At 42.1% G+C, this 60,948-nt stretch overlaps 3 protein-coding genes and 1 non-coding gene across 7 annotated transcripts; 1 reads left to right on the forward strand and 3 right to left on the reverse strand.

Annotated features, from left to right (window-relative positions):
- Nucleotides 1-23,591: 23,591 nt before the first annotated feature.
- On the reverse strand, nucleotides 23,592-31,510 carry cbr1 (carbonyl reductase 1). Its single transcript, XM_012872843.3, has 7 exons — nucleotides 31,371-31,510; nucleotides 30,502-30,616; nucleotides 29,977-30,146; nucleotides 29,599-29,706; nucleotides 27,176-27,384; nucleotides 24,249-24,302; nucleotides 23,592-24,130 (listed from the first exon to the last, which is right to left on the reverse strand). The coding sequence occupies exons 2-7, from the start codon at nucleotides 30,612-30,614 to the stop codon at nucleotides 23,957-23,959; spliced, it is 828 nt and encodes a 275-aa protein (XP_012728297.1). The 5' UTR covers nucleotides 30,615-30,616; nucleotides 31,371-31,510; the 3' UTR covers nucleotides 23,592-23,956.
- A 396-nt stretch (nucleotides 31,511-31,906) lies between these two features.
- Nucleotides 31,907-43,093, forward strand: setd4 (SET domain containing 4). The gene is made up of 13 exons (XM_021321610.2): nucleotides 31,907-32,561; nucleotides 33,142-33,219; nucleotides 34,287-34,382; nucleotides 34,764-34,801; nucleotides 37,117-37,205; nucleotides 37,300-37,536; nucleotides 38,869-38,928; nucleotides 39,070-39,199; nucleotides 39,340-39,514; nucleotides 39,709-39,787; nucleotides 42,206-42,286; nucleotides 42,369-42,492; nucleotides 42,568-43,093. The coding sequence occupies exons 2-13, from the start codon at nucleotides 33,144-33,146 to the stop codon at nucleotides 42,742-42,744; spliced, it is 1,362 nt and encodes a 453-aa protein (XP_021177285.2). The 5' UTR covers nucleotides 31,907-32,561; nucleotides 33,142-33,143; the 3' UTR covers nucleotides 42,745-43,093.
- A 1,250-nt stretch (nucleotides 43,094-44,343) lies between these two features.
- cryzl1 (crystallin, zeta (quinone reductase)-like 1) lies at nucleotides 44,344-56,816 on the reverse strand. 4 transcript variants are annotated; one of them, XM_021321613.2, is made up of 13 exons: nucleotides 56,593-56,816; nucleotides 55,429-55,506; nucleotides 53,091-53,163; nucleotides 52,932-52,976; nucleotides 52,293-52,361; nucleotides 50,656-50,789; nucleotides 50,441-50,552; nucleotides 50,268-50,288; nucleotides 46,771-46,869; nucleotides 46,583-46,716; nucleotides 46,380-46,485; nucleotides 45,013-45,058; nucleotides 44,344-44,892 (listed from the first exon to the last, which is right to left on the reverse strand). In XM_021321613.2, the coding sequence occupies exons 1-13, from the start codon at nucleotides 56,656-56,658 to the stop codon at nucleotides 44,796-44,798; spliced, it is 1,080 nt and encodes a 359-aa protein (XP_021177288.2). In that variant the 5' UTR covers nucleotides 56,659-56,816; the 3' UTR covers nucleotides 44,344-44,795. The 4 variants fall into 4 exon arrangements, with proteins under 4 accessions (XP_021177288.2, XP_012728294.2, XP_021177290.2 ...); XM_012872840.3 differs by having other exon boundaries at nucleotides 46,583-46,698; nucleotides 56,593-56,815; XM_021321615.2 differs by lacking the exon at nucleotides 50,268-50,288 and having other exon boundaries at nucleotides 56,593-56,815.
- On the reverse strand, nucleotides 51,860-52,048 carry LOC118557253. Its single transcript, XR_004927750.1, has one exon. It is a non-coding gene; the product is annotated as a U2 spliceosomal RNA (small nuclear RNA).
- Nucleotides 56,817-60,948: the final 4,132 nt, after the last annotated feature.

Below are 60,948 nucleotides of genomic sequence, written 5' to 3' on the forward strand. Positions count from 1 at the left end.
GGAAGAAAAATAACATCCCTGATGGACAATGTCTCCCACCCCATGCATGGAGCTGATGCAGAGCTGAAGAGCTCTTTCAGTGACAGACTTCAACTTAGATGCTCCAAAAAGCGCTTCAGCGGGTCCTTAACCCCAGTTGCTATTAGACTTTCTAATCTCTGCTGCTCCCAACAAACTCAGTGTTTATAAGCATACTAATGGTTGCACGGGTTCTTGATCTGATCAAGAACCCTCTTCGCTGTCTCTAATACTAACTTCCATTTGTTTGCTTTTACACTCATGGATATTTCATAGTTTTTTCACATCGGTCAATCCATCAGCTGCTGTCATTCCACTAATTACATATTGCATTTAATTTTTGTATGTAATGTATGCATTTTTGCCTCAATGTGCCATATGATCAATTAATAATGCTGTAATCCCCCCTTTGTGATAAGTTCACTTTCTTCCTCTTTAAACCTTAACTTTAAATGAGCTTTTTAGCCATATTACTTAATCTAAAGTGTAACTCTGCTGTATCCTATGTGTTTTTGTCTCTGTCATACCACAATGTTCCCCCTGTGGGACAATCTATCCATTTCTCATGGGGTATTTTCTCTTTTAATGACTGTTCTCTGTAAACCTGAGAGAAAGTTGTGTGTGAAAGTTCCAGTAGCTCAGCAGTTTCTGAACTACCCAGAGCAGTAGGCCTAGCCCTGAAAACCATGTTCAAAGACCTCTAAATCCTCTTTTTCCCCCATTCCAATCCGTGGTTTGCGCTTCAGCAACTCCTCTGCTCCATGTCTAGATGCCTAAATGTGTCTAGCTGCTGCCATCTGATTGGGTGATTTGCTTTTTATGTGAACAAGCCAAACTAATAAAACGGTCATTGAATGCATATTGAAACAAATTTTAGCTGCTCTTACCCAGATGATATCTAACGTAATGTTTTTTGTGGGTGTTGAAGGTATATTTAATATATAATAGTGTTTATTCATCCATATATTTAGATGCTTTCTTATTTTTCCACAAAGTGTTGCCATTCCTCATGCTTTCAGTCATGTTTGAACAACTTCTATCCAAAAAGCCTCCACCCCGCTGTGTGTTTTACACTGAAGTGTGTCCCCTGCTGATGTTGTAATTTTTTTTTTTTTTCTCCCTTCATTTTTTGGGGCTCAAAAGCAGCTCAGCTCTATCTGATGTCAGCACGATGTCCCTTCTGCTACAAAGCAGCTGAATAAGAAGCGAGCCCTGTTAGTACACGTCGCTAAAGTGGACAAGCAAGCTTCCTGAGGGGCTGACAGATCATTTCACTTCAGCATTTATTCACTGACTTCTGACTTTGATGTCATGTCCGTGTCCCTGTAAGGGCGCGGGAAAAGGGAAAACTCACCACATGAGCACATTTATTTTAAAGCACCCGGGATCATGAAATGGTTCAAAAGCAAGATTTCTTTTTTAAGTGTTGTCTTACATTTGAGGGCTTGGACTTCTGTTTGGACATTTACGTATGACATTTAATCTGACATTTAATTTCTAACCCTTCCCCTTAGCTTGGCAGGAGCTAAATTCAAACACCAAGGGGAAACGCTTGGTTTTAAAATGGCAGCTGAATTAAAATGATTCTGATTCCGGCGTTTTCCACCCGGGTGAGGACATTCGGTTTCCTGTAAAGGTCATTTGAAAACGCCAAGGCCAGGTTGCCTCTTGCAGTCGGCGCCACCAGCTGAACGAGGACAGTTTTGTTTGTCAAATTTGACTTCAGTTAACAGCAAGAGGGAATTGAATGAGCAGGAAGATCCTGTGGAGACACCAGATGTAGCAGAGAGAGGTATAAAGACGCTGGGCAGGTACAGGTGAGAGCAGGAGATGCAAGGCACTGCTTTACTGCCATCTAGTGGAAAGCAGGAGGAACTTCTAGACTGCAACATGATTACCCTACAATTGGGATGCTTAAAATATTTTCTACTGATGTAAGTAAAAGAGGGGTGAAGCAAATCAGTAGAATTACAAGTTAAATTGAGTTCCCTATAATCATAGTTTGATAATGCTGAAGGGGAAATTACACGACTCTCCTGTTGACTGGTTACTGGTCTAGTTCAGAGGATGCTCAGGGTTGTCCATTATGTTGTTCATTTTATGAAGCATCCTCCACATAAGTCCCCAGAACAGAGCCAGCCTTCCTTATTAGCCTTTTCAAGTCACTGGCTCCCATCTGCTCCCCCAGCAGATGACTGCGTAAGAGACAGCGCTCTCCACAGCAGACTGCAACATCCTGCTGCAAAGTCTGCTCCACAAACGCCTCCTGGAGAAATGCTTTGCCCCGTCTACTCTTCAGATGGTTTTGTTCCATCTTCTAGTCAGCGGTCTAGATGAACACCAAAGCATTCATACTCATGCACTACCTATACATCCTCTCCCTTGATGAGAATACTCTGAGAAATTACTGCTTCCCCTAAGATCAACAACCAACTTCTTTGTCTCCTTTGTTCACATCTGTGAGCTGTGAGCTCTTTCACATAGGAATAATATGCAGCATCTAGACAATTAAAAAATCAATTAAATTTTCCACAACACCCTGACTTTCCACAACACCCTGACTTTCACCCTGACTGAAACGTTCATACTGAATAAGAAAGCCTGGTTCTGAGGTCTCCAGTAACCTGGACTGTATGGGTCCTAACACTGGCTGCTGCTAAGCACACAACGCACATTAGCGGACTCTCAGAAATGCCACAGACTCAAGTGAACTGGTTTAATTACTTCATTTACTTGAGTCAGCAGGATTGCTACAAACACTGCTAACTCAGACGATTCGGGTCGAACTGGGTGACTTACTAGAGATTTTGGACTCACTGGAAAAACGATAGCGTCCCGTGGGGCCAACGTGGAGCGGGCACAAGTCGGCTCAGGAGTGGTAGGAGAAGAAGAAAAGATAATGCTTATTTCTGTTTCTTCTTTTAAAACATTGTATGGGAAGATACAGTCCTGTCTAGATAATTCATCTATTTGAGCACACGGAAAACCTAAAAGCTTGCATTAACCACGATGCGTTCATGAACCAGTGCCCCTTGAATTCATGGGCAACAGTGTTTTCCTTATTCAGGGCTGGGAGGGGCAACAATACCACCTCAGGTGAACCTGATTGGTTTCCTGAATGACTGAGTAACCCAGATCCATAAAACGAACTGATTTACCACCTCTACTTCACATTTATGAGCCAATTGTTCTAGCATTCTGCCACAAAGCGGTCAATATGCTTTCTTCACTCAGCTCCTTGTGATACACCCATCAGATACAGAGTAATGCAAGTATTTCTGCAGATGACTTGACCCTAGCTGGAAGATCTGAGAGATACAGGGAGTTTAAAGCTGAAATGAAGTTGGGAGAGAGGTTCTCCAGTTCTGCTTACCACCTTGTAAGTTTTTGGTTTTGCTCTCCTCTCCTTCCTTCTCTCCTTTCTGATGGAAATCTGTCGTTTCACAGTTTAGTCTCGGAGTCCACGGAGAGCACGGCCAGAGCATTCAGCGCCTCCTGGGTCACGGTGTTGCTGAGAAACATTTTTAGACTTTTTGAAGTTGAGCAGCAGCTCTGAGCTTCTGCTGTGGTCATGGGTGTGGTGGTGATGGTCTTTAAAAAAAGTGACAGTCCATGAACAACTGGAACAGGTTCTCCTGGGAAGGCCTTCAAGGCGCATCTGCAGGAAATGACCTGTGATGTACCTCACAACCTGTCCCCCCGGCAACAAAGCTGCAACACGGTCCCTGTGGTGAAGTCATAAGCGCTCCCTGGGGTGTCCCACAGTGCTGTTGCACACCTACAGCAAAAAAAGAACATTTATAGCAAAATAGACTGTTTCATTCGTTTAACTTTGTTGACACTCTACCCATCGTTTGGAAATAAATGTCTTGCAATTTTGTTTGTGGCGATTGTGATACAATTTGAAATATTTTGGACTAATTTTGTCAGTAAAAATAATAATTGAACTTTATTGATCCCACAATGGAGAAATTCACTTCTGCATCTTAACCCATCCCCTTATGGAGCAGTGGGCTGCCACTGTGTGGTGCTTCAGGAGCAATTAGGAGTTAAGGGTCTTGCTCAAGGACCCAGAGTGCAGGCTGTGGGGATCGAAGCGGGTATTGCATCCTTCTCAGAGTGCAAGCGCACTGCTCTAACCACTAGGCCACCACAACCCTAATCAAGAATTACAAATAAATATGACTAACTTTCAATGAAACATGGACAATTTTCTACAAGATAATCTGAACCGAGTACCTGGTGCTTCTACTTGGCAACGTCTCTCTACTTTGCTCACTCATGGAATGGAAAGAATTTGTGTAAAGGATAAATAGACGTCATAAAAACAATCAGAAAGAGGTAATGATGAAAAAAATTGATGATCATATCACTCACAGGAATACTTATTTCCCGATGCTTGATATGTCCTGTTTGATTTACCCCACCTTTGATGTGGACTAGGTCTAATGTTCATCTTCTAGGGCTTGGCATAGAGGAGGTCCACATCAGGCAGGTGGAAATGTTGCAGATGGGGGTTTTTTATTGAAAAAAAGAGATGTTTAAGGTCTCTGACCCCCACTGCTGTCCACAAAACGTCAGTGGAAGCACTGAAAAAGCAAGAAGGGAAAGCAATAACGACGTTTCTAATGTCACATCTAGCTAGTTTACTGTGTCTGGCATGGCACAGATACTCGGTCCACACTCACTTCCCTGCTGCTGGATTTTTAAGAGGGGTCCGTTTGATCCAAATTCCATATCCATACTTTTATTTTAGAAATAAATAATCACATTAACTGCTGCCATTGTCTCCTGTCTTTTCCTTGTTGCAGTCTGACTCTTCGGTTGGCATCGTGTGTTAATGGCATTCACACCTGCCTCCAGGCTGCCATGGGGGAGACTTTGGTTTGGTTCACATCAGAACGGATGAAGAAGGATACGAAAACTGCTGACTAGACACAGAGTTACACCTCCATGCGAATCTTTAAGTAGCCACTTAGAGACCAGTCTGTAGTCACATTGAAGCCAAAAGTCTACAAATATAAATACTTATTTGGCCACAACCCCCTCCAGTGAAACATTTGTAATTAAGCCTTCACCAACAACAAAAAACATCAAAAAACAAGACAAAAAAAAACACAACAAAAACAATTCAAACCCGAAGAAACCCAAAGTGGAATGGAAATGCTGAAAAATCCAAAGTCAGTCACATTTTATGAAAGCTGTGACCCCGTTAACATGTCATTTATGGTTACTGTGTATTTAATTTTTTACTCCAATTTTAATGTGGGCAGCCCCCTAGCGCCCCCTGTTGACAAACTGTCACTGATGTCCAGTAGCCATTACTGTAATCAAAGTGGGTGGACTGTGGATTGTGGGTACAGGTGTCTTCTGGAGGATCTGAAGCCGGCTTCAAATATACCACGGCACATGTCCGCTCCGTCATCTACCGCAAAAAGTTTCCATCCAGCAGTCCTCACTCCGTGCATGTAGGATCCATCCGTACATCACCTCTTATTTTGAAATTTGCCGGATCCGCTTTACTCTCTACAGCCAACTAAATTTGACTGAATGAAAATCAAATATATCAGCAGCCATTCCAGAACCACATTGGTGTTCCCTACATTTGTCAAATATCTAATATGTTACCTGAAAGAGGCATTTGAAGGGGTCTAAATTGACATTTGAAGCTGCATTCTGCTGAACCATGAGCTTGTGTTCTGGTGAAATGGGCCATAAAGGCTTCTTGGGGGTGGAGGTCAGAGGGTTAAGCCTAAAAGCTTTCTGGAGAAAGAAAGTGGGAACAAAGAAAGGACCTGAAGCACCGAGTTTAGCCCTCTAAAAGAGAGGCCTGGAAGACAGTGATCTTTGAACCTTTGAAGATAAGACTGCTAGGATGGAGGGTTGTCATTTAAAGTAAGTGCAAGTCTGAGAAAAGAAGACTGATTCTACCCTCATTTCCAAATGTTACACTTAAAAAAGGGTTGTTTTCACTTTTGAAACAATTGATCAATGTAACGTCTATTGTTCTGATGAGATTTGTTAGACTTAAATGCCATTCAATTATGAGAAAAGTGATTTTTAGTTATTGTGGAACATAAAATGCTTAAAGGTTTCTCATATCAGCCAGCAGGCAAAATACAGGCACAAATGTAACATGATTTATTTTGATAATTAAAGCTATTTTTATGTTTTTAACAAATGTTAAAAAAAAAACTAATGTTCTAGACATTGGCATAAGTGAAAGAAAGCTGCACCCATCACAAACCTTTTTTTTAGTCTTTTTGGCTTTATATTGTACCCCTTACACCTTTTTGCTCACTCTATCACATTAAAACCACAAATTATTTTTATGATGCTGGGATGCTTTGTGATGGAACCCAAAGCAGCACATAACTGTTAAGTGGAAGGATAAAGATACATGCTTTAAAACATTTTTAAACACAAATCTGAGAAGTGTGTCATGCACACGTATTCAGCCCTTCTGGAAGCAATGCTCTGTTGAACCACCTTTCACTACAATAACAGCTGCACGTTTTTTGGTATATGTCTTCTCCTGCTTTGCGTGTCCAAAGACTAAGATCTTATTCTCTATGAAGTATCTCAGCCTTATCAATGCAGAACCCAAAAGGCCTTCATCATCATGATCCTCAGGTTAGATGCATTCAGTGCTTTAAGTGGAGCGGTATGGACTTCTAAATTTTACCCCTCCGTGTACCGGGAATTATTTCTACAGCTGTGGCCTATTTGTTGATTAAAAATTTGCCACATAAGAAACCCATTGCCTGGGCACACAACGCTGGCCGCACATTTGAGTGGATGGGCGCTTTGCTTGAGAAAGGAAAAGCGGAGGAAAACGATCACGGCTGTGATGTTTACCTGGCCTCAGGAGGGCTCAAAGAGGAGCTGAAGTGGAGCAAAGCTGAGTGATGACTGAACAGTCCTCTACTCAAGAAAATGAAGGTCAGACTTGAAGGGTTCAACCAGGTTGACATTAGTGCATCCAACAGGAAACCTGCTGCTTCTGCTGCACAAACGCTTTGATGAGATCAGGGGCGGGGCTAGCCATTTGGGGGCCCTGAGCACAAATGCTGTGTGGTGCCCCCATGTGGAAATCAACAATAATACAGGATTTGTCTGTGTGTTTCTCCTTATTTCCAAAATAACTTCTCAGTATTGAAACCAATTGCAACAAGTAAGAGGAGACATTAAAATTTTGACAAAAATGTTAAACTAATTTTGTATCATCAATGGTGCTTATACTTCCACACAAGACAACTGTGTTTTACCTATCATGGAGGAAATGAGCAAAGACAATAGCTTTTAAGTGGGATTAAAATGAGGAAACAAATAATGTACAATGAATAAAACACCATTGGCCAGTAACTCAGCCATTAAAGTGTTTTTTTGTCCTGTTGTATTTGTTTGATGAAAAAAAAACACTAAAAACATCATAAATGACTTTCCAGAGGAAAATGAATAATGTGATCACGACAAGTTTTGTTTTCCTGAGGAAGATTCATTAGGAGGAGCTCATTAAAACCTAAAATCCTCAAATTCTGCAGAACTTCTGCAAAATATTTTAGATGAACAGACTTTAACTCTGCTTTTGAGAGTAAATCATTTTTGAATTAGGGCAGATGTAACAGGCTGAACGCGTCTTTGTTACTTTAGCGTTTATCATTTTTCAAGTTTTCATTTCTTCTTTCAAGAAGTTTACTGTTGCCTTAGTGAAAAACTGCATGTAAAATGGTGTTTGGTGTTTTGCTACTTTTTTGTCTTCAAAAGTTAAAAAAGTTATTTTAGCAAGGTTTTTTCAACATCGTCATCCCCAGTCTTTTTTTTTTTTTTTTTTTTTTACCATTCATCAAATAATGACTTTAATGACAGTGTTCATTAAATTCTCGCTACTTTGTTGCTATATGTTGGTTCATTTTTTTGTATCCAAACATGACTTGTGAATCTTTGTCAGTCAGTTTAATGCTGTGGCTTTCAGGCCAAGTTTGATCAGTGCTCATGAAAGATTTTGCCTTTAGATCTGTAAAAACCTTATATAATATAAATACAGGAGCCCCTAGTCCAATTTCCTGCCCTGGAAACATTCTGAAGAGCGTCTCCAGCTGAGTTTTTCATTTTCACCATCGGAGACCTTATGATTAGTTCAGACAAAAGGAGACTCCAAAAATAACTTTCTTGAGCTGAGGTTACCTAACAGAGAGAGAACAAAAAACGTATTTAGGTTCTTCAAACCTCAGTTTAGTTTAAATATATAATATATAACATGTCTTAGTCATCATATGTAGTACTTAAATCTTTTCCTGCAAGCAATATGCACTGTATGAAAAACTATAGGCTTACAGCATATTGCTACTTACAGTAAGTATATTTAAATATTTCTGAGACCTTAATTTGTCAGTCAGCAACAAAAGAGTCAAACTAAAAACCACCCAATCTCGATGGCTTGACTAACAGTAACTTGACGTTAAGTTTCCATGTGAAAGGCCACATATCTCTGCACCTGACTTTTAAAAAGCTTTTCTTAAAGTGAGTCCTCAGTAATCGGAGATTTTAAGGTAATTTATTCAAAAACATGAAGATTGCAGGATGCAACAATAAAGAAGGGACTAACACCATGTATGCTTTTACACACAAATACTGGCAACCAGGAATGGTACAAAATGTATTCTATGAATATCAATTTATATCTTATTAACATGTGAGATAGGTGCTCTGGGACACATTGGTGGTGCAGGGGTAGTTCATGCGATCCATTTTTGGAGGCCTCAGTTCTCGATGTGGCCGTTCCAGGTTTGATTTCTGGCCAGTGGATCTTTGCCACTTGTCTTCCCCCTCTACCTGTTAACTGCATTTCCTGTCACTCTGCAAAAATAGCCACTAATACCACAAAAGTAGAGAAACTGAAAAAAAAAAAAAAGATAGGTGCTCTTGATCCATGTAGATTGGCTGCATACAGGGCTGTGCAAATGTAATCAAGCTTTAAACTTTTTTCACTTTTTTCCATGTTACTGCCACAAACTTCATTGTAGTTTATGGGGATTTCTGTGTAGAAGATTGACTTAATATAATGCATGTCTTTAAATAACAAGAAAAGCATACAAAGAGTTCATTTGCAAAGACAGATAACTCCGTTTTTATAAATTTTCAAAAAAAAACATACTTTTTATTATTTAGTTAAGCTGTTACCCGTCAAACTAAAGGTTGGTGAATTTGATCACGTAAGAGTGGCATAACAAAATAATGACATTTCAAAAATATACCTTTAATAAAAGGACCCCCCCGCCCTCACTTACATTTTAATTTATGGGGATTTCTATGTAGAAGATTGACATAATATAATGCATGTCTTTAAATAAGAAAAGCATACATTTTTCAAATTTTTGTACAAATTAATATCTAAACACTGTGGCATGTGTTTGTTTCCCACACCCCTGACTCAATACTTTATAGAACAACCTTTCACTGAAATTACAGCCAGGGTTTTTTTTTTTGGAGGATGTCTGTACCAATTACCTACCGATCTGCGTATCTGTGTATGAATGTGTCTGTGTTAGTGAGTGTTATTGGGTGAATGCGGCTATAGTGTAAAGCACTTTGATTGGTCAGTATGACTGGAAAAGCACTATATAAGGTCAGTCCATTTGCCATTTTATTTCCTTTTACCAGCTTTGCTCATTCTTGCAAAGTACCTGAAGTTGATATTGGATAGACAACTTCATAGAATCGCAATATCATGCATGTTTGCACAAAATCTACCATGTATTTCTCTTTTGAATAAACACTGCAAATACACATATTTACAAAACAAAGTTTAATTTTATTTCCCTTTGTACATCTTTGTACATCTTCAATATATATTGTCATGGTTTTCAGATGACGAGCCCACATGCAGATACGAACGGGAGGCAATGCACAGTTTTAAGATTTTTATTAAAGGAAAACAGGCAGGTCTATGGACGGAACTACAGGTGACTCGGCTGGGTCAGAACGTCACGGCTGGAGAGTCTGTAAGAAAGAGCAAGTGAGTTCTTCTGAAATAAGAGCCAAGAAACTTGCTAGGAGTTGCGCTGCTTACCATTAGGCTGGGCGGACCTAACCGGGAAGAAGTAGCGTCATGAGAACTCTATGTGACTACTCAGATGGAGATAGGTGGCTAGTGGCTGAGGGCGGCAGATGTAGCTGGCGAGGAATCCGAGGCGACCTCATCGGCAGCGGTTGACAGATGGATTGACCAGAGTGAGCACAGAACCAACAGAACCCGGGAAAGGGGATCTCAGGCCTCGCTGGGTAACTTCCAGGAAGTATGAGGGGAGCGCCAGAGCAAAATCTGAGCAGACAGGTCTGCTGGTCTGTTTCTTCGGACGGGACGTCAAGACAGGTAAGTGCATCCAAGCACCAAAATCTGGAGCAACAGAGAGGTACAAAAAATTACTCAAAAAAGAAGAGTAACAAAAAAACTCACAAGCTGGTTTCCGAGAGTTGGGACAGAGGCCACGTCGTACCACGACTGGTTAAGGCTCCGGCGTCTTCCATCTGCCAGTGCTCTGCTTAAGAAGCCAGAGGAAGCCGCCTGCAACGAGCTGCAGGTGTGGACCACGCCTCCTCAGCCAACTAGACACACCTGAGGAGTAGAGTTAGAGCAGCCAACACAGAGAACCCTGACACTACCCCTCCCTCAACGGCCGCCTCCTGGCGGCCCAGACGAAGAAGTACTGGGCTGAGTAGACCAGAAATCCCGAATCAAATCCTGATTGGCGATGGTAGCTGCAGACACCCATGAGCGATCCCCAGAGCTGCGACCCTCCCAATCGACGAGGTATTGGTGACCCCTACCTCGTCGACGGGCATCCACAACCCTGATGACGCGAGGATTCTGACTGTCTTGGGAGGGTGGAGGGGGTCCGGAAGGAGGGTATGAATCATTGTCCAAAACGGGCTTAATCTGGGATACATGAAAAGTGGGATGAACACGAGAGTGAGGGGGAAGACGTAAGCGGACGGTGGTCGGGTTGATAACTGTCTCTATTTCATAGGGACCAGTAAACCGGGGAGCAAGCTTCTTGGCGGATGGGTTAGTCAATACATCTCTGGATGATAACCAAACCCTCTGACCGGGGCGATAATGGGGAGCTGGTCTGCGGTGCTGGTCAGCAAACCTCTTACTCCGCTCTGCGGTGCGAGTGAGTGCTGTAACCGTCTCTTTCCATATATTCTGGCAGCGAGCAATATAGTCGTTGACGGAGGTGAAGGGAATCCTGAGTTCGTCTGTGGGTAGGAGTGGAGGTTGATATCCTAAGGCAACTTCAAAAGGTGAACGTCCCGTGGCTGAGGTGATGTGAGAGTTCAGGGCATACTCTACCCAAGGCAAAAACTTGTTCCAGTCGGTAGGTGAAGATGACGTGAGGCAACGGAGAGTGGTCTCTAATTGTTGATTCATTCGTTCTGTTTGGCCGTTGGTTTGAGGATGGTATCCGGAGGTGAGCGTGTAACGGGCACCCAGAGCGGAGCAAAAGTGCCGCCAGACCTGAGAAATAAACTGGGGACCCCGGTCAGAGTGAATGTCAACAGGGATACCATGGAGCTTGAAAACATGTTTAATGAGGAGTTGGGCAGTCTGGAGGGCGTTAGGTAGCTTACGGATGGGAATGAGATGACAAGACTTCGAAAAACGGTCAACAACAGTCAAAATCGTTGACATGCCTTGGGAAACAGGGAGTCCAGTAACGAAATCAATGGCAATGTGGGACCATGGACGTTTGGGGATAGGAAGAGGATTCAACAACCCAGAAGGTGGCTGGTTAGAAGACTTATTCTGGGCGCAGATAGGACAAGCTAAAACATAGTCTCTGACGTCCTTGGTCCACGATGGCCACCAGAATCGCCGGGACACCTGAGACTGGGTTCTATAAATGCCCGGATGGGCGGAAAACTTAGCATCGTGACACCAGCGTAAAACCTCCGGACGAACAGATTGGGGAACATACTTTAGTCCCGGTGGACCCGTACCAGGATCCGGATCTAATAGTTGGGCCTGGTTAATCCTGTCCTCCAGATCCCAATGCAGACAGTGCATGTGGGGGGAAGAATAAGTTCCGGCTCCTTCTCTTGTTCAAATGGGGCAAATTGACGAGACAGAGCATCTGGTTTAATGTTTCTGGAGCCTGGTCTGTAGGTTATGGTGAGGTTGAAACGAGAAAAAAATAATGACCAACGGGCTTGCCTTGAGTTGAGTCTACGGGCTGTCTGCAGATAGGAGAGGTTCTTGTGATCTGTCCATATTATGATGGGATGCTCGGATCCCTCTAGCCAGTGCCGCCACTCCTCCAATGCTAACTTAATAGCTAACAGTTCACGATCGCCTACATCATAGTTTTGCTCGGCAGGGGACAAGCGACGGGAGAAGAATGCACAAGGGTGTAACCTTTAATCTATCTCAGACTGTTGGGATAGGACCGCTCCCACACCTGTGTTTGAAGCGTCTATTTCAAGGGTGAATTGTTTCGCAGGATCAGGGTGAACGAGTATGGGAGCCTGGGAAAAACGGGACTTAAGTCGATTAAATGCCTCATCGGCTTCAGGACTCCAGATAAAAGGGACCTTGGTGGAGGTAAGAGCATGTAACGGGGAAGCTATCTGGCTGTAGTTCCTGATAAAACGCCTATAGAAATTGGCGAACCCAAGGAAACGTTGAAGCTGTTTACGTGACTCAGGAACTGGCCACTCCGTTACTGCTTTTATTTTTTCTGGGTCTGACCTCACTTGACCGCCTTCCAAAACAAGACCGAGGAACGAAACTGAAGTCTGGTGGAACTCACACTTCTCGGCTTTTACAAACAGGCGATTTTCTAGTAATCGCTGGAGAACAAGTCGCACATGTTGCTTGTGTTGTTCTAGGTCACGAGAGTAAATCAGGATGTCATCTAAATAGACAAAAACAAAAACATTCAAAAAATCCCGCAGGACGTCGTTAACCAATGCCTGAAAAACTGCCGGGGCATTACACAAGCCGAAGGGCATGACTAGGTACTCAAAGTGACCTAACGGAGTCTTAAAAGCCGTCTTCCACTCATCCCCCTGTCTCACCCGAACCAAATGATAAGCGTTGCGCAGATCAAGCTTAGTAAAAATCTTGGCATTCTGGACTGGCTCGAGGGCTGATGATAATAGAGGAAGCGGGTACTTATTCTTGACGGTTATCTGGTTAAGCCCTCGATAATCTATACAGGGTCGAAGGGTCCCGTCCTTCTTGCCCACAAAAAAGAAACCAGCCCCTAATGGGGAGGAAGAAGGACGAATTAACCCCGTAGCCAAAGACTCACTGATGTATTTCTCAAGCGATTGACGTTCTGACCTGGAGATGTTATAGAGCCGACTCACCGGTAGAGGGGCCCCAGGTAACAAGTCAATCGCACAGTCGTATGGGCGATGTGGGGGCAAAGAACAAGCCTGAGTCTTACTAAATACCTGCCGTAAGTCGTGGTAATCCTCTGGAACGCGAGAGAGGTCAATCATGTCTCCGGAATCTGTCAAGGAAGTAGAGGAGACGGCTACGGGCCGAGCGGACTGCAAGCAACGGGAATGACAAGTAGGTGACCATGACTCCAGTCGGGACTCAGCCCAATTAAACTGCGGATTGTGGACCCTTAACCAGGCTATTCCCAAAACCACAGGTGAACGCTTTACCGGGAAGACAAAGAAGGAAAGCTGTTCCCGATGGTTACCGGAAACTATCACTACCAATGGTCGGGTGCGATGGGTAATAAGAGTCAATCTCTGCCCATCTAATGACGAGACCTGGAGTGGCTCGGGTAAAAGATCGACAGGTACTCGAAGCTGGTCCACAACCGCCTGATCTATGAGATTAAAATCAGAGCCTGAATCTACTAGAGCTGAAACATCAAAACTTTCCTGGTCGAATATTAAAGTAACTGGTAAACAACAAAGAGAACCAAATGACGCCTTAACAGCCTCCCGGGGAATAGATCCCAACCTGTCCACCGATCCCCCCGTTAAGAGCGGCGGACTCGGTCTTTTGGCCGAACAGGACAATCTCTGAGGTAATGACCCTCACCTCCACAATAAAGACATAAGTTTTCCGAGACACGCTGCTGACGTTCCTTATTGGAAAGACCAACCTGCCCCAACTGCATGGGTTCAGGAGGAGGTGTAAAGGAACGGGGTTCCTTCTTGGTAAATGTAGAAGAGGTGGAGGTGGATGATTGCAAGGCAAGGTTGGATCTAAAACGGGTTCGGCTGCGTAATCGAGAATCCAAACGGATAGCAAGTGCTACAAACTCCTCAAAATCCTCAGGTTCCTCAACCCGAGCTAACTCATCCTTTAACGACTCGTCTAGAGCCTGAAAGAAAGCTGCCTTTAACGGTCTCGGCTGCCAACCCGCAGCAGCAGCAAACGTACGAAACTCCACGGAAAAATCAGATACGCGTCGACCGCGCTGTTTCAAAGTGAGGAGATGACGAGACTGTTGTGCCGAATCCAACTCAGGTGAAAAAATTGTCTTAAATTCAGCAATGAAGTCCTGAAAAGTAATCCCAAACGACTGACAATCAGGGAATCGAGCCTCGGCCCACCTAAGAGCCCTACCCGTTAGTAGACGTAAGACATAAGATATCCTTACCTCATCAGAGGCGAAAGTCTGGGGAGAACGGTTAAACACCAGTTTGCACTGGAAAAGAAAACCACCGCAACTTCCACCGTCACCGGAGAATTTCTCCGGACAAGGTGACGCGCCCTCAAGTGGTGGAGTCCAAACCTGATTCTCCATGCTCGGAGCGTCGGAAGGCGGGGTAACGTGATCCTGAGTGACAGGTGACGTCTTCGCGGAAGTGACTGTGTCCACAAGTAGGCTAACCTGAGCGGCTAATCTCTGAAGCTGTTCCTGAGTGGAATTGACAGCAAAACCTAGCGACTGCATTTGTTCCTGCTGTGCGGCTATCTGCCGCCCGAACGTATCCGCTGGACTCTGGTGGCCGGAGCCTTCTTCTGTCATGGTTTTCAGATGACGAGCCCACATGCAGATACGAACGGGAGGCAATGCACAGTTTTAAGATTTTTATTAAAGGAAAACAGGCAGGTCTATGGACGGAACTACAGGTGACTCGGCTGGGTCAGAACGTCACGGCTGGAGAGTCTGTAAGAAAGAGCAAGTGAGTTCTTCTGAAATAAGAGCCAAGAAACTTGCTAGGAGTTGCGCTGCTTATCATTAGGCTGGGCGGACCTAACCGGGAAGAAGTAGCGTCATGAGAACTCTATGTGACTACTCAGATGGAGATAGGTGGCTAGTGGCTGAGGGCGGCAGATGTAGCTGGCGAGGAATCCGAGGCGACCTCATCGGCAGCGGTTGACAGATGGATTGACCAGAGTGAGCACAGAACCAACAGAACCCGGGAAAGGGGATCTCAGGCCTCGCTGGGTAACTTCCAGGAAGTATGAGGGGAGCGCCAGAGCAAAATCTGAGCAGACAGGTCTGCTGGTCTGTTTCTTCGGACGGGACGTCAAGACAGGTAAGTGCATCCAAGCACCAAAATCTGGAGCAACAGAGAGGTACAAAAAATTACTCAAAAAAGAAGAGTAACAAAAAAACTCACAAGCTGGTTTCCGAGAGTTGGGACAGAGGCCACGTCGTACCACGACTGGTTAAGGCTCCGGCGTCTTCCATCTGCCAGTGCTCTGCTTAAGAAGCCAGAGGAAGCCGCCTGCAACGAGCTGCAGGTGTGGACCACGCCTCCTCAGCCAACTAGACACACCTGAGGAGTAGAGTTAGAGCAGCCAACACAGAGAACCCTGACATATATAATATATTCAAAATGTCTTCAATGAAAGAAAAGTGGAAGTGAAGTCAAATTCTTTGTTTGTGTGCACAAACCTGGTGAATAAAGCTGATTCTGATTTCATTAGGGATTTTACTTTTGTTTGTAAAGCTCTGCTTTAGACTTACACACCAAAGCAACCCTAACTTTATTGACCTCCAATTGGTGGAACCATATGTCATTACTGGCAACAAGAATACAAATTTTGGTGTATTTACGCTGATCCTAAGCCAGCAGATTCCTGAAAGGTGCAGTTTTGTCTGCAGATGAGCTTCCCTGAGACGGTTTCTGACAGTTTGTGCAGAAATTCTTTGGTTGCGTAAACCGATTGTTTCAGCAGCTGTCCGGGTGGCTGGTCTCAGACAATCTGGGAGGTGAACATGCTGGATGTGGAGGTCCTGGGCTGGTGTGGTTACAAGTGGTCTGCGGTTGAGGCTGGTTGGATGTACTGCCAAATTCTCTGAAACGCCTATGGAGACGGTTCATGGTAGAGAAATGAACATTCAATACATGAGAAACAGCTCTAGTTGACATTCCTGCTGTCAGCATGCCAAATGCACGCTCCCTCAAATCTTGCAACATCTGTGGCATTGTGCTGTGTAATAAAACTGCACCTTTCAGACTGGCCTTTTTATTGTGGGCAGTCTAAGGTACACCTGTGCACAAATCATGGTGTCTAATCAGCATCTTGATACAGCACACCTGTGAGGTGGGATAGATTATCTCAGCAAAGGAGAAGTGCTGACTATCACAGATTTAGACTGGTTTGTGAACAATATTTGAGGGAATGGTGATATTGTATTTGTGGAAAAAGTTTTAGATCTTTGAGTTCATCTCATAAAAAATGGGAGCAAAACCAAAAGTGCTGCTTTTATATTTTTGTTGAGTGTATGTACTATCACCCAGCCGGCCTGGTATACCTGGCTGCTCGGGTACTGCTGGAGGATCGCTACATGAAGTTATTCTTTGTGGTTTCACGTTAGCTAAGAGGTGGCTATCTGCTGGTTTTTCACCAGCGCAGGATCGGGCCTCCAATTCTGAGGGATAGGCGAGGAAGCCATAGTTGGGCTAAAGCTAGGCAAGGCTAGGCTATGCTAGCAACCTCTTACCACACCAAGGAAAAAATGTAAACCTTGTGAAACAAGAGAAGTTCCCAAATGCAAAGTGTACCAATAGAAAACGTGTTTTAAATTTGCTCATGTGTTAGAAACAGAGAGATGTCACAGCATAGAGAATTAGGGAAAAAAATCCAGAGTATTTGGAAAACTAAACCACAATCCACACAACAGAACACAGGAAGTGATGCATTACACCTTACCCAATCCCAGCACCACCTTAAAAAACTATTTATACACAAAAACATATATGCAATTCAATCCAGTCATGCAATTAGTTATTAAACAGATGAATCAAGTTCACATTATTATTTAAAGTTGCTTTCTAAGGAAACCCAGGCAATTGCATATAACGCCAGACTTTGCAGCAGTCCCTCCTTCTGAACGAGCCTCTAGCGACAATGGACTGTCAGTTGGATTGTTTCATTAACTCTGTAGCAGTCCCTTTCACTGAGCAGCCATGAAGTGATAGTCAAGAGGAGAACTGTCCTTTTTTACAGGAAAAAAAAAACCTCCAGCAGAATCAAGCTCATTGTAAACGGCCATCTGTCAAGACCGACTAGGGGTTTGAGAGGACAGAGCATAACAACAAAAAGAACACAGAAGCACCGATCCAAGAGTACTTTCTGTCAATGAAAGCCTAGAGTTCATGGCTTCATGGAGGAGAGGTGAAGAGCTGAACAGATCATCTCTAAGCGTAGGTAAGGGATGACAGAGGGCACATACAGTTAGTTGCTGAAATGGCTTCTTTGATTGCGTTGTCTGGGAGACAGATAGGGTTAAACACTGAGGGACAGAGGCAAGTGTATTATCAAGTGTATCATTGCCAGTTACTACAAACACTAGATGACAAATATCACCTAGACTTTTAATATCACTTATGGGGCAATTACTTTATCACAGACGGCCAGATTATTAGGGATAATTTTATTTTAGAATTTCAGTGTCTGACTTTAAAACTTACCTTCACCCCATTGGACACAAACAATTTCTGTCGTGTTATAAAGGGCTATAAAGTGTGAGCAATGATGTTTAACATGTATAAACTATGATCAGAGAAATTAATTATAGAGAAAAAAGCCCTCCTGTCAGCCCTAATAGCGTGCTCCACGTAAAAGAAGTTGTTATCGACGACTGTATTAGTTGGATCACTTGTGTGTTCACCACTGAGGGAATTCCCAACTGTAGGATCAATAAAGTAATTATAATGCCCATTCAGAGCTTACAAACAATGACAGTGGTGGTCATTATAATCATCAAAGCGAGCCTGCAATGGGAATTCCTCTGGCAGACAGCAGAGATTAGAGGATTATCCTTCCCCTCTGTCTCTGGCCATCTCCATGCCGCTCCCACGCAATGGATTAGTTTTTATCTACAAGGTAATCGGGGTTTTACTCCTGTCTGACAGGACTACAACTCCCACAGTCACACATAATGTACATCAGCACCACACTGACTCACAATCTGCTGGGGTATTGACTCAAAGAGGGAAAAGATAAAGCAGAGAATTATGATGATTTCAGGATTTTAACAGGACTCAATAAGAAACCATGTGTAAGCTTTTTCCTTTTGACATTTTTGTGTTTGCCATTAAAACACAGATTGTTTTTAGATTGAATTCCAAAACTGAAGTAAGATTCTATAATTCATGTGTGCCAAACAGACGTTTTTGGCTTTCATCTTTTGCTTATTTTTTTGTGTTTTTTTGTTATCATCTGTCTCTTTGTTTCCTTCTACTAGTGTTGTCCTCCTGTATACTCCTTCAGTGTATACATTTTGGTGGGGTTATGTAAGAGACATTTGTCTAGGGAACACCACAAATGTGTAAAAGATGCTTGAATCAGAGCTTCATTTAAAAAAAAAATTATGAGTCCATTTTGAATTGTATTATTTGAAGTCGAAACACAACCTCAGGTTGCATTCTGAGGCCAGCCGTGTAGCAGCATCAACCTCACTGAACATGACAGCTCTAATAAAACTGCTTCCAGGAGATGATCCTTTATTGTTATCTGCATGTGCACATAATATCAAATGACTGTGTATGCCAGAATCCACAATGTTGCAAGTCAAAGAGAGTCAACTTTTCATTACACCTGTAGCATATATCTGATGTCCAAACTGAGCACACCGGATATATCCTGGTACAGCTGATTTTGTTGGATGGGTAACTGCAGTATGTATATGTGACGTGCTATGGGAAAACCAGGAACAAGTTGGCAGAACACAAATGGAGATAACAGACGCTGTGCCATTATGCACTGTTTTCAGTTATTTAATGTTTAATAAATAACATCAGTTTGTTAGGTATTGTCCGGTGAATATCAGCCTAAACAGCAGATATTAGGATAATAGTTGAAAGGATTATTCGAGCACTGGCATTCTTTTAACAGCAAACTTTGCGGACATATGGAATAAATGAGTGACAACTTCTCTTCAAGATCAAGAATTTATTAACAGAAATAATTCAACATCTAGAGAACACCACTATAGAATGCTATTTATCTGAATTAAACATATATATTCAGTCAACAAAGCCTGTCTGCTAGGCTAGTGAAGCTTAACTAAAAGTACTAAACAAAATTAAGATAAAAAGAAGGTAAGGAACTATATACACACAAAAGGACAACTAAAATAGTTAAAAATCATCATCAGAATAATTCAGTGAATCCTGGTTCACTGCCGATCCAAGTTAGAGGACTAAAGTTAATCTTAAAGAACATGGAATGAGATCAAATTAGCTTAACTAATTTAGAACCACATTTGATATGTGTTTCAACCCATTCACAATGCAAATCCTGAGTTAAACAAAACATTCGAGAAAATAAAATTTTAAAGAATTATTTGCTCAGTGAAAATCAATAACCTTTAGGACACTTGTTTTTATTAATGCAATTCATCCTCCGGACTGCTAGGGGCGCTGTAGCGATCGGTCGCTTGATGGGTTAACCCCAAAGTTATACAAAATTTTTGATATTAATGCGGTAATAATGCTCATATCATTATCGAACAATGGCGGAGTGAAACGAAAACAAGCATTATGTTTAAAATTAACCGTTGTTGCGCTGACTGTGTTAGCACTAATGTTATCCGGGAAGCTAATCATGACTGTGAGTCATGGGTTACGTTTTTTTTTTTTTTTTTTGGGTCTTTTTTTTGAAAGTGAAGTCACTTATTTGGGCTTTAAAATAAGTGAAGATAAACATGTAGAGACTCTCTTGCACTGCCGCGCTACCGACACAGAACTGGCTGAAATATCCCCCCGACTCTCCGCATTGACGCACTCCTACCTATAGAAAAAAATATACTAGACACCTCATTACGTGCTGGAGCGCATCCTGTGTTACCGCCATATTGGCTGGGTCTTTTCTTCTCTAGGCTGACACAGGAGCCGACAGGAGTAAAGGCAGAGGGAGCAATTTTGCCTGTACTTCATGCAGTTTACAGCTGCAATAACCGGCAATAACTGCTGAAAGTAGATTATGCGGTGCAGATCACCCTTTTGGGCTGAGATTCTGAAGATGAGTTTCTACGTGCTGATAACATTGCAGAAACCTAACCCATGAACCATACTTTAATGCTTATTAATTTGTTATCTCTGTATTTGACTAAAGCTGAATGAAGTACCCTGGAGTTACAGTGTCAGCACATGCAAGAAGCTGTGCAAAACGATTCTCTTTCAAGGATATTAAGCTCCTACCTCAGTTGCAAGCAAAGTGTATGACACAAATCACCTGAAAATTAGACAAACAATGGGATTAAGGTGGATATATGCTCTTAAGGAAGATTCCAAAGGAAACCAAACGTGCAAAGCTAGGTATGTAGCAAGGGGGTAAAGTCAAGTAGAGGGGCTAGATTATTCAGAGACGTTCTGACCGACTGCTAACCTAACATCACTACATGTGCAGATGCAGTTAGCAGCACGCAGGACCTCCTACTGAAACAGATGAATGCTAAAGCAGCGTACTGCTACGCACCTATCGACTACGAAATATACATTGACCAACCCAAAGGTTTTCAGGAGAAAACAAAGAATGGTGAACAACTTGTGTGTAAGGTAAATAAATCGACCTATGGACTCAAGCAGTCAGGCAGGAATTGGAACCTGATGCTTCCCGATTTTCTGATCGAGAACGAGTATGTACAGAGGAAAGCAGAGCATTGTATCTACAATAAGTTGACTGAAAGAGAGAAAACGGTCCTGCTAGTGTGGCTCAATAATACAGTTGTGGCTGCAAGCCATAAGACAAGTCTACAACAAGTTAAGGATAAGCTGAAAAGTAAGTTTAAAATGAAAGGATTGGAGCAACTAACTCATTTTCTTGGAATTGATTTTACACAACACTGTGAAAATGAATCAGTCCGGATATATAAAGACGATCTTGGAAAGATTCGGCATGGCTGAGTGTAATTCTAGAGCGACACTGATCTGACTCCTGGAGACCAAACTGATCAGAGAAAATACAGACAAATGTTGGACAGCCTCATCTACACCATGACCTGTACTAGACCAGATTTATGCTGGATTGTAGGTAGATTGTCACAACATACTGTATGTCTGATCCTATAGTGAAACATATGACAGCTTTGAAGCACGTGCACAGGTACTTAGAAGGTACTAAAAGCTTTGAGTTGTGCAACAGAAAGTGACACTAAGCTAGAGTTATATATTCTGATGCAGACTGGGGAAATGACGTTCATGACAGGGAGAGCACTACGGGCTATTGTTTTAGTTAAAGTCAGGATGATGCTATTGTTTCCTGGAAGACAAAGAAGCAGCAAACAGTGGCGCTGTCAACATGTGAGGCTGACTATGTAGCGCTGGCAGCTACCATTCAAGAAGCACTCCATTTATCCCAGTTATTAAAGGACATGGATCATTGTTTTGTGGAAACAGAGTGTGAGGACAGCCAAGGGACGATGCAACTCATCAAAGTAATCCTACAAAAAAGTAATGTATGCTGGTTGAGAAATGTCACAAACTGAAATGTTTGTGATGTTTATGTAATGGTGATGGTACTGAAAGAGCAATTTCCCTCTGGGATTATTAAAGTACATCTGATTCTGATAATCTATTAAGCAATCAATTGCTCAACACCACATTGTCACAGTTGGACCCAGGACATGGAGGGAGGATGTTCAGGTCACCTGTACAGGTGAGCCACCTGTTATGTCAATTTGGCCATTTATAGAGTTTGTGTTAAAGGCTTGGTTTTTGGGGCTTAATATCTTCAGCTATCCATCCTTTATTTTGGTTGTTCTGCATCTGCAATGTAAAAAAATACACAATATACACAAACGTATAATCTAATTTGAGTTTCCTCATGTGAACCCTAGACCCGTGGTTGGTTGTGCTGTGTTTCTGAGGCTGCAACGTCCAAGTGAAAGATATTCGAGACAGATGTACCACACAAAAACATACCATTAAATCGGGATGGAAAACAGATCCTCTTCTGCTTATTATCTTATTATTCTGAGTCAAAAGCTCCAGTAGGCACTGCCACTGAGCTGAATGTGAAGCAGCAGGGATGAGAATTAGCCCCCACAAGCAGCGAACCATGCCACACAAGCAGAAGCGAAGAGATGACCCCCTCTGGATAGTTAATGAGCCTCAGGTGGTTTCAGTTTTTTTTATCATAGAGACTGACAGGCTGATTGATGCAGCATCGAGTTATCAGTATGTTTGATCTGTTGGGTTGATGGAACCGAGCAATAAACCAAAGCTGTGTAATAATAATAATAATGACGATAAAACCTGATTATTTTTGTTTTAGCACTAAAATGCTGTAGGCAGAGACCGAAATCAAAAGAGCATCACAAATACGGGACAAATTAGCCGTCTTTAAAACCTGGGTGACCTCACTGAACGTCCATCTGTCAGGTTTCGTTCGTCCACGCAGGCTGATCTAACACACGAGTTAAAAATAAACAGCGGGCTTTAATGGATCTTAATATTCAAATGGTGTTTTAATGAGATGAGAGCAAAAATGTCTTGTCAGTTGTCATGTCAGGTTACATCACTGCTTTTCGCCTGTGAGGCAGATATGGCCCAAAAGGACAGTTTGATGATTAAAATGGGTAGAGCTTACAGTGGGAACAGGCTGTTTAGGGAATAATTTTAGTTTTTAACTGGTGTGGCGTTGTTCGTAAAGCTTTATTAAAAAGGAACAATAAGTAATAATGACACCCAGTGGTCAAAAACGTTGAACTGCCATTTACTCAACGGTCCGTTGTTGCTGTGAAACGCCACTGAATTTTTACTTTGATAGGCTAGATATATGATGTTGTATTCTGTTCTGTTTCTGGTCCTCCTCTCTTGCTGGCTTCCATGTTTGCTAGCTGCTGCTCTTTGGCCAAGATAAAGCACCAAATGTTGCATTCTGTTCTGGGAACCCTGATGAGTGGCTCAGGAACCAGGAAGTAAACATGGTCTACACATTGAGTCAAAGGAGTTCCAGACCGTAGCTCTTGGTATGAGAGGCTAAAAACTTGCTGATCAGATATTGCTGATGGAGAGGACCGATTGTTTATAGGGATGCTACTTACATCCTAGGTGACAAATGAGAATGACTTAAGTGGATTTTACAGTGAATTTTATTTATTGCTTCTAAAAAAATGTATGTAATCAGTCAAGAAAAAAAAAACATTCTGTATTGTAGAAAAACATTTTCTCTTTTCATTTAAGAAAAGCTACTCCAACCTCATTAGAGTAAGGCAATCTGACAATTTTCCCATGTAACAGTTCAATACGTCGCTGAAGGCAAAAATAAACTTGGTCAGCACTTGAAGCAAGAGGAACAAACAAAACATTTTATTGTTAACTGAAGTGTTGGTTTGATCATCAATGCTCTGAACTCCCTTTAAAAATTGACCTGTAGAAGAACACTATTTAACACAGAGGACCTTTGTTGATTTGCTGTACAGATAAAAAACATAATTGATTTTTAATTAGCAACCTGTCTTAATGCTTTCTAAACTTGACACATCTCCCTGTGCGTTCTTCACCATGGCTGAACTTCCTTCTCTGAGACAAACCTCCCATGAGGTTCTGTGGCTCCAGCTGGAAGTAGAGCCAGGTACACTGGAGTGACAGCGCCCTCGTCTGGTGACTTGGGGGCTTTGGAGCCAGCCATGTCTGTGCGCACCCATCCAGGACAGCAGGCGTTAAGCAAAATCTGAGTAGAGTTTAAAAAAAACACAAGATCCTTGTCAGCAGTTGGATTTTCCCGGATACAGAGGGTTAAAAAAAAAAAAAAAAAAAAAAAAAAAAGTTTAAATGTCAAAATGAGATACCCCGTCATTTGGTCTCTCCTTAGACAGACGACGAGCCAGAATCATGGACAGCGTCTAAAGACAAAGCACAAATACTTCAGATGGATGTTTTCACTCCTTACAATCCTAATTCAGATTAGTAGTTATAAAATTATGTTCACACACCTATTCCTTAGATTTAATGTAACACAAAGAAACACACCTTACATTATGCAGTAAAAAGGGGAAAAAAGCATTTTCCCCCTACAGACTGCTGGTTTTGCTTTTTTGTTAAATTTAAAAGTTTTTTTAATTAAACAATTGTGTAATCAGACAAAAATAAACTGTAAAAATACAGAAAGTGTTTTTTATTTTATGTATTACTTTATTTGAAATCATAATTGCCCTAATTTAATCATGAAATAAATGTAATCGACCGTATTTGTTGCAAGCTACATTCACTCTCACTAGCAACACACAGACCTGAGAAAATCAGAAATCATATTAACAGAACATTTCTCACAACATGAAATAGGCTTACAAATCGCAAACAGCAACAGATCATGCCATGATATGAAGTAACTCAAAAAAGAGATGAGAAACAGAACCATTCATGTGCAATCAGTCAGAATAGTTATTTCTAAGGTGAAGTATAATATTGCGTATTATCCACAGATGGAGAAAACACGGTGAACCTGCCCCAGAGTGACTGACCTACCAAAACTGTTCCAAAAGAGCTCCAACGACTCACCTGGGAGGCCCCAAGAGAACCAAGAATAACATCTCAAGTCGGGAACACACTAAACAACCTTCACACACGTTGCAAAGACTTAAGAGTTCACACTGACTGACTGGTTTCAGCAGATTTTGGTTTCTTCACTGAAAGAATGAGGATCACCATGAAAGACCAACCCTGCCATAATTAAGAATGAATGCGCAAATAAAAAACTGGATAAATGTATTACTCCCACAATAAACAGTAGAACAAATGAATTAGTGTGTCATTTAATTCAACATAATAAAACAGGTTTGATGAGTAATGGCTGAATAAAGGGGCAGCCCTGGCAGAGTCCAACAGGCCTGACTTTGTCCTGAATGCAGACACAGCTCTGGCTTTGGGCATACAATGACTGCACTGCTCTCAAAAGCTGCCTGCTTATCCTATACTTCTACAGCAACCCCCACAAAATACCTCGGTAACAGTCGTAAGACTTGTCCAGATCCACAAAACACATGTAGACTGGAGAAGCATACTCCCATGAGCCCCTCAGCAAATCCACAAGGATAAAGGGTCTGGTCCACCATTCCACAGCCAGGGCGGAAGCTGCAAGCTCCTCCTGGATCTGAGGGTCAACACTCCTCTCCAACACCCCAGAGTGAGTGTTCCTGTGAGGCTGAGAAGTGTGATGACTCTCTATTTGGAAAGCACCCTCCAGTCCCCTTATTAAAAGTTGGGACCACCACCTTCTGTCTGCCAGCAGTGTTGTCCTGGTCCTCCATGCGACACTGAACAATGTCCACAGCCTTCAGGAACTCAGGCCGGATCTCAGCCACACCTGGCCCCCTGCCACCGGAGAGCTTTTTTAACTACCTCAGCAACCTCTGCCATGGTGATGGAATCGCATTCTCCCAACTCCTCAGGCTCAGCCTCCTTCACCAGGGACATTTTGACCAGGCTGTGGAGATCCTCAAAGTGCTCCTTCCACCGCCAACACTGTCTTCAGTCGGAGTCTGCAGTTCTCCTCTCAAAGAATACACAGCTTGGGATGGCCCCAGTTTTCCTTTGCTCAGTCGTCAAATGGTTTTCCAGAACTTCCTTGAGGACAACCGTAGTCTCTCTATGGTTTCTCCAAACTCCTCCCATGTCTGAGTTTTAGCTTCCACAACCACAGAAACTGTCGTCCTACTGGCTGCCCGGCACCAGTCATTTGCTTTGAGAGTCACCAAGGACAACCAAGCTCTAAAAACCTCCTCCTTCAGTTTGATAGCTTCCATCATGACTGGTGTCCAGCAGGCGGTTCCTCTGGTTGCAGCCGTTTGACTAGTATCCACAATTTCTTCTTTGACAGAACAGCAAGAAGTGCCCTGACCAACTTACCTTTGTTGGGGTTTTTCATACTGGCAGCCGAGATTGGCTAAAACCAACTTTTGGTAGGCGGGCACTGGGTGTCATTTCACCCAATCAGCTGGGAAGGTTCTGCTAAATGTCCTTCCTTTCCCCGAATAGATTAAACAGGAGCAGTACCAGATTTATAACGTGCAAAAAGGAAGTGCTACACATTATCAATCTGGCTGGTCAGGTTAAAATTGAAGATTGTACGGACAGATGCTTCGGTCAGAGGTTCCCAGTTTGCCCTCACCTGCCCCTTCTCACCAATCCTGCTTGTGGTTTTCATGTACAGAATCTTAATGTGTGGCCGCGGAGAGAAGGGTGCGTCTGAGCAGAGTGTGGAAGTCTATTTTTTTGTCTCATGGGTACGATGATGAAGATGCAATGGAGAGAGAGGCTTGGCTTTATTTGCTGAGTAAACCAAGAGAACGTTGTTGTTTTTGGGAGCATTGGCACCGTGTCTGAATTCACCAGATAATTTAGAGGTTCAGAGTTTTATGAATTTCACCACTCTCTCCAGTAGCTGCGGGCAGATAAATCACTTTCAGCAATGAGACCTTCTGTGCCATGATAAAATACATTCCTCTGTTACCAAGCTAAGCTTGACACGCGCCACAGCAGCTATCGGCGCCCAGAGACGTGCGTCCTCCATAGAATTTGCAAGAAAAAACTGACAGAACTTCAGGACAGAGAATGTCATACTGAGAGTCAAACTTAGAAGTGACAGGTTTACGATCCAGGGCTGCTTCGCCAATTTGTTGGCTATTTAAACATATTTCATGATCTTAAATATGGCAAAAGTAAAAAAAATAAAGCTCTGTAAAAGGGGACTACTACCTCACAGCGTTGTAAAACATACCGTCAGCCCGGTTTTCGACACGCCGTATGCTGTATCGGCCCAACCGTCTTGCTTGTGCTCGCCGTTTTTGGCCTTTTCCACGAATCGCTGCATCAGACCGGCCAGCTCGTCCTCTGTGATGTCCTCGCTGCGGAAACGCTGCTGGAGTTCTGGGCTACACTGGTTCAAAGTCCGCGAGCCGACAAAGCTGGAAACATTCACGACACGGCCTGAAAAAACCCAAAGAGGAAGTCGGACACACGTACCTGCTTTAAGATGGAAACAATTACAATATAGGGGATAACAGAGTGTGAAGAAATGCGGCTGATTTTTTTCCGTCTTATTTCATATTAGTTATTCTGTTAAAAACCCTGAGGCCACGCAAATTTATTTTTTTTAATGATTTTTATGAATCCTGAATTTACTAACTTTTATAGTGGTTTTGAAAAATGTATCTCAAGGTCCAGGGAAGTTCTTCAAAGGACCGTTTTTTTTCTGAGCACCATCTACTATTAGGACGGTTTGTTGCTAATAGCTCTGCAGCTCTTAGCTTAGCCTCTTAACTCTGGCCAAAGGGTCAGAAATGCAAAATAAAACAGACCAAAATAAAGGAATGTGTCATAAACAAACAAACAGGCAACTTGGCAATTCATAATGTTTAATTTGACACCTTGAGGCACTTTGTGATTCATGGCAACCAGCTAATTAAATGGCTTGGACTTTTACAGCGCTTTAACTAGTCAGTCGACCCCAAAGTGCTTAACACTTCAGTCATTCACCCACTGACGGTGGTGAGCTGTGTTAGTCTAGACTGACAGAAGCGAGGCTGCCGGGCCCTCTGACCACCTCCAGCAGGCGATGCAGGTGAAGTGTCTTGCCCAAGGCCATAATGACTGACTGTTGGAGTGGGGGATTGAACCTGCAACCCGCTAATTGCAGGACAAACTAACTCCTGCACTACTGTCGCCCCTAATGAAAACAAACTTGAGATAAGGTTGGGTGATATGGCCTAGTAATACAACATTTTCACAACACATCCGATTTACGGTTTTAATTGACTTATTTTCTTTAAAAAAATGAAAACAAGGAAATCATTCAAATAAACCTTGTTTTTATTTGACACAAAAAAAATTTACCAACCAAGATGAATTTCCCTTTTGGGCTTGAAGTGGAAATCTTAAAATAAGGCAAAATAAATAAAAGGTTGCTCTTGAACAAAGATGGGTGTCCCTATTGTGATTAATCGTGCGATAACTTGCCCTTTCACAAAACTCACACAGCAGCTGCCTGTGAGGCAGCGCTGAGGGAATAGAGAGACCCCACGCAGCTCTAGCAGCTGTGGTGAGACAGTAATGGCAGACAGATTGCTGCTTTCAAGCGAAGCTGCTAAATCGCCAAAAAAACAGAAAAAAAGTCACTAGTTGCTTTTTTTGAATAAAAGTTGCTGGAGGGGTCTGAAAAGTCCCCAAATGTGAGTGGCTAAGTGGGAAACACTGGACTGTTGTCTCTAGTTTTCCTTCTCCACTGACAGGAGCGCAGTAGCTTCAGACATCGGTGGCTTTGCAGTGAGACAGACAGGAGCCAGAGCAATTGTTTTTTCTAAATAAAGTAACATTTAAACTCTGATTCTATTTAACTTCATTTTAAACTCTGATTATGATGAGAATAAGTACGCAAATATACAGTAGCTATGCTATGTCACATGCTTTACATTGTTTTAACATATTTCTGAGTAGATTCAGAAGGTGTGGCGGTGCGCCACAATCACATACATGTAGCTTGTTTTTGGAAAATCTGGATTTTATTTTGCAGATGCACTCATTGGGCTTCCATGAAGAGAATAGCAAACAATGCTGAATATATGTCGAGGAAGAGATAGTAAAAATATTGTAAAATTTTTGACCATAATATGATAAACTTTAATTTACTCCTTTCCTTATTTTATTTTTTTAAGTTAGTTTGAAGTTACAAAAGTGAAATGAAGCATGTTCTTAGCCTACTGTGTAATGCCACTAGCAGCACACATTGTGTTATATCTTCATTGTTTACAACGGCAGGGCCGCCATCTTGTTTTACAAGCATGTTTCACAGCCTGTATTTAGTTGCACTTTGAATTCAGGTCAACTTCCAGAAGAAATGCTTGACATAAAAGGTAAAGTGCAATGACAGAGGGAGTCTCATCTGTAATCAAGTTGACAAATATGCAAGAATAACTTAGGAATAAAAGCAAACTCATTTGGAGTAAATAAAAAAAAAGTCCTGATACTTATTTTTTCTTTTTTCCCCATTTTTTGTGATATAATATTTCGTTATGATCTAGGGGTTAATCCAACTCAAATCTTCAACATTGCCCAAAAATATTTCACTTATTTCCCCCCTGCTACATTATTGACAGGATGATGTGAATTTCTTTTAGCAAAATGGAGCGAGATTTAACTTTGTACCTCCAGCTTTGATGAGTGGCATGAAGTGAGTCAACATGTCTCTGGTGGCGAAGAAGTTTGTCTTCAAAGTGACTTCAGCCTGGGTCCCAAAAGGAGCCGGGTCAGCCACTGAAGAGAGCATATCAACATGATGTCAGTCAGATATGAACCAATGGCCAAACACTTCATTTTTTTATGATGGAGTCTGCCAATTCACAAAGCAAGAACAGACCAATATTAGAAGCCCTAGGGGAAATCCATTATTTTTATCTATCAGTTGGAGATAAATTTAACAACCGGCATGTTTACGGCTTTTTCTGCTTGATTTCAATTAACATATTATTATAATAGAACATCATAGTGTGTGCTAATGTTTGCTCTGCATTGTTCTGAAGTTACCTTTGAACGCTATCCCAGCATTATTGATCAGGATGTCCACTCCTCCGTACCTCTCCTTGAAGAAGGCGGCGGCTGTGGTGATGCTGTTCAGGTCGTTGATGTCCAGCTGATGGAACAAGGGCTTCAGTCCCTCAGAGGCCAGAGACTCCACGGCCGCCTGACCCCGACTTCTGCAAAAAGTTTCATTTATTTTACTGTCGGTTAGTTTGGGTTTAGGTCAAACAGTTTAAGTCAATCAATGTCTTTCTTTTATTTGTTTTGCCACTGGTTGTAACAAAAAAGCGGCCAACCATTAACTTTGACAAGAAAACTCACTGGCGTCAATGAAAGCTTTTCTTAGCCGTGAACTTTGAACATGTCACCGTTTTACTGAAGTTTCTTATCATCAAGGTATTTATTTGTGAAAGTCTCTTTGGGTGAAAAGCAAAAGAATGCATAACACAAAGCGCTTTAACTTCTGAATTTTAAAGTTAGTTTAATGGAGACGTTTCATAATTGCTCGGTGTTGCCAAGTGAGCTACTTACACGTCTCTGGACGTCAGGTAAACGTCTCCTTGGAACTGCTTGCAGAGCGCTCTGACGATGGCGAACCCGATGCCTTTGTTGCTTCCAGTGACGATGGCAACCTTGGTCGACATTACTGGGGGAGAGAGAGAGCAGAGCGCAAAGTCCAGCAATGAACAGGTAAGGCTTTCACAATCACACACCTGCTTGGCATACAATGGTATTCCATCTTTTCTGTTTGTCAACAGACACATTTGGATGTATGACAAAACAAGGTTAAACTAACCCCCACAATTAATGGTGCAGTCTCACTTACAAACACTTATTTAAATTACTGAGAACTTTGCCTTGACTTCCATTCTTTTCAACCCTTTCTATGGCCGTGCCCTAATCCTAACCATTACCAACACATACCAGGAGTCAAACCTAAGTGACACCTTAGTCCTAAACCTAACCCCTAGCCAAAGTACAGAATCGTCTTTTTTGTATCATTTTTAGAAGGCCTCTTTATTTTCTTTAGTGGTTTAAATTCAAATACGAGCCTTAAAAAATACTAATTAGGTCATAAGCACGTTATTAGTTTTATTTCACTCAAACCTGGTTACACACGTGAACTGGGTTAGCGTGAATACTAAGATGTATCTATAGCAAAATCGTAGGAAAGTTGGTGACCAACTTGGAGAATTGCATGCTCTGTTTAAACAACATTTGTAGATGTGAGATAATCCCAGAAAAATTCGCCCCTCGTTAAGTTGCATAATGATGACTGTCGTTTTTTTTTGCATTTCAACACGAAACAGCTTTAAACTATAAACTAAACAATGACTTGATAAAACCCATATGCATAAAAATGGTTCGATAACCAACGCAGTTCGGTGAAAGCGCCTTACTTCAATGTTGTGTCGAAGTTAAACAGCTACACGGAAAGGCTGAGGAGCAGAACGCAGCAGTCCAGACAGGAGGAAGTAGTAGTAGTGAACCGCCTCGCTGCCACTGAGCTATGCAGCAAACAGAAGGACCACGTGACACACCCATACCATATTTGGAAATGGCACCATTACACTCCGGATATGAAGGGGGCGCTATTTGCTAAACCGGCACCGTGTCGCGCTTTTTTTCTTTTGAAATCTTTATTGATTCCAGCTGTTAAACAACAATAAAAACACCTTAACCGCGGTTTCTCAGGTTTTTATAGAAAATATTTGCTGATTCCAGTCATAGTCACAATAGAACCATGAAACAATAATATATGGATATTATACAACAATGAAAAAAATTAATTTACTTTGCTTATGTTCCTCATTTTTTAAATTAATAAGGTTCAACCTTACTAATTGTTTGAAGATTGGATAAGTTATCCAATCTTCAAACAAGACATCGTTAAGAAACAATAGATGTACTATTGTAGTTTGTTGGTTTTAATCTTTTTTTTTATTACAGCCACAACAGCTGAACTTCACCAGTTGCTGAGAAGCGGAGAAGTGTGGAACCAACGCTATTTGTATGAACGTGCTGGTGAAGATTCTCAGTCATCCAGGTCATGTTTTTTACTCTTTTTGGAATATTTGTATGACACTGTTGCACACGAGTAGGTCAACAGAAGCAAAGGGGGTGACGGCTTGTAGTGACATCGTAGCTGAAGGAACTCTGCGGTGACAATGAAAACATCTCTCATTAAAAAAAGGTGCGGCATAAAATGAGAATATCATCATAGGTTTTTTCTAACAATCCTTGACTTTTCAATGTCAAATTTTTCAACGCCAAATCTATTTTTCGATGTCATTGTTAGTGATTTTTCAATGTTTAATTTTTTAGTGTTTGATTTTACAATACACTGTTTTAGCTCCGTAAGACTCCTTTAAACATTAGTACACTGGCGCTGCGGTATCTCCTGCCCACAATCCAGTCCAGCAGGTGGCAGTAATGCGCCTCAATAGTTGGTCTGCCAACTGCCATTAAACATCACAGGAAGAAGTAGAAGCTAGCTGCACCACGCAGCTGTACTGCGCATACCCGGAAAAACAAAGAGGCTAAGAAACTAGCAAAGCATGGACAAGAGGTTAAGCGTAGTTTCTTTACAAGTAAGTGTTCTCTCCATGCAAACACTATTAGTTTAACTGTATTTATGAAAAGTTGCGCTTATTGTTGACATGATATGATTGGTTACAGGCTACCACAAACTACAGAAGCCTGAGCTCTCAACTATGGTCCTGATTTTGTGCATCACAGGCAATTTAATGTTAAGGCACATTAATTATTAGCGCGGACTAAATAAACATATTATCCCTTTACAGAAGCCGTAAGTTCAGTAGCATTCTGACCATAAATAGCAGACCGTGATATGGTCAGTAGATCAGAGGAAGGAAGACAAATCATCATTGGAAGCTTGTTTTATTTCTGTAATGGTGTCAGACAGAAAATGAGACATTTTCTCTGTTTTAGATTACGATTAACTTAAAGTTATATGATTGTCATGTGGGACAATCAATAGATGAGATGACCCCCCCCCCCCCCCCCCCCCCCCCCCCACACACACACACACACACACACACACACACACACACACATAACTCAAAACTGGGGGAGAAGAATCGTCTCTATACCTTTAATGTAAGCTAAAATTGAATTCATGTGTTTATTCCTTACATGACCTGGTTGAAGCCATGAGAGGTGGCAGCCACAGAGTTGGAAGAGCTACAAGAAAGAGGAGACAGAAACGGGAAAGTGCTTTCCATTCAGGTAGGGGGAAAGGTAACCTGACAACAGCCAGCTGTATGTCTCGCTCCGCCTAGCTCCACTCACATACATCTGGGACACCGCCATAGGGACTTTACTGAAGGCTGGGCCTTATCAAAACTCCTTGCATATGATTGGATAAGCCACTTGTCTGTCATCTTTATCGACGTGCTATTTCAACCACTCACACCGAAGCTAACCTGTGACGCTGATGAGACCGACGCAGGAAAAAAAACCCTTTTTTTTTTTTTTTTATGTGTTTGCGCCTTTGCGGCTCTAGTGCAGGGTTTCCCGCAGCGCTATCTTGGCCGCGGAAAACGTGTCGTCCCTCTCCCCAAAGCTCCGCGAGCCGGTCCGCGGAAAACGTGTCGTCCACAACCCCCCCCCGGTCCGCGAGTCGGTCCGCCTCGCATAAGCAAATTCCTGCGGGAAACACTGTAGTGGCACACCTTTTATTGACAGTGAGCTGACAGGAAGAGGGGGGGGGAAGACAGGCGGCAAAGCGCCGCGGGTCGGAGTCGATCCCGGGCCGACCGCGTCGAGGACTAATAGGCCTCCCAATATGGTTCGCGCTAACCGCTAACCGCTCCGGGGACGCGTCCGCGTCCGCGTACGCGCCCCGGAAAACAAAACTTGCCAAATCCGGTCGGGAGAAGGGCGAAAACATGGTTTCCACCAACAAAAGCCTTAAGAGCCGTTCTCTGATGTTCTTTTAATGAAACAATATCAGATAGATTGGACAACACGGAGGAAATAGCAGCATCAATGCTAACGCTTGCTTCCTCGATGCGAGCCGCCATTGTTGTTGGAATCTCACGGTGGCTTCTCCACTACGTCACATCCATGAAACACCCGCCCTGCGTCCTGATTGGCCAGACCAAAAATTTGGTTGGGGAAATCATTTTCAATCAGCCGTGTCCCAGATGTATGTGAGTGGAGCTAGGCGGAGCGATACATGCAGCTGGCTGTTGTCAGGTTAGGGGAAAGGTCCCTCATTCAGAAATGGTTTCACTGCATTCAACAGATTTAGAACAGATGCATAAACACTTCATCTCTCTCTGACTTGTCAGTCTCTCTAAGTCATCAGCCGCAGTATGTAAGTCTCATGAGGTTTCTTCACCAGAGGGGATTCACTTCAACGCTCCTTCAGCCGGCACTGTTCTCTGGTACGACTCTGCTCTCCTGCTTTAGATACATTGGCCTGAGGAGCAGTCGGGTGTACAGTTTAGGGCATCCTAAGGGTCTAAGGAAAACATCCTTCGAGAGGTCTGAAGGGTTTTTATAAGGAAATGCAGTGGTCTGAGGCCATTTCATCCACTGTCTAAGGGTGTTTTACTGACAGCTGAGGATGTCCTAAAATTATATGCTGTACAGCTCAGCAGGTATAATCTCTTTAATGAGGCTTTCTGTTGTGGTTGTTGTGGTTGCTTTGAGAATGTGTGAGGAGGAAACATTTTGCATATTTAAAGGAGATCTTCAGATGTGTATTTAGCTGTTGTTGTTGTTAAGGATACAACCTCAGAGTTTTGTGTACATTTTTCATCCAGACACAGGCAGAGGACTGCAGACTCTTCAAACTATCAAGGTAAAATGCTAACATAACATCTGGTTTAGAGACACTGACTCAAGCTTATTGTTTTTGTAAGGTGTTTTTTTGTGTTTCAAATCAGCAAAAACTTCTAACCAAAGTTCTTCATCAAGATGGGCTCATTATTCTATCCAAAAACCGTCTCATTGACTAACTGATTCTGTTTCATTATCTCAAAATTATTTTAAACAGAGTTTCCCTTTTAAGCATCTATAGCACCTACATATATTGGGTCATTTTAGTTACTGTTATAAAACATGTATAATGGCACATCTATCCATTAGATGGGGGGGGGGGGATCCTTATTTAGGGGACCATTTTCATTTACTGGTTACACAGAGCAAACCTCCACAATGCACACACAGTCTCTAGCAGAGATAGTTTTATTAAAACTCATTTGCTTTGATCAATTCTAAGTCAAAAAAGGCCTTCCGAACTCACCTAATTAGTTAATAGTCTGCCTGCAGGTAATTTAATCTCAGTCTAAATCCAGCTGTTCCTTAGAGGTTTCTTAGAGAACAACCAGCATCATGGAGACAGGAACAGGTCAGGGAGAAGGTTGTGGAAAGTTTAAAGTTGGATTAGGTTGTGGTTCTCCAATGCTTTCTGTTGCGCCCCCCTTTGAAGGATTAAAACTTTTCAGCCCCCCCCCCCCCCCCCCTCCCCCAATCCCAACAAACTTGGTAAAAAAATTTAACATTCATTGTTTTCTATTTTAATGTATTAGAGTTGTCGCTCTGAAGATTACCAAGAATTCCGTTTAAAATGTATAACAGTGCAATCCATTATATGACAATGGTTTCGACCAACTAAAAATGTTTCAACACTTCTTTAACTACATATTAGCAACAATATAAAAGGTTTTTAGCCTGACTCATACCTGCAGCCAAAACAAAGGTTGAAACAAAAATGTCCACTGAATGTGAACGCAGCAGCTCATTCCTTCTGGAAAGACGGCACGTTACTTTTAACTCGCCATGTACGTCCTCTTCAATAAGTCCAACGACCGAAAATAGACCAGAGGAAAATATAGCAAAAATAATATTATTAATACTAAAGACAAACATCAATACATTAATTTTTGTGAATTTTTTGGAGTTTATTAAAATGATTAATCCACAGACATCTTCCTAGTTATACTATTAACTGCAGGTCCAGACCAAACAGCAGAGGGTGCTGTTGTCACATTTAAATCTGTATTTTTCTGGGCAAGAAATCAATATCCAAGCTTTCTCCATCTCATGGAGCTCTGTTCAAGCCGTCATCTGATTGTGGAATGAGGATGATACAGTCCTGTCCTCCTAAATCAATCAATCAGGGGAGCAGCTAAAAGGCCCATGGTAACTGGAGGAGCTGCAGAGAATCTGCTGCTAGGACATCTGCGTATCAGCCTTGCACTCTACTGAAATGGTCCTCATGGAAGAATTGCAACAGCAAAGCAACTGTAGAAAGAAAGGAATCAGAGGTCCTGTTTGCTGTGTGTCACAAAACAGCTCTGCTCAGATGAGCCTAGAATTTAACTACAAAAATGCTCATACATCTGAACACACCATTCCCAAGGTGATAGCCGCATCATGCTGTGGGGATACATATTTATGTCTTTAAAAGGCTCAATCAAAGTCAGCACCTAATTTGAAATGTTCAAATTAGTTCTCTCCACTCTGATTGAGCTTTAGCATAGAGGAATGATCAGAGCTTTCCATCCTTTGATGGGTCAAGCAGGTCGAGACTTACCTAGAAATACTTGCAGCTGTAACTGCAGCCAAAGTAGTTCTACAAAAGTAAGCCTCATCAAGTACGGCACACCCATTCGATCTTTATTTGGAAACAGTTCTCATAAGTTGTCGGTCTTTCACATAGAATAAGGTCATTTGAAATGTTTTCATGAGGTAATGAAATAGGAAAAGTTGAATATTTTTCAAAGGTACTGCTGAGGCTTTATCCAGGAGCTCTTGTGATTTTTAGCGAGGTCGGTAGTAAATTGTTGCACATTTATAGAGAATTAATGAGTATAATGTAGATCAGGGGTCACCAACACCAGGTAGCCCCCAAGAACCATTTGTGGTTCAAAACACAGCACAACCCTCCTGTGAGCTGAATCTAAAATATTATTTTATTTAGTTTCTCTTCATTGCAATGCATTAAAAACATTTTTATATAACATAAAGTTGAGCTCTGACTCAGGTAGCCCTTCGTATGACGGTACCGACGCAGTAGCTCTCAGTTTCTAAAAGGTTGGTGAGCCCTGATGTAGATGAATTCATCAGTGTCTTGTTGAGATAAGGAAACTTTCCTGTCAACCTGTTCCTCAGCCAGGCGAACGGCTCATTTCTCTCCCAGAATCCTGTCTCCTCACAACATCCACCGTCCTGAACAGCTACCTGGGACAGTACATCAAGAGGTAAAGCTACAAGAACCGGAGCTGGTGTTCTCCTAAATCTGTACTTCTTCATGATTAGAATTTGCCATCTAAATCTTCATCCTCTTCGTTGCAGTTGGAAACCCCGCCTGTCGCCTCTCTTGGCGCTTTGTGTCTTTCTGGTGTGTGAGCGCCAACGCGGGGAGGCGTCTGATTGGTTCCCTTACATCGACGTGCTGCCCACCTCTTACACCTGCCCTGCGTATTTCTCAGACGGGGTCGTTGACGTTCTGCCAGCCGCTGTTAAGAGGCGGGCCTTGGAGCAGAGGGAGGCGGTGCGTGAGATGCACTCCTCCAATCAGGACTTCTTCAGGTGAGTCGCGCTCACGCCTCCTGGGTGTTCTCTGCGAGATGCGCAGCTTCAGGATGTCTCCATTGTTAAAAAGGGGTGTGCTTTATTGATAAAAGAGTAGGTGACGGGGTCCTTTTTCACGCAGCAATAATTCACAGGTCAAAGTTATTGGCTGAAGAAACAAAAACATTTCTCTGAAAATGGTCCGGTTTAAATCCTGAAAATGAGCCGAGAAGCAGCCAAACAAGATTTTCCTAAAGGTTGAAGAAGTGTTGGTCAGGAAAACAATCAAGAAAAGCTTTTGATTAAAACGTCAAGACGGATGACTGAAGACCTTTTTCACAATCATTTGAAAATGCGTCTCTAAAACACAGACTTAATATATTCCAACCAAATTACTTTTCTTGCCTAAACATTCGGAACCACCAGAACCTAGTGAATTCAGAGACTTCATGTATTTATTTTAAAAACTTTGAATTATTCTTACTGATATTACCCGACATTTATTTAAGAAGAATCACACAAACATTTACAAGTAAACGCCATATCAGCCACACATCAGGCCTAAAAAAAACATGAAGTGAACAGAGTTTACTGTGTAGAATAGATGATCCGCATCCTAATGATTTAGGTTGATCATAACTAGCAGGATTATCCTAAGACGCTGATGGTTCAACCTTTCCAGTATTGCTGTCAGGTTTAAATAAGAGCAGAATTTGCCGTCTTATAGGAGGAGTCTGAGGAGTTGCCACATAAGGGGACACAGCCCACCTGTGGAAGAAGGCTGAACTTTGTGGTCTACGTGCACAATGCTGTGCGAGGCTCAATGCTGATGCTGCGCAGCATGCTGAAGACATCATTGTTGGTTGCTTCTTGTTTGCATTAATAGCAAAGCAGCTCAGAGTTAGTGGGAAGATTGATAAAGGAAGAAAACCTGCTAGAGGCTGAAAAAGAGAGGAACCTTGGGTGGAGGTTCACCTCCCAGCAAGAAAATGACCCTAAACTTACAACAAGAGCCACAGTATGTTGTCAGAATGGCCTAGTCAAAGTCCAGACCTCCATCCAACTAAGAATTTGCTTTGAGACTTGTGAATCGATGTTCATACATGCTTTCTATCCATCTGACTACAGTGGAGCTATTTTGTAAAGAAAAATTAGCTTAATTTTCATTCTCTGTATTTTTGAAACTAGTAGAGACAAACAGCGGAATGGTTTTATTTGTAAAAGACGTTCGAAAACCATGCATCATTTTCCTTTCATTTAAAATCCCAGTGAAAAGCAGGGAAGTTTGTAGTTGCAATTGGACAAAACGTGTTTGAAAAGAAGCTCAAGCTGTTTGTTGTGTTGCGTCAGGACTCTGCAGCCGGTTGTGAGCCAGCCCACAGGAGACGTACTAACCTACGAGGCACTGAGGTACAGAGACGCATATTCACCAGATATTCACCAGTTCATCAGTCGCTTCCAACACGCCTTCAACGAGCAGCAGTGAAAAAAGGAAACGCTGAAAAGTGTGCTGCACAGTCAGCTGTTTGAGCGGCTCTCTTTCTCCTTTAGGTGGGCATGGTGTAGCGTGAACACGCGCTCCGTCTTCATGTCCCGGCCGTCCAGCAGCTTCCTGTCTGGACCAGATGATTACGCCTTAGCTCCGTTCCTGGACCTCCTTAACCACCGTCCTGACGTGCAGGTAAAGCTGATACTTTAAGTCCAGAAATACTCCAGGAGGTTAGTAGATAAGGTTTAATATCACAACTGAATTTGTGTTTTACCATGTGCTACTTTTAGCTTCCTGAATCTCAGAACATATCTCCCCCCCCCCCCTTCCAGGTAAAAGCAGGTTTTAATCACCAGACCAAATGCTATGAAATCAGGAGCGTTTGCGGGACTCCGCGCTACCGGCAGGCGTTCATCAACTACGGTTCCCATGACAACCAGCGCCTGCTGCTGGAGTACGGATTCGTCGGCATGAACAATCCTCATAGCGTTGTTTATGTGGAAACGGGTAAATGTGTATCTGCAACATGAGCATCTAGTCTAAGGCAGGATGGATCCGTGTCTAATAGGATTTCATCGTAATTTCATAGTACGAAATGTTACGATTTTACCCTAACAAGCACGATTAGAGTTAAAAAGTCTTAATGGGATAGTTCTGGCAAAATGTCGTAAAAATGCGGATCTTCTCCTACGGTTCCTCAGATCTCCTATGGGACCTTTTAAGAGGCGATAAGAGTTTGGATCAGAAGATTAAGTTCCTCAAAGAGAATCATTTCCTCCAGTAAGTCTGTGTCAGAAACATATCCACATTTCTTTGTTGCATTGACTGCTTTAACTGTTTTACATTGCCTCGGGGGGGGGGGGGGAGTGTACCCTTAAGAGTGTGCAGTTCAGTATAGATCTTACCTGGAAGTCATTCTATTGCAAAATGAATTTTAATAGAAAAAAATTATCCACCGTTGCATATCAGTGAGTGTAAATGAATCAGAATCACAATATTTGCAAAATTTGCTGCTCCGCTTCACATTACATTTCACGTTACACGTAATGAAGGCCAAAAAAAAATTGACAACAAACATTTAATGAACGAGGTTACAATAGGGGGAGACAGAAGCGGAGAGGGCAGACGGGCTCCAAAGTTTGCCTCAGCCACGCCGAGAACGACGATACGGTCTTTAACGCACAGAACCGCTCACTTTTGACCTCTGAGATTATTTATATTTTTGGATAATGTTGGATATTCCCGCTACGCTGATTAAGCGCTTCTTCTGCTGTCTCCAATGCTGCCGCAGGAGGAAAGCAGAGAGCCTGTCTTTTCACAGTGGTTCAGTCAGGAGCTGGTCGCTCTTTAGAGAAATAACTTAATAGCATCAGCGTGTAAAATGACAGAAATACATTTTTATCCGTTTTGGCCTTCCATTCAGGATGTTTTAGTCGGCTGTGGATTAATATTAGGTCTGTGATGCTGACTTAAACTCGTTTTATCTCATCACAACGTCGCCACCTTTTTCCAAATATCCAATAAAGTTTTTTTTTTTTTTTTTATAATAGAGCATTAATGGCCCAGTAGAAATGGCCAAAACCATGAATCTACCAACCCTGTTTGATAAATGGGGCTTAGACTTCTGCTGGGTATTTTCCACAAATAAGGCTTTTTATCAAAAGAATAAACATAATTGTTTATCAATTGTCTGAGAGAAGTTGGGAGCAGTGGCGGCTGGCCAGTAGGGGGCGCTCGGGCGCCGCCCCCTTTAAATCGTTTAGATAATAAATGATTTCTGAACTGCAAAGTACTTAGAAATGTATTTATTCATACTGTGTGTCCAATAGACATGTTAGAATTTATTAAAATAGTAAATACATAATTCTATTTAATTGCTCACATTGTGCACACTTCCTCCTTTCCTATGTGCAGGGCGCCGGTCTAATGGGAGTGAATGTAGGCACCGCAACTTGGGCAAGCACGTGATCTGAGGCTGACTTTTAATTGGTTATCTAGGCTTTTGCATAGGGGCGCAGGGCTCTGCGTCCCGGACACACCTATTCTGTTGCGTCATTACTGGTAGAGTGTCAGTACTGGCTATTTTTTTAAAAAACATTGTGTGATTGGACAATCCCTGATTCGACTCAGCTCAGCTGCAGTTCGTTAGGTTGATTCACGGTTATGCTTGCAAAGTTGAGTAGTTTCAAAATGAGAGAAAATTCTGTTTTGTCTTTACAAAAAAATGCTTTTACAAAGCGTTCACTTGAAGAAAAAAAACAGGATAAAGGAGCTTGGACCGGATCGTCTTAATTTACAAATTCAACAGCAGGCAAGTGATCTCTCCACTCCATGGTTGGATAAAGCAGTGTAGGTAGTCAGCCAGTGAAGAGGCGTCGGCCACTCAGTGTAGAAGACCATGAAAGGATTGCTGCAGAGGTGAGTTGTTGTGGAAAATCACTGTTACACTGGTTTATAGTAATGTTATTTAATATATTAGGAAGATGTGCGTTGTCGTTAGAAATACCTTTAGTTGTGTCTATGCTGTGTAGGTATGTTGATGTAATGTTTGTCAGCAAGATATTTTATTATTTAAGTTGTACTGAAGTTTATGGGTAATGGGGAATAAAAACTTTGGTTACTGAATTTTGTATAATCTTGTCCCACAAAAATGCTGTAACACATTTCATAACACAGCCTTAAAAAATGGCAGCAAATGTTATTAAAATCAGGAAAACAATCTAGAAGAAGTCTTTTCAGAAACTGTCCCGCTCTTGAAGATCCTCATCACCACACCCATGACCACAGCTGAAAGCTGAAAGGTGCTTTTTAACTCTGAAAAGAATCAAGACTTTTCTGAGAAACTCAATGACTCAGGACAGGCTGAATGCATTGGCCATGTTGTCAATGGAGAAAAGACTAGTCACAGAGATGACTGACTTTAACAAGAATATAATTGAGAAATTTGCTGGGCAGAAGGAAAGGAGGGCAAAATTCATGTTCAAATAGTGCTATTTTTTAAGATTTGCTTTGTTTGTTTTTCATTTGTTTGTTTGTGTGCGCCCCCCTCAGTTTTTTTAGCACCAGCCGCCACTGGTTGGGAGTTTTGGTGTGTGCAGCTAACAGAAAACTTAAAAGCTTGTAAAGTTTAGAACTGACCAGCACTAAAGAAGCTAAAGAGAATCAGGCAAAGTTGACTGTTTTCCTTCTCCCTGACAGTAATCTCACCATCTCCAGCGAAGGTCCCAGTTGGAGGCTGATGGTGGCTCTCAGGCTGTTATCTCTGCCACAAACACTTTAGTAAGAGGACATTACCAGCTACAAAAAAGTCCATTCAGACAAATCCTGTGTCCTTTTAATCCATGTCGGTGTTTTTTTACAGCCACCTGTGGCGCCCAGTTCTGCTCGGTCAGGTTGTGGGTGAAAAGACGGAGACGAAAAGCAGCCAGATAGCCAGGGCTTTATGTCAACAGCTGCTGAAAGATGCACAGGCGGCTCTAGAAAAGGTGCACAGAAATACAGATCTAACTAATTCCTTTAAGAAACGGGCCTGAGATGTGCATCTTTCTGTGTTTGATTAGATTTCCCACCTTTTGGCCCAGAGCGAGCAGCCAATCAGAGAGCAGCTGGAGGCGGTGAGGGCGTTGCGACAGGAGGAGAGGTGGATCCTGGAGAGCTGTCTTACAGCGCTGAAAGACTCATCACATCTACATGATGACATGTCCCCAGGAAAAACAAACGATGGAGCCCTGAGCTGACACTGGACCGATTCCTCCATTCTCAGTTGCTGTGTCGAGCCACTTTACGGGCTGAGCTGCTTCCTGCCCAGAAGGCAGAAAGACTGATGTGCTGCAAGCAGAGCATGGCAGGCCTTATCTGAGGAATAGAAGAGCAGCTGCCATCCAGGAAGCTCCATCATGAGCTTAGAAACTTTGTGAAAGTGTTCATACCATGGGAACTTTTCCACTTCTCCAAAAGACGACCACAAACTTCAGTGAATTTTATTGTGGTTTTATGGGATAGACCAACACAAATAGTTCACAATGGTGACATGGAATAAAAAGATGAGTTTTTAGAAATGTTTATAAATAAAATGTGGAAAATGTGTTCATTCTATTCAGCTCCTAATTAGTCTGATAGCTGAATCTCAGCGTGAATGCAGCTCTTCTGTGAGGCCTGTTTGGAAACATCAACCATCCATTTAAACCGAAGGGAGGGGCAAAGAGTATCAATCATAGAAGCAGCCAAAAGGCCTACGGTAGCTCTGGAGGAGCTGCAGAGAGCTACAGCTCAGGTCAGAAAATCTATCAGCCTACTATTAGTCAGGCATTACACACATCTCACCCGTGGGGAAGAGATTTGTTTCAAGAGGTCGAGGTTGACACAAGTGACCTTTTCTTTTACCTGATCAGGTAAAACCATTTCTGGGCGACATACAAAACGCATGTGAAGGAAGTTTTAATAGGGTACATCACCCTGAAAAACAACTTTGACACTGAAACGTGGTGGTGGCAGTATCATGCTGTGGCCATGTCTTTCTTCAGAAGGGACAGGGAGGGTGGTCTGGGCTGAAGAGATGATGGAGAAACATACATCTCAATGCTGTAGGAGAACCTGTTTGAGGCTGCAGATCAGTGGACAAGTCAGGTGGTGATTCACCTTCATGGAGAAAATCGACCGTCAACCTGCAGCCAGAGCTATACGGTCCCATGAAAGTCCTGACCTAAATCCAAGTGAGAATCTGGCTAGTGGCTACATATTTACCAAATAAACAGCTGAAGAGCAGCAGAAGAGGCTGAAGGAAAAGGCCCGATTGTTGAGCTGAAACTCCACGTTCCAGGTGAAGCTGGGATGGGACAAACGTGTGTAGAGAGAAGAATCAGGCACCGACTGTCTGCCTTCCTTCAGACCAAGCTGCAGGGCAGATGATTTCCTACTAGCACCTCAAAGCTGCCAGCCACAGAAATGGTTGCTCAAAGGACCATTCCAGATGTGGTGGTCGCTATGGTTACACGGGCTTGCATTGCAGTGAGAGGGTTTTAAGATTTTGTTCAACTTTCTTGTTTCAACCTGAGACTGATGTGCCTAAGATGCAGGAATCAGTCACATTGGTGCATCGTTTGTATCCTTATATAAGAGTGTTGACTGAGTCAGTACACAACATTTCTACGTCTAAACTATGTAAAAGTCATCTTAACAGCTGGTCTCCTTAAACCCTGCTTTGACTCCCAGCTTTAAATAATGTTCCACCTTTATTTTCATCGTTGCAATGATTTGATCACCTTAAACTTTATGAGTTTCAAACAGAGAAAGATTGGATTTTTATCTGGTTCTTAAAAACAAGTAGCTTTTGTCTTGTTTTATCAAATTTATTTAAAAAAATACGATTAATTCCATTCAGATTAATTTCACTTGGCCCTAACCTACCTTGACTGAACGTAACAAACAAGCATTTCCTCACAGCGGACACTACATGTCCTTTTATGGTATTACCATCATATTTTTAACAAATATCCAGAGCAAAAGATGCCTTACTGTCCTGGAATCTGTTTTTACAGGCTGAAATAAACCTTAAAAGAGAAAACCAATTTAATTAGGATAGTTTATTTTAATTGCCTTTGACCTCCATGTGGACAAATTGTAAAATCTTCATGGGATCAAATATTGTACATAACTGCAGTGAAGTGAAGTGTTGACTCTGGAAAAGGAGCTTCTGGGTGTTAATGTAGTCTAAACTGTTGCTCACAATGACTTCATTTCCAGTGTGGACTATGTGAAAGACGGGGACCAGCACTGACTGGGTTCCACCTCAGAGCTGAACCACGGCCTTCTTCCTGGGATGCCGCTGGACAGTCTCCATGGCAACTGTGGCTTCGTAGAGAGGAACGGCCTCTTCCGTCTGAGGTCTGCAGCGATAAGAGACGCTAGATGTGATTATGCTGGACAGTCTCCTGGTGATGTGTTGATGTATCTGGATAAAATATCACATGCCATGCCAGAGAAACCGGCACGTCTTTCAGGGCTACCTGAGAACTCCAGCCGACATCTTCTCCACAATGTCCCTCAGAATATCTGAAAAGCACGGTTAAAGAAACACTAACATCAAGGGTGGTACAGCCTGGGCCAGAGGTTTACATACACTAATCATTAGCATAAATGCACCTATTTTGGACCCTTAAGGATGCGTGGGAACAGGGTGAAGCGATTTTTACCAAAGACTCAGTGAATTTTTCCCTTTTTTTTCCCCAAAGAGGGTTAAATATTGACACACATCTCCTCCAATGTTAGGCTCAAACTGGTTGTCATCCCAGGCATGGTCTCTGTTTTTAGGAATACTTCATTCATTTCCAGTAGGTTCAGGGTTGGCAGCATTTAAAAAGCGTAACGTTTTCCTGCGTGTTTGGGGTCATTTTCCTGTTCTGACCATTTAGCTCCCGGTGTTAGTCGTCCTCTTCATCATCCCAGCCACTATGTGCAGAGCAGCTAACCTACTGGCGCTACCGCCACCATGCTGGACAGTTGGCGCAGTGCTCTGAGGTTTGACTTCGCCAAGCGGCCCAATCTTTGCCTTACCCGGCCAGAAAACCTTCCTCCAGAAGACATTTGGCTTTTGACATGCGCAGCTACAAGTCTGAGTCAAGCTTGAAGGTGTTCGGCACGGGGTCTGCAGCCTCCACTGAAAGTGCTCTGGCAGCATCTTCTGGCTTTAAGACCAGCTCGAGGTCTGCTGCTTCCAGGAGATCCTAACCCGTTTCCTTTCACTGCGGATAAAACGCATGGCCACATGGTGCAGTGTCAAAGACGACAAGGCGAATGCTTAGAGTCAGAGCGAGGTTTCCAAACCTCAGGACACTTTATCTACCATCAAGCATGGTGGTGGCTGGTGCATTGCACAAAAAAGATAATGAGGAGGAGGAGGAGTAATTCGCATTTCTTCAACTGTACTTCCATCAGCAGCTAAATGGTTGAAATTTCGTCGAGCTGGGTCTTCCAACCCTGCATCTAAATTTCTCTTGGAATAGAAAACAGGCCATCATTAAGCTCCGAGGAAGGATCCTACCCTCAACCCAGTTATAAACTCGTGGACTATGCCCAAGAAACTGGTTCTGACACAGCCATGCTGATGGCTACAAAGACCATGCTGTATTATCAGTGGGGGTGGATTTATGTATGATTTAGATAAAATCCACAATAAATGAAAATGTGCGCACCCAATTATTGTTTCTAAGGTTAACTAAAGTTGTTTGTTGTCTAATCATTCCTCCATGATAAAAAAATGTTTCACATGAATCATTACAAATTCAATTATCCTGAGATCAAGGCAGACGAAGAGTGTATGTAAACATCTGAGCGCCACTGTAAGCCTTTGGCTGCAGATGTGAGGACAGGATACGGAGATATCGTCCTTGCTGAGCCGATGAAGCCGTCCAGACCTCGGGGTTGAGGAAAGACACGGAGGCCGATTTTAAATACAGCAACCTGCAGTCTGGAGGATCCAACTGCAGACAGAACAAACACATCACAGCTCACGTGTCTCTTTAGAGCAAAGTCTAAACAAGCAGCGACTGCAGCGATTTGACTGCATGCCAGCCTTACCTGCAGGTTTTTGTGGGATGTGACCCAGTGCCCGCCCACTCCCAGTACACTGATGATGTCATGCTTATGAGGGAGTAACTTCTCCTCCTCATCCTCCTCTCCTCCGTGCAGACGAACTTTAAATGACAAACGTCCTAAGTTTCATTTTTAAATCAAGTTTTCAAACACATCCTGAAATGTATTTTCACCTTCAGAGTCCACAACTATGTCCACTCCCAGTCCTCCCGTCTCCTCCAGAACCACCGACAGCAGATCTGATGATCCGTTATGCACCGGAATAACTCTGGCTTTAACGACAAAAACACAACCGCAGCATGCAGAGACGCTGATTCAACAAAGCATTTGAATGAATTTAAATGTCTCTGTGTCCTACAGTCCGACCTAAACATTTCAGCACTGACACAAATGTTGCTTTGCAAAGCTTCGCAGCAGTTTTCCCAATTCTTGTTACATTATGGAGAAGATGTAGAAAAACAGCCTTGTGGAAAGACTTTGCCACAAAATAGCCGCTCAACTCCAACAAAAACACCCAGATTAGAATCAGACTCTACAGCAAGAATAGATGGGGAGCAAAAGACTGGTGTAAAGTTAGTATTGGGAACAAATTGTTCCAAGAAAATCGAAAATTATATTAAAGCTCCAGACGTGAGGAGAAATGGTGGAGAAACAAGCTGCTTTACAGGAAAACTGACAGTTTCTGGAGTGGCTCCTGCTCAGGAAACAAAAACAGGTAAACATTGGAGCAGCACGGCGGGCTCTGCTGTGGAGCTGGAGAGGGAGAGGGAGGGTCAGAGCAGCAGCAGAGAGCAAGGGGGAGGGACCTGTAAGGTGTCCTTGTTCAAGGTTTTAGGTCCACAGTTTTCTCAAAACTCCCTACTGCAGCTTTAAAAGAAAAATCACAGCCATCCAGAAAGTTATACAAGAACCTAGAACATTCAAAACACTGTGGGCCTCACTTTCCCTGGTTAAGGTCAGAGTTTGTGAGTCGACAATATGAAAGAGACAGGCCAAAGACTGTATCTGGACAAACATGGTGGTGGTAGTATAATGGTCTGGGGCTGGTCTGTTGCTTCAAGACCTGGAAGACCATCATAAATCGATGGAACCCAGATGCAATGCAATGCATTGATGGAAATTTGGATAAATTTGGAAGTATCAGTACAAGCCAGTAGATGGTGCTGTGTTTTTTTTTTTCATAATTCAGAATAAAATCTGAATAAATTGTGAGTGCTTGCTGCGTTATCAACAGACACAATCATTCTCATCAGCAGAGGAGTAACAGTATTGCAAATGGAGGGTGGTTTTGTTCAGCTTTCCAGCATTTAAACAAGGCAATGGAGCATAGGTAGCCAATCTAAACAATTATCCAAAGAAATGTGTGTTAAAACTCCTCCACGATAATGTGAAAAGATGATTAGCAGCTATCACAGATGCTTGATGAAAGTTGCTGATTCCAAGGCTGGCACAACCAGTTAGTAGATTTAAGGGGCAATGACTTTTTCATATGGGTTAGGTGGGTTATGATCGCTGTTTTCCCTCAATAAATTAAAATATCATTTGAAAACTGCTGGCTGTATTTACTAAGAATATTGCTGTCTGATATTATTTAAGCGTTGAAAAAAAAACAGGGTGCAACACAACATAATCCAAACTTTTGGCTATATTTGTACTGTTTAACTGTATGCCGTATTTATTACTTAACACAAGGTGGCAGCAGATAATTTGAGCACTTTTGCACCTCTGACTTCCAGCGCATTAAATATAGATTAGACAAAAACTTAATACTAAAAAAAAAAAAAAGAAATACTAAAAAAAGAACATGTCAGCAGACATGAACAAAGTGGACACAGTTTCTACAGAAAGCCTATAAGGAGGCAAGCACATACAGGTACATCTCAAAATATTAAAATGTGAAAAAGTTCAAAATGTCTCCGTGCAGACAGTGAAACCCATAGATTCATCACATAAAGCAAGATTTTTCAAACTTTTTATATAATTTAGATGATTACGACTTACAGATAATGGAAATCTAAAAGCCAGTGTCTCAAACTTGAATATTGCATAACACCAATATGAAAACAGCCTTTTCATTGTTTAAATGTGATGTAATGGCCCTATTATTGCCTACACAATCATGGGGAAGACTGCTGACTGGACAGATGTCCAGAAGACAGTTATTGACTTCCTCCACAAGGAGAGGAAGCCACAAAAGACCATTACTACAGAAGCTGGTTGTTCAGAGAGCTGCATCTAAGCAAATTCATAAAGTTGAGAGGAAGGAAAAAGTCCACCAGTACCAGAGATAACGACAGTCTTAAGAGGATTGACAACCAAAATCCATTCGAGAATTTGGGGCAGCCTCACAAAGAGGAAGTGAAGTTTCCATAATCAGGGCTGATTTGTGGTATCATATCATCTGCTGGTTCTGGTCCAAGTGTTTCCTTCTGCTGACACGCTTTATGGAGAGGCTGACTTCACTTTCCAGCAGGACTTGGTACCAGCCCACACTGCCAAAGGTACGAAAGGCTGGTCCAATGACCATGTATTTGATTGATTTGGAGTGCAGATCACAAACACTTTGACCTGGTCCTCCAATCTTGTGAAGAAAGCACAGCAGCGTCTGCAGTTTCTGCGTCGGATGAGAAGAGCAAACCTTCCCCCTCCCATCCTCAACACTTTCTACAGTGGGACAATAGAGAGCATACTGACCATTGCTGTTTAGATTGGGGCCTGCAATGCTTCATACTGGAAATGTGTAAAGAGAGTGGTAAAGACAATGGAAAGAAACATCAGGACAGCGCTTCCCTTCAGCCATGACGCCGCTTACAGACACTGCCTGACCGGGGCTCAGACAACCAACTCTGTTGCACTAACTGTACTATCTATTTGTTGCTATCTGAATTGGCTCGCCCAATGCCGGCCTTGAAGGCTGGTAATATCAAACTCTCCTGGATGTTGTGTAAACAAGACGCTCTGCCCCACTCTGACCTGGAACAGTGCACTACTGAACTGGCTGATAAACACACCATCTATGACTAATGGATGGAGGGGGGCTACTGGAAAGTCATGATCTTACTCTGACAAATGCACACACACGAACATGGCCATAAATACATCCCATCTGACTCACCAGCTATGCTGTGCCCAACTGTTTTTACCCCCTGGGAAAAGAACCCTAGGTTCAATGCGCGCCGGCCAGAACCCCAGACAATCTAAGGAGTATTGGCCGGTAAAGATGAGAGACATCAGAACCAACAATGCAGATGACCTGAAGGCAGCTAACAAAGCAATCTGGGCTTCCTGAACACCTCAGCTGAACCAATTGCCATGCTGCATTGATGCAGCAAGTCATGCAAAAGGAGCCCCAACCAGGTGTTGATGCCATACAAATGAACATACCATTCAGAAGCCTGATATTTCTGTTAATTTCTTCTTTGCTGGTCTTATGTCATATTCTAATTTTCTGAGAAATTTAATTTCAGATTTTAATTTTCTTCAAGATATAATCATCAAACACAAGAAATAAAGGTTTTAAATATTTCCCTCTATGCTTGGTGAAGCTTTACAAAATATGAGCTTCACTTTCTGAAACGAAAGGCAAAACATTTTCAACATTTTCACCACGTTCTAATTTTTCAAGATGTACCTCTAGGGTTTGAAAAGAAAAGAAATAGGGAGATCTCACCTACTAAAGGATCCTGAAGGCCTGAGGAAAGATTTGAAGGAAGGAGAGGAGGGAAGTAAAGGAAGCAAATATACAGTGGAGAGTGAAGAAGGAAATTCAGCATTTTGCATAAAGAGAAGAAATTGCATTCAGTGACATGAGGTGCGGCCTGGAAAGCTCTGGGAAGTACAAACCTACGCTGGGCCGAAGCTGCTCCAGGAAGGCTTGTTTCTGTGGGGAGTGTGACGTCGTGAGGACCTTCACTCCGTGATAACAGGCCAACTGAATGCACATGAGGCCGAAAGGCTTCACAGCACGAGGAAACAAGATCATAATTAAATCCCACTTCCCTGGCATCCCGGTCATTCTCACACTGATAATGTGTCCGTTCCTGAGTGGTTTTACATACACTGGAGCCGTCCATGACCAGGAGTGTGTGTCCTGCTGCCATGCGAGCGTGTGTGTGTAGAGCAGTATAAGCGCAGACTCCATCACGCAGCGCTCCCGCCACGCACGCCGAGCTGAGCTTCTCTGGCTTTTGAACTGCAGAGGACAAACAGAAATATTCGGCTTTCACGAGGTTCAGCTAAAGTATTCACACCCTTAAACAGTTTAACACTTTGTCACATGACAATCACAAAGTTTGGTGTATTTTATTGGGATCTTCTGTCATAAGGATTCAGATAATTGTAAAGCAGAAGGAAAATAATACGTGCTGTTTATTTCCTGCTGTTCTCTAACAAACCTCTCAGGTCTTCACAGAACAGCGACATCTAGACAGAGATTAGATTTCACACGTTAACTCTACTTACTACTTAGGGGACTGCTGCAAGCAACTGGTGGCACAGTATTTCATTTAGGTGTGTCCAAGTAAAGGTAGACGCATACGCAAATCCACATCCCACCCTTTAGATCTTCCTTGCACTTGACAATAATGCACTACTTTGTGTGGGTCTAGAACATAAATTCCAGATAAAATGCAATGACATTTTTAATGCAAATGTGACAAAATATGAAAAGGTTGAAGGTGTAGAAATACCTTTACAAGGTACTCTATTATGACAAGTATTTGGATTTCTGGATGAACTCAGTAACAACAGCTACAATACCCTTAATTGTAGATGTTGCAATTACCGACACGTTTCACAGGTTCTCTACCTCTAAGCGCTTAGATCATTATGTTTTTTGATCCTTTACAAAAGTACGAACAGAGACTGGATGGAGTTTTTGCACTCACGGTGCTTTCAAATTTCTGTCCGGCTGCCAGCCGAGCTTCACCTTAGATCTAATGAGCATAGAGTGCAGATGAAAGATCCATTTTTTCAGCTGCCTAGGTCGGAGGAACCCTTGTGTCTAAGCTGAACCTCCTCTCTCTTCTCTTGTGCTCTTTTGATTCAATATATTTCAAGAAGAAGAAATCTTTATTTATCATTGCATTTGTTTTCTGCATTTAAACCATCCCATTTGGATACAGCGCCCGGGGGAGCTATCTGGGGCTAAGGCTCTTGCTCAGGGACCCATAGTGGAAGTCTGTGAGGATTGAACTGGGTACTTGCAGCTTTGTCATAATGCTAGAAAACTGCTCTAACCACTAGGCCACCACTTCCCTGCGGAGGAAGTGCATTGCTCCTGAAGGTGGTGCAATACCAAGTTTATGAATGAAAGAGATGGAGAAAGCCCTTATTCTGTCTCCCAGTTCCAGAAAACAATTTAATATATGGTCTCCGGTGGGGGATGTGTCAGATATTAAACTGATAAGAATAGATACTACACTTGATCTTAGCCAAAACTAAAGTAAGGAGGACCTTTTTATGGTCCTCGCTTTTTTTGGGTTAGGGGTTAAGGTGTCAATTAGTTTCTGATTAGGTAAATATTGGTAAAGGTTAGATTTAGGGTTAGGCCACAGAAAAGGTTAAAAATTAATGGAAGCTAATGCACAATCCTTAATATTTGAAACAAGTATCACAACAAAATATATACCAACGTGTGTGTGTGTGTGTGTGTGTGTGTGTGTGTGTGTGTGTGTGTGTGTGTGTGTGTTTTCACCTAAAAAGTATTCATCTATGTCAACAACTTCACAGAGTCCAGAACAGGGGGAGTCCAGAGGAAGAACTCCTGAAGAATGAAAGCAGAAAAATTTTATTACAAAAGAGTTATATACAGGAACTTTGGGATGTGGTGGAACGGGAGAGTCACGTTATGGATACTCAGCAGACTAATCTGCAGTTACTGTCTGACGGTCAATATGGACCAGAACCTCTGACAACTGTTCCTGATGCCTTGATGGATCCACGTCAAGAATAATTCAGGCTGTTCTTAAAGCAAACAGGAGTACAACTCAGTACTAACAAAGTGTTCCTAATAAAGTGGCCAGAGAGCGTACGTAAAAGGATTGTCCATTCATTCCACTCATTAAAAAAGACACGGAGATTAAATGCTAAAATAATAAGCTTAATGGATTATACAGTACCACTACTAAAAGATACATGAAAAAAATGTTTGGTTAAATAACTTGGAAAGGGTAAATCTAGAAAATAACTGAAATATTTGTCTGGAAATGAACAAAAACCAAAAACCAGCACTTCCATAAATAAGACAATAACTCAATATTCAATCATTCTCCCTCCCATTCCTCGTCCTCACCTAGCTTTAAGAGCCCAAGTTTGATTTAAAAGCATTTCTCACCTACGACCTCATCCTCCGGCTGGAAGAAGGTTACCTTGGGTCCAACTGTAGGAAAGAAAAAAAACACAATCTGACCAGTGAAACTAGTGCAGAGGAAGCTCCACATTCACTTGTATATCAGCTATTGTCATAAAGCATAGTAAACACTGCGTTTGATACCTTGCAGGACCACCCCAGCCACCTCTCTGCCAACAGGAAGTAACTCCCTCTGGATGCCCACCTCCTCAATCAGCTGGAGGAGGACAAATGAGTTTCTTCATTAATGGATAAATCAGCCATCCACGGGCAATAATATTAAATCAAATCTACACAAAAACAAGATGGGTGGAGCTCCTGCAAGAAGTGCTACGAGATCAAAGCTCATCAGATCGGCGAGGTTGGGTGTTTGTTTGCAGAGCCCACTCCCAGCTGGGCCGACCACACTGAAAATGTGGATGGGTTAACATAAAACGGTCAGTAAAGTTCCAGTCTGGTAGAAAACCATCCGGTCAACATAAACTAACCGACCCTACGGTTCTGCGGCCCTCCTTTGACCTGCCTCACGCAACGCTCCTCACACTTCCTGTTCCTCTTCCCCCGCTCCACGGTTCTGCATCCACCTCCCGCAACCCACCGGAGCTCAGATGGGGAATATATCCACTGCACATCCCGCTGTACAAAGCTTAGTTAGCTCTGACCAGTGTTGTAGTCAAGTCACTATGCCTCGAGTCCGAGTCCAGGTTAGAGTCTCCAGTGTTCAAGTCCGAGTCAAGTCCAAGTCATTAAAAAAAAATCCGAGTCAAGTCCGAGTCGAGTCACTATTGATCCAAGTCGAGTCCTTCTTGATCAAGTCGAGTCCAAGTTCCGCACTAAAGTAAGCATAGCCTATATGTTTTTAAACTAAAAAAAAAAATCCACACTCCACCACATTGCACTAATAATTTAGATATTAAAATCATACACCAAATAATATTCTAATGACATATTAAAATTATAGCCTAATGATATAAAAAAAAGTCGAGTCTTTTTCTCAATTTCCGAGTCAGAATGATCTGAATGTAGGAGTCCGAGTCCAAGTTTGAGTCATCAGTGCTCAAGTCCAAGTCAAGTCACGAGTCTCTAAATTTAGCTAATGACTCGGACTCGAGTTCGAGTCTCGGACTCGAGTACTACAACACTGGCTCTGAGTGGGGTTTTGATGGACCGCCATCTTCTAATAACGATGAACGACTGCACTGTGTTGTCCTACATAAATAGACATGGCGGAACACGCTCATTTGCTTTGAGGTGGAAATGTACCTACAGCTGCAACCGGTGTGATAGGAAGATGGAAGTAGTCCTTTTGAAGAGCGGATGAATGGAAGAAATGAGAGAAAAAGACCAAAAGAAGGGACCATGGTGGATAAGAAAGTGGAGTTGTTACAACACTCAAGTTTCAAACTTGTTATCGATACCCAAGAAAATATTTGATACCATTTTCGATACCATGGGAATAAAAACATGATAAATAATTAAAAGGCATAAAAAATATTTTATTAATGTGAAAAACTCACTTTTTTCAATCTCAACAGAAGCACAGATGCTACTTAAATAAGTGTGAAAATAAATGCTAAATATAACCCAAATGACACATGCCTAGTAGCATGCTAGTCACAGCTAATCACACAACATTAATCAGTAATACGTTTAACTTTAAAGCGCGGTTTGCACACAGGCTGGTCAAGATCTCCGGGTTCCCCTTCTTCCTTTCCCTCGTATGCAAAACATTTTGTATTGATACCACGCCAAATTAGTATCGTATCCGCATACAGCATTCGAGTATCGATACTTTTCAGCGTATGGATATTTTTGACAAGTTGCAAAGATCAGCAAGGATGACTCAAGGAAGGCATTGGACAGGACGAAGAACTGGAGGCCAGTTGGTCCTGATGATATACGCGAGGAGAGACAGCAGTGGAGTTTTTGGCTAGGCTCTTCAATGAGATCTCAGAGAGCGAGAACATGGCTGGAGGAGAAGTGTGCTGGTGCCAACTTTCAAGAACAGTAATATGAAAAGCTGGAGCAACTTTAGAGGAATAAAGTTGATGAGCCAAACAATGGTTATGGGAAAGTAGTGGAAGCTAGACTAAGGTCAGAAGTGACTGTGAGCAGCAGCATGGTTTCATGCCAAGAAAAAGACCCTACAGATGTAGTATATGCATTGAGGATGTTGATGGGGAAGTACAGAGAAGGTCAGAGCGATCTCCATCGTGTTCCGGAGAAAATATGACAGAGAGAGGAGCTGTGGTATTGTCTGGAGCAGCAGAGAAATATGGCAGGTTACAGTGCTGCAGGACATGTAGCCCCATTTCCACCAGACTGGCTCTATTGGAAACGGTAAGTAATAACAAAAAATAAATCATTATTAATAGAAACATAAAGAAACATTTCCTGTGCTCTTATGAACAATACATCCACATACATTTCAGCGGCTTCTCCTCTACTCCTTCATACTTTAGTTGGGCATCATTTATTTTACCTTGAAATCCAGCGGGCTGAGTCCACATGCTTTAACCTTCACTCTGACCTGATGGCTGCCTAAAACATCTGGCAGAGTCTGGAGGGGGGGGAAAGAAAAATGTGGCCATTAAAATTATGTTTAAAGCAATTAAATTCACTGAATTAACAAAAAAGGAGCAAAGACTAGAATTTCGAGAGGATTTCATACACAAAGGGTAAATTAGATGCATACACTCCCAATATTATGTGTCCCTCAGGAAGTTGCAGAGAAACCACAGCTTTTTTTGTTTCTAGGGTAATTCAGGATTTCTGGACACTATTCCTGGCAAAGTTGGTAGAGTTAAAAGAAAGTTTTCTTGTGTAGAAAATCCGTGTACAGTTCGTTCTTTGTTATTAAAATTACAATTTTGTTTTAGATTTAGATAGCTAAAGCAAAAATCAAACAAGTTGGATTTGTAATTACTTTGATTTACAGTTTTACGTTTATGTTTTAAAATCAGAAAAACAAAAGAACTCTGTAAATTCCTTTTTGTGATTTTGTTTTGAAATGGAAAAACTAAAGAAGGAACATTTAAGCGTAGTCCAAAATCTGTCAGCACAGTTAACGCCAGAGATTTCCAAAAAGCTTTATCCCAGCCCAAATTAATGTATCTATTTATTTATTTTTTCAGATCTTTGTCCTATTTGAAGATGGATAATTCTCACTGTAGTTCTCACTTTCATAACTCCCTCCTCTTTTTGTAATTCACCACCAGCACAATTTGGAGCAAACCAGGCCCATACCAGGGGTGCTGATCCATTTACTCAAAGCGAACAAAGCAGGGAAGGGAAAGGACGGTGATCCTCAACACTGGGTTAGGGATGGAGGGAGGACATGGGGCTCCATCAAAGCCGTGTGAACCACGACTAAAAACTGGGGCTGCGCCAGAAACGGTAACTAGTTCAGTGATATTACGCATAAATTGATGCTTCCTGGGAGTTCAGTTCGATAAAGATTTTAAAACAGACAAGCAAATGTAGCAATAGTTGTCAGTTTGATGCGCTGAAGTAAAATAATAATACTAATACTAATAATAATAATAAAAATTTAAATTATATATATATATATATATATATATATATATATATATATATATATATATATATATATATATAAAACGTCTGAATCTAAAGCCCAACTCACCGTTTCCTGGATAACAAACTTGGGTTCAGCTTCGCCCTCCGCGGCTCGGCAGTATAAACCTTTCATGCTGCCGCCTTTAATTCATGCACAGAGACGGAAAACCAAAGAAAGGAAAAGAAAACCAGCAACAATGTTGAGATAGAAGCAGAAAAGACAGAGCTGCTGATTTCCAGATGCTGCTACCTTGGATCAGCTGACCTCTTCTTCTACTGCGGCGGTAAACTAACCCAACAACAACACCGCCATCTACTGGATGGGCTGCTCAGAAGCACCGTTGGCAGATAGGGTCAAGGTTTTCCAGCCAAAAAACAGAAGGAAAAAAAACACACAATTGTTCTCCCGTGATTGTTTTAATATAACCTAGACTGCCTAATATGAGGAGAATCACTTCTATTTAAACTCCATTCACAGCATTTACGCTCAATATTTCACCTTCTCTCAGCAAATGAAAAAAATTGAAAACCACCTAATCTGGCAACACTGCTCAAAAACACACGTTATCAACACATTTTAAACCTTTCTAGCTTCCAGGAAATCTTAATGGGCTTTTCATTATTTATTTTTAATAATAAAAAAAAATCCAATTGCATAAACACTAAAAACAAAATAATTACATAATTATCAACACCATACACTCAAGGAGCAAAACCTTGGACCTGCCTCACACCTTTTTGCAGAACAATACACAGTGATTTGCTGAACACGCTTGTCTACACCCATGGGCCAGACACGTCAGGTGTGCAAACACATGATTGCTTTATTGTAAACGCACCAATCAGGTTTGAGCACTACAAAAAGGCAGCAGGTGAGCTCATATACTCTCAATCCAAATGGAAGAAGTCAAAAGAAGAAGAGCGAGGTGAGAGGGCGAATCCGTGGAGGACGAGCGGGAGGGAGAGGTTGAGAAAGAGGAAGACCTGAAGCAGGAGGAGAACGTCCTTAAAGAAGAAGAGGACCAAATTTGTCAAATAAAATAAATACTATCATGTCATCAACCATGCACTGACGCTGAGGGAGGCTGGACTAAAAGTGCAGCCTAATCTTAGCAGAGTTACAGTGGCATCTGTCATTTTGATAAGAAAACAGGTGAAAATAAATCTGACAGTTATAGTGAGCAGCTGCTTACTGTTATATATACCATATCAGCACTTTTGATACCTTTTCTTGTGCAATTTTATTGTAGCTGACATGTTTTTTTTTTTCATATTTTTTCTTCTGTATTGAGGGCCAAGAATGAAAAGGAGGAAGGGGGCCCATGTTCACACCCGAATAAGAGAGAGATCATAAACATGTTTTTTGGCTAATAATTGCCATCAGGCTCAGAACTTCAAGCCGACATTATTGGTGATGACATTTTCAATAATGTTTATTAGGACTCTCTGACAACACTTGCATGCATCCTGAAAATACATCAAGTTCAAGTTAAACTACTTCATCGCGTTCTGTTTGAGCAGAATTCCGAGAGGACCAAACAGCTGTGGCATGAGTGTGGACTTATGTATTGTCCACATCCTGCACACGTTACCATTTTAACATGCAAATTCCCTGCATACTAGACCTATGATGAACTACACAATCACGTCTGTCACTGTATTTCAGAGTGTGTTACAGATGGAGGCTGAGGAAATCCCATGTTAACTCATCTACATAGAGGAGACGGGGTTCAGTCACAGTGAAGTAAGGAGGAGAGGCAGAAATATCAGGAGCCACAGGGTTATACTTCATGTCCCAGGGCAAGGTGGGGGTAACGTCAACCTTTGTGCTGCCATTTCACAGAATGCGGTCCTCCACCGTTATGCCAGTATGGGTCCTTACAACACAGATCACATTTTTGGACTGATTGCACAACCTCGTCAGAGTAATTAACCAAATGCACCAGATGTAACACACTGTCATCTGGGACAATGAGCCTTTCCACCACTCTGCTCTGGTGCAGAACTGGTTTCAACAGCATCCAGTTTACAGTACTGTACCTTCCACCGTATTCTCCATTGAAGAGTTATTCTCAGCATGACGAGGGAAGGTTTACGATCTCCGGGCCCAGGCTCACGTGTCCCTCATTCAGGCCATGGAAAGGACTTGTGACCAAATCTACACCACAGCTGTGCAAGGCTGCACTGCAAAAACGGATCTAAAAATAAGTAAAATGTTCTTAAAATTAGTGTTTTTGTCCTTGATTTGAGCAGGTAAATAAGATTATCTGCCATTGGAATGAGTATTTTGACCCCTAAAATAAGATAATTAGATATACTGCACTTGAAATAAGATGATGGAGATGAATTGTTCCTATTTTAAGTGCAAAAATCTTATTCTATTGGCAGATCATCTTAATTACCTGCTCAAATCAAGGACAAAAACACAAATTTTAAGAACATTTTACTTATTTTTAGTTCCGTTTTTGCAGTGTGGATCCGTCATTCAAGACTGTTCTTCTCACGTTGACTTACCAAATGAGGATATGGCCTACGATGATGAAATTCTTTGGTTCAATCCAGCTAGGTGAAGAGATGTGTAGTGCTTATTTTATTCAGATTTCTTCTTTTTTCTTTACAGTACTTGTAACCTGTTCTGGTAGTAAAGTATTTTGTCTATTTTCTGGGCTTACAGTGTTGGGACATGTTTTGTGATTGTATGTTGACTGATATTGATTATATGAAGAGAAATTAATCACATTTTCAACAGTCTGCTACATTGATCTTATTTGGTGATTTTACCATGTATGTATGTGTTCCCTCTATGTGCTTAGCTGCTTACAATAATATAATCAACAGAAGTCAGTGTTTTAAGTTAAACATAGCAGTGCGTAACTGGTTCCAACTAGGGTTGAACAATTAATCACATTTGCAATATGATCACAGTAAAAAAAACAACGCAATTTCCAAATCGCAGAAGTCTGCAAATTGTTGCTACGTAACAATGGAGAAGACGCGTCCTTTAGGTGTTGGTAATATGTTTAAAGTGGGTTTGTCTCCACATGGAAAGGAAGAGAGTTGCAGCAGTGAGATAATCTAATTGTATTATTTGTTTTAGAGTTTATATAAGCATACTGTTTTACCAGAAACTTTCAGGAATCTCACCACAGCATTAAGTACTTATCAAACTGTTGAACACATAGACGTGTTTGTTGGTTGCACTTTATGTTCAACAAGGATTGACATCCAACTCTGAAAGCTATTCTCTTAAATATTATTGTGATTAAGATTACATTTCTTGTTTTAAATGGTCCTTGTTACAAACTTTATCTACAAGCCAATTTTTTTTGCTTGTAGTTAATGCAGAGAATGTCCAAATTAAATTGTTACAGCAATTATGGTTGAAATATATTGCAATTTAGATTTTTGGTAAAATTGTATAGCCCTAGTTAAAACCAAACAAAGCCTTATGAAATGTGTTTCATAAGGTTGTTATAAATGTGTATATAGTTTTTCATTTTGCACAGGATCTGAGGTGTTCTGCATATTGTGGATGTGCTATTTGTGTGTACTGTTTTGGAGTTCCATGCCATGATTTCAAAATCGTGCTTAAGCAATAATAAACTGTACGCACGACTATTAGCACCAGTGCTAATAATCTGGGTGCTAGGTATGAATTCCCCAGCCTAACCTGCTGATCTCCTGTTAGTCAGGAAGTTTGTGATCCACTGACAGGTGGAGGCTGGCACAGTAAGGATGGTGCTAAGGACGTCTGGGAAGATGGTGTTAAAAGCTGAGCTTAAGTCCAATACTTAACCTCAGAAATGCTTAAGCTCAGATGATGCAGTTCCAAGTTTACTGCATCATGCACTGACCTGTCAGCCTTAAGGGCAAAATGCAGGGGTCCATCAAGGGTCCTGTGGTGTCCTTCAGGTGGTCCAGTACCAGTCTTTCAAAGCACTTTGTTACTACAGCTGTAAGGGTGACAGGGCTGTAATAATTAGAGATGGAGTGATGGAGGACATTTTGGGGACCGAGATGATTGTAGGGCGTTTGAAGCAGGAGGGAACTTCCCACAGCTCCAGTGATCTGTTGAAGATCTGTGTGACAATGGGGGCCAGAGGGCCAACGCAGATTTTCAGGAAGGATGGTGAAACCGTTGGGGCTGGTTGAGGATAGTGTTGGAGCATCAGACAGGCATGAATTTTGGCTTTTCAGCTCATCAACCAGTCGTTGGGTACTAGTAGAGTTGGGGGATGGTCTCTTGTTTGTCTGCAGGCCTTTCCACACTCATGCAGGGTTGCTGCATGGCTTATTTTCCTAGCTTTGCAGCGTAGCATCTCTTTGCTGCTGTGATCTCTTCAGTCAGTGTGTTCCTGGCCTGGTTGTACAGGACTTTGTTCTCACTTCTGATGGCCTCCTCTTTGGTCTGACGAAGCTGCCT

This window comes from Fundulus heteroclitus, chromosome 22 (assembly GCF_011125445.2).
Source record: "Fundulus heteroclitus isolate FHET01 chromosome 22, MU-UCD_Fhet_4.1, whole genome shotgun sequence".
Lineage (NCBI taxonomy): Eukaryota > Metazoa > Chordata > Actinopteri > Cyprinodontiformes > Fundulidae > Fundulus > Fundulus heteroclitus.

Bases quoted from the DNA above. Each gene is read 5' to 3' on its own strand.
- setd4 (XM_021321610.2), top strand. From the start codon at position 33,144: ATGAGAGGTGGCAGCCACAGAGTTGGAAGAGCTACAAGAAAGAGGAGA. The intron at 39,200-39,339 runs GTAAAGCTGATA...CCCCCCTTCCAG, and splicing joins ACCACCGTCCTGACGTGCAG to GTAAAAGCAGGTTTTAATCA. The intron at 39,515-39,708 runs GTAAATGTGTAT...ACGGTTCCTCAG, and splicing joins CGTTGTTTATGTGGAAACGG to ATCTCCTATGGGACCTTTTA.
- cryzl1 (XM_021321613.2), bottom strand. From the start codon at position 56,658: ATGAAAGGTTTATACTGCCGAGCCGCGGAGGGCGAAGCTGAACCCAAG. The intron at 52,362-52,931 runs GTGAGAAATGCT...TTCATTCTTCAG, and splicing joins GCCGGAGGATGAGGTCGTAG to GAGTTCTTCCTCTGGACTCC. The intron at 50,289-50,440 runs GTTTGTACTTCC...ATCTTTCCTCAG, and splicing joins GCAGCTTCGGCCCAGCGTAG to GCCTTCAGGATCCTTTAGTA.
- cbr1 (XM_012872843.3), bottom strand. From the start codon at position 30,614: ATGTCGACCAAGGTTGCCATCGTCACTGGAAGCAACAAAGGCATCGGG. The intron at 30,147-30,501 runs GTAAGTAGCTCA...AACTTTTTGCAG, and splicing joins TACCTGACGTCCAGAGACGT to AAGTCGGGGTCAGGCGGCCG. The intron at 27,385-29,598 runs GTACAAAGTTAA...GGGTTTTTTCAG, and splicing joins GCCACTCATCAAAGCTGGAG to GCCGTGTCGTGAATGTTTCC.